The sequence below is a fragment of the Schistocerca nitens genome, chromosome 7 (genome assembly GCF_023898315.1).
Source record: "Schistocerca nitens isolate TAMUIC-IGC-003100 chromosome 7, iqSchNite1.1, whole genome shotgun sequence".
Taxonomy (NCBI): domain Eukaryota; kingdom Metazoa; phylum Arthropoda; class Insecta; order Orthoptera; family Acrididae; genus Schistocerca; species Schistocerca nitens.
In genome coordinates, this window is record NC_064620.1 from 443,537,158 (window position 1) to 443,609,246 (window position 72,089).

Here is a 72,089-nt window from a genome sequence, read left to right on the forward strand (position 1 = left end):
CATGGGGGCTTAATTAAAAAGCAATAATTTCAGTAGCAGTGTATCCGGTTACGACGTCTCGTAACCGGTTGGCCCTGAGTAGTATTAGTACGCAATCTGACTGCATAAAATAACAATACAGAATGAAGGGAAATTTCCGTTAACACAATTGATTAATTAAGTCCCCTGCAACTATAAAAGCTACGAAACAACAAAGCACAAGTGTAACTGTTCTGTGTGTGGATGTGTGATTCAACGTACATGTATCTGGCACGGTTCTTCCTCAATACGACAAGATATTTTAAACACCATTTACAATGAACTAATTGAAAAACCAGACATACTATAATTGCACATAGAAACCAGAATCACAAGTCTAATACATGAACACGAGCCAGATGCTTGGTTGACTGAACCTGTGACCAAGAGGGATTGCCATTAAGCAAATGTGAAATAATTTTTTTTTACCTCCATATATATTGACGAAAAATACACTGTGATCATTGCAACATCTCCCATCTGTACATTACACCAACCGAACAGCATGTACTGTCTCGCCCAACAGAACAACTGCACACGACATCCTCTGAACTAATACTGCTGTCGACATCCTCTCAACAAGCACTGCCCACCACAACCTCTGAACTACTACTGCACCAGTGGAGGCGGCGGAATAATAATCTTTGGCGCAATCTCTGGCGCTGTGACTCAGTGTAGCCACATTTCAATTGGTCAAACAGTAAAGAAAACCAAAGAAAAACTCAAAGAAGGAGTTCAAGTTCGAGGCGATGACAGAAACCCTTTAATCTGCTAGGAAGTTTCAAAATGTTTAATATTTTTGGATAAAACACAAAATCTGTCAAAGACGGGAAAGGTCTGGGATGGAGTTGACAGTGTCTTGAGAAGAAGCTGTAAGATGAACATTAGGAACACTAAAGCCGTGGGTAATGTAGTCTAAATGAATTCAAAAAGGGGGTCGGGAATATTTATGTTAGAAATTAAGACATTAAAATTAGTGGTCGAGTTCTGCTGTTTGGAAATGAAAGTAACCGAAGATGTTCGATGTCCAGAAGTATAAATTAAGATAGGCAACAACAAGGCAACTGTTCCTGAAAAATATACAATTTTATTGGTTCAAATGGCTCTGAGCAGTATGGGACTTAACATCTGAGGTCATCAGTCCCCAAGAACATAGAACTACTTAAACCTAACTAACCTAAGGACATCACACACATCCATGCCCGAGGCAGGATTCGAACCTGCGACCGTAGCGGTCGCGTGGTTCCAGACTGAAGCGCCTAGAACCGCTCGACCACATCGGCCGGCCCCTTTTTTATTGAATTTGAGTTTTAGGAAGTGTTCTCTGAAAGCTTTCATCTAGGGTTTCGGCTTGAGTGGAAGCGAAACGCGGACAGTAAACTGGAGAGATAGGAACAGAAGATTTGCAAACCTGGTGCAAAAGAAGATTGCTGAACATAGAACAGGTAGATCAAAAACGAATGAATAGCTACTGGATAGAATTGTGCAAAAATGAGTTTATAGTACTGAAAAAAGGGCTCTGTCTAAAGGACGCTTCCTAAGGGGTTAACGCACAGTATGTTAGGCACTGAAGAGAAGGTCACATTAATGTGACCACCTGTCAGGACCTTGAATAATGACCTTTTGCAGTGCGGACCGCTGCGAGACGTGCAGGAAGGAAATCTGTGAAGTTGTCGAAGGTACCGACAAGGATGTGGAACCATGGCGGCTCCATTGCCATTACCAGGTGATCTAGGTTTCTCCGTTGGGGATCCGTGACGCGAACAGCACGATACAAACGGTCGTACACATTCTCGATTTTGTTTAAATCTGGGGCATCTGGTGTCCAGGGGAGCACAACAAACACGTGCTGATGCTCTTCGAATCACGCACGTACACTGCGAACTGTCTGACACATTGCGTTGTCCTGCTGGTAGATGCCATCGTGGCGTGGAAAAACAAATTCCATGTAAGGGTGGACGTAGTTGGTTGGTTGGTTTAAAAGGGGCGAAAGGGACTAAACTACGAGGTCATCAGTCCCTTGTCCGCAGTAAAACAATTAACCCTAGGGAAAGATGAAAACAAAGAAGACGTATGGCACAATAACAGGAGAAAGGAAGATAGGTTAGTTGGATTAAAAGAGGCGGGAGGGGACCAGACTATGAGCTCATCAGTCCCTTGTTCCAAATAAAACAATGCCACAAGTCTGAGACTAAAATAAACGAGACAACAACACAAAATGGAATGAAAGGAAAAGTCACAAGATCGATGAAGGATAATAAACGTGTAAATGTACAAAAGGGGGACAAGAAAACCTCAGAAACGCAAGAAATGGGATGAAGACAGTAAAACAACAAAAAGCACTAGGGTGCCACACCGACACAGAGGCGGTTCTTCACCGTGCAGGAGATAACCATGGGTCGCCCAAGCGTGGCCAATGTGGAGGCGGCAGAGGACATCTGATTCCCTGAAAGAGATCCGCATGGAAGACTTCCACACATTCGTAGTGCAGTTTGTTGTGCATACTGTTATGCGATTCCGCCTCCCAAAGTCTAAAAACCTGGCGGCGTAAGTCAGAACGCAGGTCAGGTTCAGAGATGCCCATCACCACAAGCGGTATTCGCGTAGCCTGTTTGCCAGCCTGTCGGCAAGTTCGTGGCCTGGGATTCCGACGTGAACCGGTGTCCAGACAAACACCATTGAACGACTGGACCGTTCCAGGGCAGAGATGGACTCCTAGATGGTCGCTACCAAATGATGATGAGGGTAGCACTAATCGGTAGCTTGTACGCTGCTCAAGAAGTCAGTACACAGGAGAAATGACTCGCCTCGGCATGAGCAGATGTGCTCAAGAGCACGAGATATAGCCACCAGCTCTGCAGTGAAAACATTGCAGCCATCGGGCAAGAAGTGCTGTTCTATATGTCCTCCATGAACATAGGGAAAACCAGTGTGACCATCGGCCATCGAGCCATTAGTGTCAACCACTTCATGGCCCAGGTACATATCGAGAATCCAGAGGAAATTGGACTGTCCTTGATCTGGAAACCAATAAACATGCCCATCTGGACGTTAGATTGATCGCTCCAACGACTGCATTGTTTTCCCCGACATTCTTTTTATATCCTCCTATGCTATTGCTGCCACCTGCTGTCCGTGAGTGGCGGCCACCTAAATGTGATTAGACCGTGTAGGCTATGGATTGACTAAAGTGTTGTTTAAAGTGAATGTAAAATGTTCAGATGTGTGTGGAATCTTATGGGACTTAACTGCTAGGGTCATCAGTCCCTAAGGTTACACACTACTTGACCTAAATTATCCTAAGGACAAACACACACATCCATGCCCGAGGGAGGACTCGAACCTCCGCTGGGACCAGACGCACAGTCCATGACTGTAGCGCCTTACATCGCTCGGCTAATCCTGCGCGGCAAAGTGAATGTAAGCCGCAATACTTATGCAGAAATGAAGAGTTTGCACACGACAGAGATGCATATAGCGTTGAATTAAAACAATCTTCAGACTGAAAACCACAGCAATGCGCAGGAGGTAAACTTTTGCTGTATTAAACGAAGATTAGATTCTCAGTAAGGTTTTAACGGCTGTTGGATTCGCTAAGTACTGTAATAGCGCAGAAATGAGAGCGAGATAGAGGCTGGAAGTAACCGTATGAAATACGGGAAGCGTATAGCGTGGCCGGCGGTGTTCTGGCCAGGCGTGCCGGTGTGGTGGTTTGCCGAGAAGGCGAGGGGGGGGGGGGAGGAGGGAGAGTGCAGCGGAGCGTTATTGGCGCCGATAATGCGCTTTACGACCGCGGGGGCGGGACGCGGCCACGGGCCAGCCGTTAGCACGGTTTGGCCCTGCGCCCTCGCCTTAGGCCCCAAACGAGTGAGGGAATCCCCGGGCAATCGCCAGAATCACACGGCTTCCTGCGACCACTGTGCCAGGCCGGCCCCACCACCCACCCTCCACCTAATTACGTGGTCACAAACATCCGCACGTGCTGCTAGGTCTGTCTTCAGATCCTCTGGAAAGACTCGATACGGGACGCGCCGTATCTGACTCACGGAAGAGGAAATTTTAATGGATTGAAGATCGTTTGTATTTTGTCCATCCACAACAACTGTAGCTATACACTTATCATCCGGAACATTCTGACCATCGATATAAACTCGGCCAGGCGGTAGCAGTGCCACCTGGGGAGGAATGACTGCTAGTGAGCCACATGCACGGTGCTTGTAATAACAGTGAGAGTGCTGTTCATATGTAGAATGGGGAAGGCGCGTGACCTATCTCAACTGGACCGAGGGCCGATTTCGATGGCTTGGAGGCTCGGCACGAGCATTTGGGAACCTGCACTAGTTGTCGGGTATTCGAGGAGTGCTGTGGTGAGTGTTTTCAACACATGGTGACACCAAGCTCAAACCACTTCCTGACGTTATGTGTTTGAGCGGCCAACCCCACATTGCAGATCTCGTACCCCGTAGGCTGGGGAGACTTGTGAAGCAGGAAAGGCAGCGACCTGTGGGGGAACTAACATCAGACTTCAGTGCAGAAGCGTGTCTGAACATGTAATGCGCCGAACACTCCTAATGATGGGCCTCGCCTGATGACGATCCATGCCTGTGCCAATGGTAACCCCACAGCATCGGCAACTATGACTGAAATGTGCACCTGACAATCGGCACTGGACGTTGGTGCAGTGGCAGAGCTTATCATGATCTGTGAATCCCGATACCTACTTCATCATGCCGGGGGAACAGCACAAATCCGTTGTCCTCCAGGATAACACCGCCTTGATACCTGTATTGCGAGACGAAGGAAAGCTGGCAGCGGCTCCATTATACTCTGGAGAACATTCATGTGGGCATTCATGTGTAGACTGGAGCTCGTTCAAGGCGCCATGTCGGCCAAGTAGTATCGTACACTGGTTGTGAAACACATACACTCCATGCCGATCATTTTTCCCGACGGTTCAGATATTTTTCATGTCACAAGGTTAGGAGTGTGACCAGGAGTGTGATGGAGTGGTTCGAGGAACACAGCGTTGAGTTCCAGTTGATATGCTGTCCTCCCCCAACTCGTCAGACTAAACCCGATCGAAAACATTTGGGATGTAATTGAACGTGGCGTCAGAATTCATCGCCCCCGACCCCCATAATTTACAGGAAGTAGATGAGTTGTGGTGTGCAGATGTGGTGCCAACACCCTCCAGTGAGCTATCAAGACCTCATTGCTTCTATTCCATGCCGCATTTCCACGTTATCCATGTCAGAGGTGAACATACGGACTATTAGGTAAGTGGCCAAAATGTTCTTGCTGATAAGTGTATGCAACGAAATAATAAGCAACCAGTTGCATAACAGAAATTTAATTCTCTTAACGAAGCTTCGTCCACCAAACGCACTATCTGCGAGTGTCAACAATAGGATGCATACATCAAACTCCCCGGATGCCAAAAATATACAGGATTGCTAAGATGCTGAAACCGGTAAGGAAATTAAATTTCTTTTATGCAACTACTTGCTTATTATTTCGTTAGATTGAAGATCTTCCACAAAGAGGTTATGCATTACCGTTTTGGCAAAGTTGCGATTTCATCAGAATAATGTGGTACAACACATGAGGCAAACTGCCATAGAAACAGATGTTTTTTCTATTCTGGTTACAACTTGGAGCAATAAATATGGTAAATACGGGGACTACATAATTTCATGCCGTAGTTGTAAATTAGCATCATAAAAAGGAAATTCCAAATATCCGCCGTAGCACTAGAGAAAATTCGTCTCATTTTTCTTATGAGATACATGCTGTATAGCGACAGACAAAGATCGTATCATGAATGCATAAGAACAGTAGATATCGACTACAGCACACAAGCGATACGAGGAAATCAGAAGATAGCGATAAACGGGGATCGGCAATTTAGCCGCTGAAAGACACCAATTAGATAGTGAGGGAAAAAAGTAATGTGGCAGAAAAAATAAAATAGTCGTATTTCAGGAGTTATATCACCAATGGAACCATCCAGTATATGTCATTAATTTGCCAGACGACTGCGAAGTACCAAACAGGGAAGGTAGCATCGCAAAAAGCACTGTTATCCTACAAATGGCAGCCCATTCTTCACGGAGTGCTGCACTGAGGTATCGATGTCGATCAGTGAGGCCTGGCACGAAGTCGGCGTTTCAAAACATCCCAGAGGTGTCTACAGGATTCAGGTCAGGACTCTGTGCAGGCCAGTCCGTTACAGGGATGTTATTCTCGTGTAACAACACCGATACAGGCCGTGCATTATGAACAGGTGCTGGATCGTGTTGAAAGATGCAATCGCTATCCCCGAATTGCTCTTTAACAGTGGGAACAAGAAGGTGCTTAAAACATCAATGTAGGCCTGTGCTGTGATAGTGCCACGCTGAACAACAAGAGGTGCAGCCCTATCCACGAAAAACACGACCAAACCATAACACCACCGCCTCCAAATTTTACTATTGGCACTACACACGCTGGCAGATAACGTTCACCGGGCAGTCACCGTGCCATCGGATCGCCACATTTTCTACCGTGGTTCCTCACTCCACAAAACGTTTTTCACTCTTCAAGCGTCCAGTGTTTACGCTCCTTACACCAAGCGAGTCGTCGTTTGGCATTTACTGGCATGATGTGTGGCTTATGAGCAGCCGCTCGACCATGAAATCCAAGTTTTCCCCCATCCCGCCAACTGTCGTAGTACTTGCAGTGAATTCTGATGCGGTTTCAAATTACTGAGTGATGGTCTGCATAGATGTCTCTCTCACGATGTCTAATGAGTACTGACGTCGCCGATATGGAGTACCTGGCAGTAAGTGGCAGCATAATACACCTAATATGTAAACGTATGTTTTGGGGAGTGTCCAGATACTTTTGACCACATAGAGTACCGTGAGTGGAGATCAGCATCCAGGTACCGTTATACATTATGTTTCCTCTGGAGGTTCGAGAAGCAGATAAGGAGAGGTTTCCAGCAGTGGGACTGACTTTTTGAAACCATTCACGTTGATGGGCCCTTATTTTCAAGTAATCGACGGTAAAGTATTTCGGAATTCCACGTTATGGTTTGCAGTTTGCAAAATACTAATGGTTATCAGACTGTTGCCATAGTGTAACAGTTATCGTGTGAGTTCAGATCACGTCAGGAACATATTTTATGCTTTTAATCTGTATTGAAATGATTTTCACCGTTATATATTATTTAATTCACTGGTTTAAATGTAGTTTTTCAAGTTTGTATTCATCTGTTACGTCACTTATTCAGCTTATTAATTGTTTCAGTTGCTCTCATTTCTTCTTCTTATCATTCTTTTCCAGCTTGCAGTCTTCCAGTATGTGATTATTATTATTATTATTATTATTATTATTATTATTGTTATTATTATTCTCATTATTTATTGTTTATTATTTTGACTTAATTTCTTCTCTTTTATTATCTTACATTTTTTGTTCACATCACACCATGTATTATTTTTATTCCTCACTTTTCTGCAATTTTATTTTACATATAATCCCTTCTTTCGTTTAAATCTTCATCTGTTTTATTTTGTGCCTAGTGCAATAAGAATTTATGTTTGAAATATTTATACAACAATTGTCTTCAAAAATAATGTGCATCTTGTAACAGAAAATACATTTATGACACCACTGCACAGTCAGTATGAATAGATTATTTCCCCTTTTATTTTCTGACTGATAGATCGGCATTGTAAGTGTTTAAATATTAAAATGAAAATAATTAAATTCGCATGCACAAAAATTCCAACTGAAAAGAGAATCATAGGAAGAAGAAATGAGAGCAATGAAACAGTTAATAAGCTGATTAATATGATATAACATAGGTATATAAATTTTAAATCAATATGTAAACCAGTTTATTGAATATAAGTAACAATCAAAGTAATTTAAGGATTTAAAAATAAAATGTATTATAACATCTGGCGAAATTCGGACCCACAACCATTAGCACCGGAGACCCACACGATAACCGCTACACCATGGAAACATATTGATTAACATTGCCTATTTTAAGGCTGTACAGCATCAATTGAGATACCGAAATAATTTTTCGTCGATTACTCGCAAACCGCTGTGAACCTGTGCTTGTAAGCGCTCGGTGTGAAATTGGAAAGAATGTGATGGGCTTCCTGACGAAACTGAACCTGGAGGAATTCAATATGTTTATTTATTTAGTTTGTAGTAATCACTCTTAATGCTGGTCTGATGTGGCCCACCACGAATTCCTCTCCTCTTCTCAGAGTAGCAGTTTCATCAGACGTCCGCAGTTATATTCAGTACGTATTCCAATACCTGTTCTCCTCTACAGTTTCACTCCTCTGCAGCTTCCTGAAGTACTATGGCAGTTTTTGCCTGATGTGTTAATAGATGTCGTCTCATTCTGTCCCCCCTTCTTGTCAGTTATTTCCATGAACTACTTTCCTCGACGATCCTGAGTAAGACCGCCTTGTTCCTTACTTTATAAGTCCTCCCGTTTTTCAATATTGCCCTATAGCAAAACATCTGAAATGCTTCGAGTCTCTTCTGTTCCAGTGTTGTGCTCTAATCATACATTCTCAGAAATTTCTTACTTATCTATGTTTGATTGCAGTAGGCTTCTCTTGGTCAGGGTTTCCCAATTTACAAGTAACACCAATTTTACCAGTCTTAGATTCCTTTTTATATCGTCCTTGCTCAGTCCATCTTGGGTTATTTTGCTTCTCAGATAACAGATAACAGATAACAAAATTTCTTAACTTCATCTACTTCGTGACCCATTCCTTGCCCCCCGTACCCCAGCCCCACATTTTAATTTTACATTTCTCGTTAATCTCATTTCTTCACTTCTCATTACTTTCGCCTTCCTTCGTTTAGTCTCAACCCATTCTCTTTACTCATTAGACTATTCGTTCCATTCAGTACATCCTTTAATTCAATCTCCACTTTCACTGAGTACCATGGTGTCATCAGAGAATCTCATGACTAGTATCATTTCACCTTGAATTTTGACTCCGCTCTTCTATGTTTCTTTCACTGCTCCTTCCTCGAATAGATTGAACAACAGGTACGAAAAGCTATATCCCTATCATAAACACTTTTTATTCCGAGCCCGCGGTTCTTGGTCTTCCATTCGTTTTGTTCCCTCTTAGTTCTTGTAAATGTTTTGTGTTACCCGTCGTTCTCTATAGCTTATCCATATTTGAAACGTCCCCTTAGAAAAATTATTGAATTATTGTGCTGGTAAATCCCTTACGTTATTTGATTTTCAAACAGCTGAGCAGAACTGAACGTACTGAGACATTTCGCTCTGAACCTATTCTGATCAACACTAAACTGACACACAATATTTTTAGCGCAACGCAATCTGACTTTCAAAAATCCCTACAAAAGAATGGCCCTGACCAACATTAACCTATACCTTTCACAAATCACTTACCTCACAAAATCTTTGTTACTCGAACTACTGGAATACAGCGAGCGCCACTACTGCCAGCTAAATAAAAGATTCAAACAACTGAAGGCACTAACTACTGATAGGCATAGTTAGCAAATGAAAGATTTTGATAGAGAACAAACAATGTATTTACCTCAGTAGTGTTCAAAAGTCATAATATATATAGCAGTTCATGACATCCATTCTTACAAATGTACTGTTTCTGATGGACACACGTCCAGATCATCCACTCTCAAAATCCGCCATCTCACTTCCCCACATCCACCACTGCTGGCGGTCACCTCCAACTGCGCAACCTTACTCACTGTTAACAGCCAAGTGCCCAACACCACAATGGCAGACAACAATGCAAACTAGCCACAGACTGCACACAGCACAGCCAGTGATTTTCATACAGAGAGCTACGTGGCGTTACCAATATAAAAACCTAAACATCCTACTTACATAACCCCCATGCTCCCCACAAAAAATTTTACAAATTGTTTTGGGCAGTGGTCAATACAGATTTGAAAAAAATTTTTCATAGTTACAATAACAAAGATATCAAATGCACACACTTATTGATACAGTGTTGGTCAAAAGCAAAAATTGTTCTCATAAAGACAGTCCTGATCATTTATCACAATATTAATTACAATTTTATGCACAAAGTCTGAGCTGTAAAAGAAAATGCACATGCAAGTAGTGGATTTCCATGCAGTCTTGAAGAAGTAGTGTTGTCCTTCCAACGGAAAGACAGTGCTGACTCTTGACATGCAGACAGGTAATGTTCCACAACAGAGCAAACCCACAGCAGAGTCAGTCGAATTTGAAGAATATTGGTAGGTAGGTCATCACAGAGCAGACTACTGTAGTCCTAGTAGAGATTACGGTATTGGTGGGCCACCAAAGATGCATACCCACTGTAGCCCTTGTAGAGACGACCAGCAGCCATCTGTTGCGACTGTGCAGGTGCACAATCACCATCAAAGAGTCTTGCGGACAATATAGTGAGTCCATAAACCACCACTTGTGCACCCACAAAGTTTTTGGAATTGTCCTTAGAACCAGCAATGCTGTTAACCAGTCCCTTGCTGAATTATCAACTCATGTGCAAGCACTAACAGTCCCAACGTCTCACATACTGTGCATATATTATGACCAAGAGAAACCTGTGCAATGAAATGATACTTAATTTGAAGAACTGATGTCGATACAATTATAAATTTACAACATGAGAATACAATTACAAAGGTACAAAACACATCATAAAGAACATAACAGTATAGATAACATTTGTAGTAACACAGGCTTTACAAAAGAATAGAATGAAACATATGCATCAGTGTTACAGGAATTATGACATAAGTAAATATATAAAATAATGAGAATAGTTTCTGAAACATTAATTTCACACATGAGCATTGAAACAGAACAGAGTTAATAATGGCTATAAACATCTTTACAAAGAAAATAACATATTATTAATGCAAATTATATTTGAGGATAACAGTATTCCTCATCATAGGGAATATAGCTTAGTACTAGAAAAATCCTACAACATAAATCTTATTAGCTAAACACATAAAGACAGGAAAAACACAAATGCACAATAGTACACAAACACATAGCAGAATAACACAGGAGGAAAGGACAGGGTTTGTTTTCAGTGTAACATTTGCTAGTGCAGTCCAACCCAAAACTTCATTCTATAGATTTTTCGTCTTGTTTCAACATTTGTTTCCACCAAAAAAATCCTATCCAAGCATGCTTTCTGTATTTATATGTTCACATATTTCTTATCTCATTATTTATTTTCCATTATCTTACCTCATCATTTATTTCCAAGAAAATCCTACCTGAACCTGTTGTCCCTAAACCCTACTTTTTTGTTCATATCCTCTTTCAAAAATACTTTTTTGGCCAAACCATTTTCTTATAGCTCCTCAATGCATTTCTTCCAATTCGTCATTGTTAGTTTCTTATATAGTCTACCCCCTCTTAAGCTAACTTAAATCTACTGAGCTCAGATATATATACAAAGGGACGAGGCAATGCAGCAGCACATAACAAATTAACACAAACAGCAATAACAAAAAAATGGAAATTGGCAAAGCAAGCAGCAGTATATATAAATTAGCAAAGCAATTGCAATATTACAACTAATATAAGGCAATGTGCAGCAAACAAGAAAAATAAATCCATAGTAAAACTGGCTTAACAGAGTAATACAAAGTGAAATTCAGGGCTTAACAGAGTAATACAAAGTGAAATTTAGTAGCACTATGCCTGGCAAACAGCAGCAAAATGCAGAAAAAATATTACACTAAAGACAACAATGCAGATAAGGGAAATGTATATTCACATCTTAAAGTCTATGTAATTGAAGTGGTGCATCACAACTTATTCTACAAAAGAAATTACCAAGTACATGAAAAGAAAATTCTGTATGCAATTCCTGTGAAGGGAAATGTTTCTTTGTGTTTCCCTTCTTTTTTTTATGTACATCATAAAGTTATTATTTACTGGATCTGTAGGCATAAAATATTTATATTGGTACATCTATAAAATTTTGTTTTAACCAATGCTGCACTGCAGGCAGAAACTAGATATTAAACAAGATAGGCAAAGCAAGGCGTGAAACGTCATTCACTAGCCATATGGCATTTCATAATGCAGTAAACAATCTTTCAACTAGCAAGACAATAGACGTGAAATGTTTCTCATCATTTCATTTCAGTAAATATCATAAATTAAGAACACTACAGTGTAATTATGTTTTCAAGTTTGAGCGTGTCGTATTTGCGATGCTTTCTACAAAGAACTGTCAATATCGAGGTTAATGGCCTCTTTTTTCTCCACCTAATGGCTTTTTTCTCCAGGCGTCAACGACGCATTACGTCGAGGTCACTTAGCTTTTTTACCGAAATTTTCAACAGAAGTTTCCACTACAGTGACAGTATGATACTAATAAAATTTCGCAAGTCGAGAAATTATAGTAGAAACGTGTAGAAACAAAATACTATAAATATAACAGTGTCCAAAAAATTTTCGCCGGCATTGTGATACATTCGCGCATTTACACACATTTCATAACTCTTAAAGTACGATTCTTGGTTTCCAACATCCTTTTTCTCAAATCAGAGTGCATAACCACTACTCATTACTCTTTACCTTATTCATCGATAATTCAATATTTCATCATAATAAATACACAGCATAATCATATTCCTCATATAGCATCAGCTTATTGATCATTAACATACCTCAACAGCATAATACACATTGTCATCGTAATAATAACATCATAAAACCTCAGCCAAATCTCAAAAACGTCGTAGCTTTCTGCAACAATTTCAAACACTAAAAAATATTCTCTGCTCATTTCAGTAGTGTCATCTACCTCAAATGTACTTTAAAAATCATGATCTCATACCAAATACATCATTCAAAGCTCTCACAGTATTACAATGGTTCCGAAAAAATATGAAGAGTTCACAAAGTACATACAAAATACAGTTTCTTAAGTGTGAAGTTATCCAACTGTGTAATTGCGTAAACATCTGTCACTGATGTAGTAAAGAAATATTTGTTTCTCTGTTAAATAACCAGGTAGCTGTGTAAGTCTGTGTTGGAGGAATATGGTACCGATGGGTAAAGTTGTGTAAGCAAATACCATATTAGCTAGGGCTCCTTGTGCTTGCGACACACATGGTACACAAAGTAAGCGTGTACCCCCTGAGGATTAATTTAATTATACCCTCAGGTGTTACAGATTACAGCAATGGAATGAAATGTATTACGGAAAACTTTCTTTGTAATTCAAAAATCTTTAAACATAAATGTCTTAAGTTCAAAATTAATCACTCAAATGCGTGTCCTGTAGCGCTATTACGGAAAACTTTCTTTGTAATTCAAAAATCTTTAAACATAAATGTCTTAAGTTCAAAATTAATCACTCAAATGCGTGTCCTGTAGCGCTAAATGTGCATCTTGCTGTAAGACAATTCTGTGGAAGTGTCGTAGTTATCGTCCCCTGTAAGCAAAGTTATGCTGAAGTCAATGTACTCACCTCATCATAAACAAAAGTGAAATGCTTTGCGTACAGATATCGTAGTTATGATGTACAGATATAAAACAGATACACCGCAAAAGCAACAATATATATTGTGTCACACATTAGTAGCGTTGTGATATAATCGTGTAGCTGTCAAAAAAAACCAAATGTTAAGTCATCTTTAATCTCATAGAAAGTACTTTAAATCCAGAATGTATTCTCAAGTAAACCAAAATGTTGGATTAAAATCTCTTTAGCAGTACTGGTATATGTTCTAAGTATGTAAGCCTTATAGTCGTTACGTAATCGGGCAACTAACAAGCAAGAATATACACTCACAATAATACTGTGTCGCCTGTTCACTATAACAATGCACTCGTAAATAATGTCTAAAAATGTTCCCTAAGTTCTAGACTGGATAGTTAACTTCAAAACATTGTTGCATGTTAACAGTTTCTCAGTGTGACAAATTGTACTAGTAGCTTGAAGTGAAAAGTTTTATGGCAAACACTAAGTTAAAAAGCAGATTATCTCTCAATAAACGGTTTTACATGTGAAATGTGGTGCAGTCCTTCACACTTCCTAGTACGCAGAGTTTCAGTTCCAAAACAATTGTCATGTCGTATACGTCGGTAAGGAATGCTAAAATTTTTCACAAGGTTAGCGTCTATGTTATTTTCCTCAAGCCGAGCCGGCGCCCGTGGCTGCCTGCGGTGCGAGTCATTGCCTGTCTCTTTGTTGGCGCGTGTCGTTATTGGGATTTGGAGATCTAACTTCTACAAATTCACCTTGTCGAGAAGGCCCTGCCCTGTTTGAATCCCGCTAGTTCTGATGAAATTCAGGCCTGCCGTTATGATTATATCGTCTGTCGTCATGTCGGTAGTTCCTGTAGTTTCTTTCTTGTCAGTTAAGTGGTGGAGAAACGTAACTGCGCGCTGGTCCGTTGCGTCTGAAGTTATTCTGTTTCCCTTGATAATAATTATTTTGGTTCCCATATTGTCTGTTTCTCTGATTGTCTCTGTGATAGTCATTACTGCGGAGAGGTGATCTTCCCCTGTCATTATTACTACTCTGCCAACGGTTGTTATTCGGCTGGTGTCTGTTTTGGTCACGATTTACGTTGTAAGAATAGCCTTGTCGTGTCAATTTATTATTTGTGTCATCGCGGAATTGTGACGGATGTGACCTGTAATTGTTGTGCACCTGTTTTCGCGATCCGCGATTGTCAGTGTCAATTTCTAATTCTTGTAACAGTCCCTGAAAAGCTTCAATGTCATCTTTGCAGCGTCCTGCCAAAATAATATGTCGCAAATGTTCAGGCAATTTGATTAAGCAAATGCGGATGAGTTCTGAGGGTCTGTAAGGGTTTGACAGGTCCTGATTCTTGTGCAACATGTCTTCAAAATATTTCACAAGACTGGAAAATTCAGATTGTTCGAAATGTTTCATCATTATGATGCTATGTTTTACTCGGTCTTGTGTGGCTTGAGACCAATATGCTGAGAGGAAGGCATGATAAAATTCTCCTTCACTGTGGCAATCGTGAATGACCGATCGGATTCTTACAGCTGATTCATTCTCTAAGTAGCCACACATAAATTCTAATCTGTGCTCTAATGACCAGTTGGGAGGCAAACAGTGAGAGAATTGATGAAGCCACGCTTGTGGATGAATGTCGTTGCCGGAATTCTTAAATGTTTTTAATTTACGTGTAGTCATAAACAGCTTACAGTCAAAATCATCATGTCGGCGAGTCGCATGTCGGTCGTTGTTACATCGTTTCGGCGGTTCCATCTCAAAATTCGGTGTACCTTGCCAATTTCTTTCATAATTTCCGAGGTGCCCTGTGTTATTATTTAGTGGCTGTTCCGTATTTCTATGTCCCTCGTCCCGCATTGGAGCGCGAGTGTCCTCTGAAATACGCAATTCTTGTATTGCCTGTGTCAACTGATCTTGTACTTCCCGGATATGTCTTTGATGTTGCGTATTAATTTGATTCTGATTTTGTTTGAATTTCTTAATTTGTTCTTACTCTTCTGTGTCAGTGAAGGCTACAGGCCTTGTGTAATTCTGATCATCATCCACTTTTGTATATAAGTTAGTGAACTGATCCGAAAGTTGGGCTACTTTCTCCGATAGTGAACTTATTTCCTCAGTGTGTTTTTCTGAACCAAGTTTCAGAGTGTCCATTTGTGTAGAAATCGTATCGACTGTGTCCTTTAAGTTTTCCTGAGTTTTTGCAAGTTTTGTAACCGAATCGGTAGATGCAACTGAGTCAATCTTAGCTTGCAAGGTCACATGATTTTCATGAACAACCGTTTGCAGTTCTTTTATGGCTGCTTCGTGATTCTGTAATGTATTTTCACGCCGCGAAATAATAGGTCGGAAATGCCCACAAATTTGTGTTTTTACGTCAATACAGACTTTTTGACATTTCGATTCGATTTTATGTAACTCAGTAGTTAAATCTTCACTTGTTTGTTCAAGTGTGGTGTCTAACTTTTGAAGATTTTCTTCCATTGTGTCTAACTTTTGAAGATTTTGTTCCATTGTGTCTAACTTTCGAAGATTTTGTTCCATTGTGTCTAACTTTCGAAGATTTTGTTCCATTGTGTCTAACTTTCGAAGATTTTGTTCCATTGTGTCTAACTTTTGAAGCTTTTGCTGTGTTTGTCCCATTTGTTGTATTAATTGCAATAACAATGCACTGGTGTCTGAAACATGTTCCTCAGTGCTTTTCGGCAGTGATTTTGCACCGGCAACATTCACATTTTGACAACCAGAAAATGTGTCTTGACTTATTTGAGAAAACGGTGAGGACCCAAAACCTGAATCTACAGTATTTGCGAGATTGTGTCCCGTAATCTCGGATTCCTGAGGCGAGCTGTTGCCCACCGATCGATAGATAATGCTTCCCTGTTCACTAATTGTTTCACTGTCTACGCCATTATTTGCCGCCCGCTCCATTTCCCTATGCACAATTACCAAATTACCACTTTGAATGTCTGTTAATTCATTACACAGTGGTGCTGGTAAGCTACGCTCGTCGTCACTATTATTTCTCAGTTTGCTTTGGAGCCTAGTGTTACGTTTTTCACACGCCATTATTGTCACAATATTTCACACGATAATATCTAGTGAAACGTCCCCTTTTTAAACAATTTTACGAGACTGTGCTTAAACTGACACACAATATTTTGTTAGCGCAACGCAATCTGACTTTCAAAATTCCCTACAAAAGAATGGCCCTGACTAACATTAAACTATACCTTTCACAAATCACTTACCTCACAAAAATCTTCGCTGCTCAAGCTACTGCAATACAGCGAGCGCCACTACTGCCAGCTAAATAAAAGATTCAAACTATGGAAGGCACTAACTACTGATAGGGATAGTTAGCAAATGAAAGATATTAATAGAGAACAAACAATGTATTTACCTTGATATCATCATTTATAAATATAGCAGTTCATGACAAATTTCAAAGCTCCGCCATCTCTCTCCCCACATCCACCACTGCTGGCGGCTCACCTCCAACAGCCCAACGCTATGCGCTGTTCACAGCCAGCTGCCTATACAATGGCGAGTATTACAACAATGCAAAGCAGCCACAGACTGCACACCGCACAGCCAGTGATTTTCTATACAGAGGTGGCGTTACCAAATAAAAAAAACCTAAACAGCCTACTTACATAGCCCCCATGCTACCCACAAAAAATTTTACAAATTTTTTTGGGCAGTGCCCGATACAGATTTGAAAAATTTTTCATAATTACAATAACAAAGAAATCAAATGCACACACTTATTGATACAATGTTGGTCAAAAGCTCAAATTTTCTCACAGTCCATAAAGACAGTCCTGATCGTTCATGACGGTAAAATAGCAGTGTTTTTCTCAAAGTCTGAGCAGTAAAAGAAAATGAACACGGAAGTAGTGGATTTCCATGCAGTCTTGAAGAAGTAGCGTTGTCCTTCCAACGGAAAGACAGTGCTGACTCGACATGCAGACAGGTAATGGGCCACAACAGAGTAAACCCACAGCGGAGTCAGTCGAAATTTTGAAGAGTATTGGTGGGTAGGTCATCACAGAGCAGACCCACTGTAGTCCTGGTAGAGATTACGGTGTTGGTGGGCCATCAGAGGCGCAGACCCACTGCAGTCCTTGTAGAAATAATGGTACTGGTGGGTCATCAAAGATGCAGACCCACTGTAGTCCTTGTAGAGATGGCCAGCAGCCATCTGTTGTGACTGTGCAGGTACACAATCACCATTGAAGAGTCTTGCGGATAATATAGCAAGTCCATAACCACCACTTGTGCACTCACAAAGTTTTTGGAATTGTCCTTAGAACCAGCAATGCTGTTATCCAGTCCCTTGCTGAATTATTAACACACGTGCAAACACTATCAGTCCCTACTTCTCACATATTGTCCATATACTATGACCAACAAAAACGTGTGCAGTGAAATGTAACTTACAAGTTGCTTAATTTGATGAACTGCTGTCAATTACAATTTTATAACATAAGAATACAATTACAAAGGTACAAAATACATCATTAAAAACATAATAATACAGATAACATTTGTAGTACAGGCTTTACAACAGAATAGAAATAAATATATACATCAATGTTACAGGAATTATGAGATAAGTAGATACATAAAAGTTCAGAATAACTTTCGAAACATCAACTTCACACATGAGCATTAAAACAGAACAGAATAAATAATATCTAAGCATATTTACAAGTTAAATAACATATTATTAATACCAATTATATTTGAGGATAACAGTATTCCTCATCATAGTGAATAGTATTAGAAAAAAAATTCTATGAAACTACACAGAGACAGGAGGAAAACAAATACACAAGGGTACACAAACACATAGTGGGATAACACAAAAGGAAAGGACAGGGTTTGTTTTACTGCAGTATTTTGCATGGAGATCTCCCTTCGTTCATCATTATTCCCAAAAGTCCTATCTAAGCCTGTTTTCTGTATTCTGTTCACATCCTCTGTCAAAAATAGTTTTTCTCCACTGTACAGTATCCTTTTTTTTGCCAAACAATTTTCTGATAGCTTCTCAATGCATTTCTTATAAATTCATCATAGTTAGTTTCTTATATAGTCTACCCCCTCTTAAGTTAACTTAAATCTACTGAGCTCAGATATATATACCAAGGGACGAGGCAATGCAGTATCACATAAAACAATTAATATAAACAGCAATGAAAAAAAACGCAGATTTGTGAAGCAAGCAGCATTAAGAAATTAGCAAAGCAATTGTAATATTACAACTAATCTAAGGCAATGTGCAGCAAACAATAAAAATAAATCATTAGTAAAACTGGCTTAACAGAATAATACAAAGTCAAATTCAATAACACTATGCCTGGCAAACAGCAGCAACTTATACCTAAACATGACATAGCTCAAGCAGAAAAAAATTACACTAAAGACAACAATGCAGATAAGGGAAATGTCTGTTCACATCTTAATGTCTATGTAATTAAAGTGGTGCACCCAAAAAACTAATTCTACAAAAAATTACTAAGTACTAGAAAAGAAAATTATGTATGCAGTTCCTGTGAAGGTAAATGATTTTTTTGTGCTCCCTCATTTTTTTTTAAATTACTATTTACTCGATCTGTAGACAGAAAATATTTATATTAGTACATCTATAAATTTTTTATTTTAACCAATGCTGCTGTGCAGCTAGAAACTAGATATTAAACAAAATGAGTAAATAAATACATAAAGCAAGCCATATGGCATTTCTCTCAATTCTCGTAGATAGACACTTGTCCTAATCAGGTGTGCAGATGTAAGAATGTTTCCAAGTTATTATTAGCGTCTCGTATTTACGATGCTTTCTACAAAGGAACGTCAATAGCGAGGATAATGGCCTCCCCTTTTTTTTCTACCTGTGCCGCTGGAAGGCTAATGGCTTTTTTTTTTTTTTTCGGGCCGCTGTCGCCCAGGTGGGTGCCCGCAACGCATTACGTGCAGGTGGTCACTTAACTTTCGTACGGAAATATTTACGACACCAGTTTCCGCTACAGTGACAGTCTCATATAAAAATATTTCACAGGTCAAGAATCTGGGTTACAAATCTGTAGAAACAAAATCGTATGAATATAACAGTGTCCAAAAAATTTTCGCCAGCATTGTGATACATTCACGCATATACACACATTTCATAACTCTTAAAGTACGATTCTTGGTTTCCAACATCCTTTTCCACAAGTCAAGACTCTCTGACCGCTACTCATTACTCCTTACCTTATTATACATATACATATCGTCGACACTTCTACAATATTTCATCATAACAGATAGGTAGCATAATCAAATTCCTCATATAGGATCAGCTTATTTATCATAAACATACCGCAACAGCATAATACATATCGTCATCATAACATCATAAAACCTCAGCCAAATCTCAAAATCGTCATAGCTTCCTGAATATTTAAAAACCTAAAAAAAATTCTCTGCTCATTTCAAAAGTGTTATCTACCTCAAACGTACTTCAAAAATCATGATCCCATACCAAATACATCATTCAAAGCTCTCATAGTACCACAATGGTTCCGAAAAAATATGAACAGTGTAAAAAGTACAGACAAAATACAGTTTCATAAGTGTGGAGTTATCCAACTGTGTAATTGCGTAAACATGTGTCACTGATGCAGTAAAATAAATGTTTGTTTCTTTGTTAAATGATCAGATAGCTGTGTAATTTGTGTGTTAGAGAAATATGGTACCGATGTGTAAAGTTGTATAAGCAAATACCATATTAGCTAGGGCTCCTTGTGTTTGCCAGACACATGGTACACAAAATAGGCGTGTACCCCCCTGAGCATTAATGTAATTATACCCTCAGGTGTTACAGATTTCAGCAATGGAATGAAATGTATCACGGAAAACTTTCTTTGCAATTCAAAAATCTTTAAAAATAAATGTTTTAAGTACAAAATTAATCACTCAAATACGTGTCCTGTAGCGCTAAACTGTGCGTCATGTTGTAAGATAATCTCTGTGGAAGTCTCGTAGTTATCGTCCTCCGAAAGCTAAGTTCTGCAGAAGTCAATGTACTTACCTCATGATAAACAAAAGTGAAATGTTTTGCATATAGATATCTTAGTTATTACGCTTATTGTTGTGATGAAGAAAGTACTGTGCTGTGACGTATTGTTGTGCCACGGAAAAGGCTGTGTCATTGTAGCTATACCACAAAAGTTAAATACTAAAACATGTTTTACTTTCCAGAAGAATTCAGAAAAATTTTGCAGATGTAAAACAGATACACTGCAAAAGCAACATTGTAAATTGTCACTCATTAGTAGCGTCGTGATAACATCATGTAGCTGTCACATAAACTAACCACTGTGTCCTCTGGTATCTCACAGAAAGCACTTTAATTTCAGAATGTATTTTCAAGTGAACCAAAATGTTGCATTAAAATCTCAAGTTAAAAAAGCACATTATCTCTCAATAAACGGTTTTACGTGTGAAATGTGGTGTAAACCTTTGCTCTTCCTAATACGCAGAGTTTCAACTTTAACGCAATTGTCAAGTGGTATACGTCGGTAAAGAATACTGGAATTTTTCTCAAGGTTAGCGTCTGTGTTATTTTTCTAATTTGTTCGTACTCTTCAGTGTCAGTGAAGGCTACAGGTGTTGTGTCATTCAGATCCTCATCTACCTTTGTAGATAAGTTAGTGACCTGATCCGAAAGTTCGGCTACTTTCTCCGATAGTGTACTTATTTCCTCAGTGTGTTTTTCTGAACCAAGTTTCAGAGTATCTACTGTGTCCTTTAAGTTTTCCTGAGTTTTTGCAAGTTGCGTAAACGAATCGGTAGATGCAACTGAGTCAAATTTAGCTTGCAAGGTCTCATGATTTTCGTGAACAGTAGTTTGCAGTTCTTTTATGGCTGCTTCGTGATTCTGTAGTGCATTTTCATGCCGGGAAAAAATAGGTTGAAAATGCACACAAATTTGTGTTTTTACGTCATTACAGACTTTTTGACATTTCGATTCAATGTGATGTAACTCAGTAGTTAAATCCTCACGTGTTTGTTGAAGAGTTTGCTCCAATGAGTCTAACTTTTGAAGCTGTTGCTGTGTTTGTCTCTGATTTAGTTCCATTGTGTCTAACTTTTGAAGCTTTTGCTGTGTTTGTCTCTGATTTTGTTCCATTGTGTCTAACTTTTTAAGATTTTGTTCCACTGTGTCTAGCTGTTGCTGTGTTTGTCTCTGATTTTGTTTCATTTGTTGCATTAATTGCAATAATAATGAATGAGTGTCTGGAATCTGTTCCTCTATGCTTTTCGGCAGTGCATTTGCACCGGCAACATTCACATTTTGACTAGCAGAAATTGTGTCTTGACTTATTTGAGAAAACGGTGAGGACGCAAAACCTGAATCTACAGTATTTGCAAAATTGTGTCCTGTCATTTCGGATTCCTGAGGCGAGCTATTGCCGACCGATCGATCGATAACGCTTCCCTGCTCACTAATTGTTTCACTGTCCACGCCATTGTTTGCCGCCCGCTCCATTTCCCTATGCACAATTACCAAATTATTACTTTGAACATCAGTTAATTCATTACTCGGTGGCGCTAACACACTGCTTTCGTTTTCACTGTCATTTCGCAGTTTACTTTGGAGCCTAGTATTACGTTTTTCACACGCCATTATTGTCACAGTATTTCACACAACAACACAGAAAAACACAATTTGAAGAGCAAAAATAAGAGAACACATTAACATAACACTGAAAATAATATCTAATTAATTGCAGCTGCGAAATACTTGGTGCAAATCTACATGCATGCCACAACTGTTTTACTGTACAACAATGAAAAACTACAACTACAAAGGAAATTCTCTCTATAATCACACGCTGGCAATAAACAAAAGCTACACTAATTACACAAACTACAAGGAAAAAAATCAGAAGATTCCAGTGAGGTATCCTGGCAGGGTCGCCATATGAAACGTCCCCTTTTTAAACAATTTTACGAGACTGTGCTTAAACTGACACACAATATTTTGTTAGCGCAACGCAATCTGACTTTCAAAATTCCCTACAAAAGAATGGCCCTGACTAACATTAAACTATACCTTTCACAAATCACTTACCTCACAAAAATCTTCGCTGCTCAAGCTACTGCAATATAGCGAGCGCCACTACTGCCAGCTAAATAAAAGATTCAAACTATGGAAGGCACTAACTACTGATAGGGATAGTTAGCAAATGAAAGATATTAATAGAGAACAAACAATGTATTTACCTTGATATCATCATTTATAAATATAGCAGTTCATGACAAATTTCAAAGCTCCGCCATCTCTCTCCCCACATCCACCACTGCTGGCGGCTCACCTCCAACAGCCCAACGCTATGCGCTGTTCACAGCCAGCTGCCTAACACTACAATGGCGAGTATTACAACAATGCAAAGCAGCCACAGACAGCACACCGCACAGCCAGTGATTTTCTATACAGAGGTGGCGTTACCAAATAAAAAAAACATAAACAGCCTACTTACACTAGTTAATTGCAAGCGCAGCTGCGAAATACTTGGTGCAAATCTACCAGCATGCCACAACTGTTTTACTGTACAACAATGAAAAACTACAACTACAAAGGAAATTCTCTCTATGATTACGCTACACTAATTACACAAGCTACAAGAAAAAAGTCATAAGATTCCAGTGAGGTATCCTCGGCTAAGGGTCGACATATGAAACATCCCCTTAGAAAAATTATTGAATTATTGTGCTGGTAAATCCCTTACGTTATTTGATTTTCAAACAGCTGAGCAGAACTGAACGTACTGAGACATTTCGCTCTGAACCTATTCTGATCAACACTAAACTGACACACAATATTTTTAGTGCAACGCAATCTGACTTTCAAAAATCCCTACAAAAGAATGGCCCTGGCTAACATTAACCTATACCTTTCACAAATCACTTACCTCACAAAATCTTTGTTACTCGAACTATTGCAATACAGCGAGCGCCACTACTGCCAGCTAAAGAAAAGATTCAAACTACTGAAGGCACTAACTACTGATAGGCATAGTTAGCAAATGAAAGATTTTGATAGTGAACAAACAATGTATTTACCTAAATAGTGTTCAAAAGTCATAATATATATAGCAGTTCATGACATCCATTCTTACAAATGTACTGTTTCTGATGGACACACGTCCAGATCATCCGCTCTCAAAAATCCGCCATCTCACTTCCCCACATCCACCACTGATGGCGGCTCACCTCCAATTCTACGCGCTGTTAACAGCCAAGTGCACTACACTACAAAGGCAGACAACAATGCAAACTAGCACAGACTGTACACTGCACAGCCAGTGATTTTCATACAGAGTGCTACGTGGCGTTACCAATATAAGAACCTAAACAGCCTACTTACATATTCTCCTCAGAATTTCGAACATATCATTTTGCAACTGTTGTAAGCTATTTAAATGTCGACATATCCTATGAACGCCGCTAGATTTTTCTACAGTTTCGATTCTATTATCAATCACAAAGTAAAACAGTTTCTCTGGTGCCTTTACCTTTTCTAAAGCCAAACTCATCGTCGTTTAACACATTCTCAGGTTCCTTTTCCCTTTTCCAGCGTGATATTCTTGTCAGGGACTTGGATGCATGAACTGTTAAGATGATCCTTGCACTTACCGGTTCTTGCTATCTTCAGATCTGTGTGGATTATATTTTTCAGAAAGGCTGACGGTATATCGCTAGTCTCATACATTCTACACTGCATCTTGAATAGTCTTTTTATTGCCAGTTCTCCCAATGATTTTAGAAACTCCGGTGGGATGTTACCTACCCTTCCTTCTTTATTTACTTTATTTGATTTTAAACAGCCACAAGGCCTCACGAGCGGCGGCGCTATACTCCTATCCCCTAGCGATGGTAGTTCGCGCAGGTCGAGACACGGATGTTGATTACATTGTTGCTGCTTCCAAGCCTCGGTTGCGGTAAGCGCATACACGTACTCTGCGCTTGGAGAATGGGTGTATACTGCAAATTATGTCTCTCGCTTGCTTGTGGAGAATTTGTCGATTGTCACCACCATCAGTCGTGACAAATCACAACAAACGGGAAAAGATTCACTAAATAACTCGCTACGATTACGTTTAATGCTGATATTGACTACGACGTTCGAATGGGTGCTTTAAGAACACTACCAACCTCACATAGTTTGTCGGGAAATGCGTGACGTAAGTGCGCAGAACAAGCGTGAACTCGACAGCCATCGTTCGGTACTCACTCAGGGTCCGTCGGCGAATAGAGGCGTAAGATGCTTTTGCTACATGCTAGCTCCGAGACGAGTCAGTGGCGTTCCCCCATCATCTCGGCGCCCTGTCGGCCAACTGCACCAAGTCAGAGCACATCCTCCTAGGCAGCGCTTGTATGCCACAGGGTGTTTGCAACGCCAACCTCATCCGCTGCACCTGAGGAGGTATTAGAGAATAGTGCTCAGTCGAAGGGGCACTCATGATTTTTCAAATCGGTTGTAAAAATAAAGAATTGTTTTGTTCGTCGTTTATTTCCGTGCAGCCTGCCACATCGGTTTGCTGTCACCCTGGCAAGGCATACATTCCTGGAGGCCAACTTCACTGTGTAGTCATTCCTGTCTCCCTCACTATCATACGAAACCAAGTCACAACAGGTAGCACTATCATACGAAACCAAGGCACAACAGGCAGGTCGCGAAAACGTCCTGAAACCACGACCGAACAGCGTTCATTGTATCCCGGACCCATTTTAAGTTTCATAAAAAAAAAAAAGTTCTGTGTTTAGTTGTGACATTGTGCCCGACAACTCCTGTTTTCTCAAGTTCTCGATATGTAATGTACTTTTCGTTTTCAGTAATGAAATAGATAGAGAGTTCCTAGCATTTGCATATTCACTCATGAGGAACCTTATAAATTTCATTAACCTTGCGACTGACACACTCCTATACCGACACATTTTCTTTGCTTACACTCCGAGAAATTAGGGCTTCGCCGCTTACAGGAGCTGAAGTAAATCAGTGGTGAAGGCTGAAAAATTGTGCCCGATCAGGATTCGAACCCGGATGCTCCACTTCTCTTGAACGGTTGCCTCAACCTTTTTTTCCTATTTCGATGCTAAAACTGAAGAAAAGTCTGGTGCGAAAGTGACTAAGATATCTAGTTTCCACAGCATTGTCTTGTTTCACTTACATATTTACACACCTCTTCCACTTCAAGCATTGGTCTTAATACTCCTAATACTCCCTAAAACCAATGTAACCTACAAAAAGAAACAATAGCTAGTGCCACCGCCACTTGCACGCTAACATATACCTATGAGTGATATTTGCCACCACTTCAGGCTCCACCCACGAACAAAACTGAAATTCGACTGTGATCGTTTGGGTACCGCCTCGGCCATAATACATCGGCACTGAATGTACCTAGAGCCGACCTTGCTCACATGCATGATGATTCTTATAAACATTTAAAAAATTTCGAAGCAATGTAGATAACGATGACGCAAGTAATTTAATATGAGACACATGGGGCCGAAAATGTCGGGAAATACCCCAAAAATTGACGACAAATGTTGAACATGTAGCGTCACCAATGACGTGCCCCGCCTCACGTGCAGCCGTTGAGCTTGTCGATCCTAAATGCCGGTAGTGGTTAGTGTTATACATCGCTTCACTACGGTACTCAGTTTTTGTTCTGGCATTACCCAACGTGATACGGTAGTGCTCCCAGTAACGGTGACACAAGACCAAACTGAATCTGTTCATTTACGAAAACAGCGTAGCCCGGCAGAGCAATGTGTAGGACTACCCCTACCAGCGAGAGACGGTGGACAAGCCATGTTTAAAATTTGTCATCCTTTTTTAAATTATTTCCCAACATTTTCGGCTGCATGTGTTTTATGTTAAATTACTTGTCTCAGCGTTATTACACTGATTCGCGGTTTTTTAAACCTTAGGAACAATCTCTCTGCATAAAAATTCATTAGCGGTGTCTGTTCTGTTAGACACGACCGGCAGAAGAGACACCGTGTTGTTCTCCTTTATCTTCTTAGGTGGTCAGAAATTAGGTGTTACGCCTCTTCTCCCCAGCACCCCAACTATTTTGCTAGACATATTATCGGACAAATGAAGAAGTACAACAGGTAGATCGTCAAGTGATTGTTCAGCAATTTCGTGTTTCCGTTTTTCTTTTCTGTGTGTGCTAACATTATACTCCCATAGCCATTCTTTCGGAAAACGTACGTAACATGATTAATGTTGGAATCCATTTGGTCTTTTTACAAACGTACCTTCATCTATTAACGGATTTAAAACAGCTTTCTTGTGGACTGGATGGTGAAAACTGTGAGCTGAGATACAAACCATTGTGTGTCATCTTGTGGCATACGCGGTGAGTCAGGAGGGAAGGAGCATGCCTTGAGGAGTAACGGTATTAGTGATTCTTTCCGAGAGAGAACGCATTTAACATAGATTATTGTTCATTTTCTATATTATGCAGACAGTGTCATTGTTTACAACGTACCACGGGAGTGTACAGGTGGTAAAGACGAACAATTTGATGCAAGAACAGCGTGTTATGCAGTCAAAACCACAATTTAATGCAGGACACTTGTGCTCTATCAATTCGGAAAACTACCTCAATTGGCTTATCAAAACTATCTAGCTACTCTGCAGCGCTTTGGCGTAGTGTGAAATTTTCAATATTCTCGCGCTCCCAACGCGCAAACAATTAGTCCTAGAGGATAAATGAATAAGACGTTTTTTGCAGAAAATTTAATGTAGGGTAATCGTGTTGTGCAACGCTGCTTTCACGGGAGGGCGCGGATTTCGAGTTGGTCAAGAAGAACGTACAACACTGATTTGAAATATGCCATTGGTAATAGGGTCTAAGTAGGCTGTTTACGTTTTTATGTTGGTAACGCCACGTAGCGCTCTGTATGAAAATCACTGTTGTGTGCAGTCTGTGGTTGGTTGACATTGTTGGAATATTCGCTATTGTAGTGTTGGGCAGTTGGATGTGAACAGCGCGTAGCGTTGAACAGTTGGAGGTGAGCCGCCAGCAGTGGTGGATGTGGGGAGAGAGATGCCAAGTTTTGAGAGCGGACGAGCTGGACGTGTGTGCGTCACAAAAAGGAAATTTGTAAGACTGGATGTCATGAACTGATTTTATATATATATATATATATATATATATATATATATATATATATATATATATATATATATCAAAATCTTTCATTTGCTAACTATGCCTGTCAGTAGTTAGTGCCTTCAGTAGTTAGAATCTTCTATTTAGCTGGCAGTATTGGCGCTCGCTGTATTGCAGCAGTTCGAGTAACGAAGATTTTTGTGAGGTAAGTGATTCATGAAAGGTTTTGGTTATAGTTAGTCAGGGACATTCTTTTGTAGGGATTATTGAAAATCAGATTGCGTATAAAAAATATTGTGTATCAGTTTAACGATGATCAGAATAAGTAAAGTGAAAACTGTTTGAGTACGTTTTTTGCTCAGCTGTTTGTAAATCAAGTAACGTAGAAGTTCACTAGCACAGTAACTCATAATTTCTCTAAGGGGGTGCTTCAAGGGCTTATGCCCATATAAAGTTGCTTATTTAGAGTCACTACCTTTTCTCCTGATGAGCCCTGTGTAGAGTGGCCGAATAGTCGTTTGTCACTTACGTTCAACCAAAATATTCAAAATGGCAGCTCTCCTTCCCTCGCTGTCTCGACGGTGAAACCGCTGTCCGGATCAATGTTACTCATGTGGTTGATGAACTGCCGCAAAACTTCAGTGACTTGTGCGTACACCGTAGATATTCCCTCAGCACATCGATAAAAGAAAGATGATAAACAATTTCGCTGAAAACTGCAGAATTTACACAGATTCAACGTGGCTAGTAAATTGAGAATATTTTGTACGAAAATTATGTCTCGAGAAAGTTCGATCATAAATTTCTCTGTTGTTGTACGTAACTTTAATTTACTTACTGACAACATCGAAGAATACCGTAATGATCCACCCTGCTACCAGACAAATTACAGTTGTTACACACAAAATATGATAGTAATCTGGGTCTTTGGATCACAAAGCCGCTGTTGGAAATTCATTCTTTCGTGCATTCAGTCATTGTGTTCTGTAGACACTTTCAAGGATCTTCAGGTGTCGCACTGAAAACAGCAAGAGACGGGAGATAATTTTTACACGGACCAATACACAAAAAAAAGGTTCCATAAAAAGTGTAAAAACCACCGGTCAGGCTAGGTGCTATAAACTCTAAGTCAATGCTAAAGTGACACCAGGCAGTAATACAGACGACTGCCTGGGTAAAGAAATATGCCAAGAATAGTTGTCAAGAGAAATGTCGACTTTTAATTAGCAGGTTTCAAATTGACCCAACTTTTAATGTGTCCTTTTAGTTCTATAGCTGCTACCTATTAATTGGCATAATAGTTTCTGACAGAGTGGACTGTGTAAATAGGAGTGGCACATGTGTATGTTCCTTTAACTGATGACTGTGATGTGTTTTTCCATTTCGCCACATATATATCCCCACTAAATTAAAAGCTTGCATGTCACTCGTGTAAAGGGAAAAGTTTCATTGCGTTTTATGGTTTATACATAAATTTTATGTCACCAGCGTCCACTCAGTTTTACTGGAGTTCTGTACTGCCCTGCTTAACATGTTCCTTTACTGCTCATAATGCACTTTAACGTTTTTCATGTAACTTTCTAGATAATGTTTCCTTTTCCATTTTAAATGTAAATAACTAATTCAAATTGTGAACAGCCGGGCTTGTGGTAGCGCGTTCTTCTTCCAGTCAACAGATGGCAGTACTTATGCCACTCTGATTTACCAGTTTGCTTCCTCCTCCGCGTACGCTACTCCATGCTCTGCGCTCGCTGATAGCACGCCACGTCTTGTACTCGTCCACCGCGGCGCTCGGAGTCACAGCGTCAAGTATAAGTGTACTGGTATTCTTAGAATATTTCTTTGCCCGGGCAGTCGTCTGTAGTAATTTATGGTGTCACTTTGGCATTGACATAGGTTTTAAGCAACTAGCCCGACAGGTTGTTTTTAAATATTTTTATGGAATTCTTTGGTTTCTCATGTGTATTGCTCCGTGTAAAAATTATCTCCCGTTTCTTGCTCTCTTGCTATTTTTAAGTACGACACTTGAAGATGGGTGTATATAAGTCCGAAACCGGTAGTGTCCGTGCCTCCCCCGTCGGAGGTTCGAGTCCTCCCTCGGGTATGGGTGTGTGCTGTCCTTAGCGTAAGTTGGTTTAAGCTAGATTAAGTAGTGTGTGAGCCTAGGGACCGATGACGTCAGCAGTTGGGTCCCATAAGACCTTATTACAAATATCCAATTCCCGGTTGTTTTCTAAGTAAAAGGACTTTACAACTGTAGCCGATAGTGTTGTTAAAGTTTAAAGGTTCTGAAAGACTATCTTGCGACATAATGCTTCAACTAGAAGCCGAGAGGTATACTTTCGGAACTGGAACATGGATCAGAGTTCTGTCAACTTTAACCAGCAGCCGTGGTCAGTATTACCTCTGCTGCACAAAGTGACTAAGGGAGTCCTACCGACAAATGGGACGACCCATTAAGTTTGTTTACTTATGGAAGTCACGTAGCAGCTGCGCTTCTGTATATTAAGTCCTGTGCCAACAGGCGCCGTCACAGCATACGTGACCTAAGGCCCAACTGCTTCTCCCGCTTCCTTCTTTTATTAGCCAAGAGCAAACATTCCCCACATCTATACCGAAAAAAACCGGAGACGCAAGATGACTTTTCGAATGAGTTTTGTGTGATGGGTTCGATGAAGTTTTAAATCTTCAGAATCCCTTATGAACAGGGACAGTCAGTCTTTTGTACCTATTGCCAATTTTGTATCTTTGCTAGAATTAAAATGTTCTAACCGCCTACCAGTTACATAGCGAAGGCGATTTATAAAGTAGGGAAGTAGGTCTGCTTTATAAAATATACAAAGCAGACCTACAACAAGTTAAAACATATAATAATACTCTACTGGTCATTAAAATTGCCACACCACGAAGATGACGTGCTACGGACGCGAAATTTAACCGACTGGAAGAAGGTGCTACTGTGTGCAAATGATTGTCTTTGTAGAGCATTCACACAAGGTTGGCGCCGGTGGCAACAACTACAACGTGCTGACATGAGGAAAGTTTCCAACCGATCTCTCATACACAAATAGCAGTTGACCGGCGTTGCCTGGTGAAACGTTGTTGTGATGCTTTGTGTAAAGAGGAGAAATGCGTACCATCACGTTTCCGACTTTGATAAAGGTCGGATTGTAACCTATCGCGATTGCGGTTTATCGTATGGCGAAATTGCTGCTCGCGTTGGTCGAGATCCAATGACTGTTAGCAGCATATGGAATCAGTGGGTTCAGGAGGGTAATACGGAACGCCGTGCTGGATTCCAGCGGCCTCGTATCACTAAGAGTCGAGGTGACAGGCATCTTATCCGCATGGCTGTAACGGAGTCAACAGATGGGAACGTTTGCAGGACAACAACCATATGCACGAACAGTTCGACGACGTTTGCAGCAGCATGGATTATCAGCTCGGAGACCATGGCTGCGGTTACCCTTGACGCTGCATCACAGACAGGAGCGCCTGCGATGGTGTACTCAACGACGAACCTGGGTGCACGAATGGCAAAACGTAATTTTTTCGGATGAATCCAGGTTCTGTTTACAGCATCATGATCAGCGTCATCGCGGAGAACGCACATTGGAAGCGTGTATTCGTCATCGCCATACTGGCGCATCACCCGGCGTGATGGTATGGGGTGCCATTGGTTATACGTCTCGGTCACCTCTTGTTCGCGTTGACGGCACTTTGAACAGTGAACGTTACATTTCAGATGTGTTACGACCCGTGGCTCTACCCTTCATTCGATCCCTGCGAAACCCTACATTTCTGCAGGATAATGCACGACCGCGTGTTACATATCCTGTACGTTCCTTTATGGATACAGAAAGTGTTCGACTGCTGCCCTGGCCAGCACATTCTCCATATCTCTCACCAATTGAAAACGTCTGGTCAATGGTCGCCGAGCAACTGGCTCGTCACAATACGCCAGTCACTACTCTTGATGAACTGTGGTATCGTGTTGAAGTTGCATGGGCAGCTGTACCTGTACACGCCATCCAAGCTCTGTTTGACTTAATGCCCAGGCGTATCAAGGCCTTTATTACGGCCTGAGGTGCTTGTTCTGGGTACTGATTTCTCAGGATCTATGCACCCAAATTGCGTGAAAATATAATCACATGTCAGTTGTAGTATAATATATTTGTCCAATGAATACCCGTTTATCATCTGCATTTCTTTTTGGTGTAGCAATTTTAATGGTCAGTAGTGTAGTCAATCACTGTACCAAACACCTTATGTCCAAGTTTTATGAAAACCTATTACAAAAATTTTCGTAACCAATACCACCTACCGCCTACCATGAAAGCTGGAACGGCCAGTAGTGGGCGGTATGGACCACGTTGGCTACCACTGCATAAGAGCAACGAAATATTAAAATAATTTTTGTAGAGATACATAATTGGAACACAACCACATAACACTTTGCCAACAACACGTTGCGTGGCAACATGTAGAATTAATAAGTTGAGTTCATTATATTACTATATTTTTTATTTCATACTACAAAGTGTAAGTTTTGTTACGGGTACGCCGATGTGAACTGGGGAGTGTAGACGGCTACTTCACGAGATGCGTGAGGACGCATGGCCGGATGAGATGCCCAGTTTAATTGAAGAGCTTCCAGCGCAGGACCACACTTGAAGCACTACCACTTATCTTGCAACGATTCTTAAGTTACAGAAAGGTTACATAAACTGTACCAAAAGAAATCCAGTTCTTTGCATTTCTTAGTCAAGGAAACGTCATCTGTCACACAAGTCTGCAAGGGTGTTGTATGCGTTGTAATTAAAGTTGAAATACAGAGCAGTTGACAATACTCTGTGTGCACGTTTCGTTATGTGCGTGAGCCAACGTGCTCTCAATATCCTTCGTCTTCGCGGTGCTAGTGTCGTAATGTTTTCGAAGAGCTCTGTAGAGTTCATTCGCCTTGTCACACGACGCTAAAACGCAAATGGAGGGGGATCTGGTGGCATCACTGCTTTGAATCCCACATTCCACTACAATGCGAAGCGAGAAATGAAGAATCTGTCGTGTCAGATTTTTACGTCGTGTAGAGGAACGTAGACCATGAGATGCGATATCGTTTCTACATTACCGCCATGTCGTATAAAGTTAAACGTCGCATTTGGTGACTTTTTTCGTTATAGAGTATCTGAGATGAATATGAGTTGTTTCGAAGCATCAGAAAATTGAAGATCTCTTGGAAACGCGTCATTTTAGATACAATTTGCCTTAATAAAATGGCAGGAAGCTACACGTTGCTAGTTAAACGTTTCCCAAGTCTTTTTTAGATTTTCTAGGTGTTATAACTTGTGTGTTATCAAAGTATACCATTTCTATGCTACGGCACAACGATGATCTGTCAAAAGCGGGTCGTTTTGGTAGAGTCTCTCAGGGTAGTTCATAGTGTCGTGAGCAGCTGTTCCGCTCATGTGGTCGTAGCGGTCGAGTTGCTAACGCCCCTCGAATTCCATAGATGGTAACTACCTCTCTGAACCTAAGTAGATATCAAGTAGACAGTGTGCAACACACTACTAACGACTCTATCTACTATTTCAAAATTTGGTTTATCTTAGTGGATGAAAGAGTAAGCCTTGGGTCTACTGTTCACTTCGAGTTAACATCAGCTCTGTCGCTAAATTTACCGTTATTTCAGTGGAAGGGAACTTGAAAAATGTGCTTGCCTTTAACCTCCACATGGAGGTTCCAAACGAAGCCATAAAACGCAAATTACAGTCTTAAGGAAACGTTCGTGCAACACTGAATGATGTGTGGACAGATTTTTCCCGTTCGTCGTCCTTAACGGAATCAGATCTATGAAAATGGAAGTTAATTAACCGATCCCGTTTTTAATGAGTATTGGAGTCTGTCAGGAATATATTACATTCAAAGGACAATTACCAGCTTGCTTCATATGTAATGAAACAGATCAAGTCCAACAGGACTGACCGAGTCCAAAATTCCGTCTTGAAATCGACCTAACTAAACGTGGAGATTTACTTTCGGACCTCGTAGCAGGCGTATGTAGTGAAGCAGTAGGAAACAGTGGCAAAACGGCTGAGTGTAATTTAGTTGCTGTTAATTATTCCGAAACTGTAAACACTAAGCCTGAACAAGAAAATGTTTTTCCAGTTGTTTCAGACGAACGTGTCTCTCCGCCTTAAGCCTATGTGAAATCAGACCATTTTAGAAACGGGGAATACTGATCCATTTCCTGACAGTTACCCCCCAGGCTACTATTATAGCTGAAATTGATCGCACAGCTGATACTCGCGTTGTCGAAGCAACAAACGGTAATCAATATGGCCTCAAACAGCCATTGCAATCGCGGTTGAACAGTTTACAACAACGAACTCAGAAACGTGAGCGATGGAGGTCGTTCACAGGGCCGGGGTGGGTGGTGCTCCAGAGCGAAATCTTGAAAGTAAATCGATGACACGTTCAACGGAAGCTTCTACGGGTTCACCGTCAGAAATAATAGTACAATCACAGATGGATGATATTGAGTCTACTGGTAAAGAAAAGCTGGATCAACTTTTGACTGAAAACTAAGAGGAGAACTTCTGCTGGTGGTAACGAAGAGGGGTGAAACGATGTAAAACAGAGTCCGCAACAATTTATGTTAGTGACCTATGGAAAAGTGCAATTGAAGATATAACACTGTCTGACTCGAAGTGATGTCCCAAGCCGAACAACAGTTGTCTGCGACAGTCTAAGGGAAGAAAAAAGTACAGAAGCTGGGAATTTTGGGGTCGAGCAGAACGAAGTGGAAATACAGGAAAAGAGAAGCGAAGCCTAATTCACTCTCAGTCAAAACTCCAAACATATTACAGGATCAGGTGGAAAAAATACTTACACGTGGACTAAGAAAAACACAATCACGAAAGACATTGATGATCTATCAAAATTATAATATTTGTACTTTAAATACCAACAGGATATCAACTAAGTTCAAACAGGCCTGTATCCAACGGTTTTTGTAAGGGGCTGAAACAGATATAGCATTACTGCAAGAAGTCGAAACGAACAATCTATATGAAACTGCAGGATATAACCATTCTGTAAGTGCGAGTCCGGCGATACTAGTAGAAGACGGACATTGTAGCAGCTGAAACTGGGAGGCTACTAAGTGGCAGGGGACTATCAGCACAAACAGAGGGTACAATCTTTGCAGATTTTGTATGCCCCGTCTGGAAGCAGTCGTATAGAGGAGAGGGCCGAGTTTTTCAAACAGAAAATCATGTCTCTTTTACAAACAACATGGAACAGATTCGTATTCGGTGGTGATTTTAACTTCGTTATTAGTAAAAAAAGATCAACAACCAAATTTCAACACGTCCGTGGAACTTTAATACTTGGCTGGAAACTTAAACATACTGGGGACGTGGGAGGCAACAAAAGCAGACTCCTTAATAAACATTTACGTTGTTAGTCGTTCAGCGAGGAGAATAAGACCACATCTACATTTCACAAGACTTAGTACGTAACGTCACTACGTTAGAAATCTGCTGTGTAAATTTTTCCCATCATTGTGCTTATACAACCAGAATCTACATCTACATCTACATCCATACTCCGCAAGCCACCAGACGGTGTGTGGTGGAGGGTAATCAGGTGAGGTAAGCTAATAAGTTTATGCGGAAAATGATACTGGAATTTAAACACTACCTCACACAGGGACGAGAAATTAAGGATTTGGGTGCTGGAAACTTGGAATCCCTGCGTTACTAGGATGAGGAAGTACCCCAGGAGATTAAATTGGTCGGTGGATCATGCGGAACCAAGTTGCGGAGATTGCTTAGACAGTATGGTTACAACGAATATTAGTGACAGAGCAGTACGGAGGAATTTTATTTCATGTATCTGCGAGGAATATATCAAAATACACGAGGTGGAACCACTCAACCTTTCACGGATAAACTGATTGAATTACAGCTAATATCAATGCAGAGACGAAAACTAGATGCTCTGAAAATGATATCCAGGGCTTACTTTCCCATCTGATCTGAACGTCGACAAGTACAAAAAAATACTCGAGAAACTCAAAATAGGAAACGAGATAACAGCAAGCTCGTATCAAACCTGAGTGCTGCAACATTTTAGTGAGTTGTATGCAGCAGTAAGCGTAGACGAGAACTTGGAATCAGGTTTTCTGGATGATAGGAAAGACAGGCTGACAGAAGCAAACAACATTTCCCTAATCAAAGAATTTACAGAAGAGAAAATATAGGAAGTGCTTGTGAGTAGCCTGAAAGTCATCAGTCATAAGTGACATACCAGCTGATTTTTACCTCGTATATTGGGACATGTGAAAGAAGAGCTAGTAAACGTATTCAACGATCCACGCAATGTCCAATAGCTCCCTGCCAGCTTTCACGAAGGGCACATCGTACTGGTACCCAATAAATACCCGTCGACAAACATCGAATCCTTTAGGCGGACAACCTTGATGAATGCCGACAACATAATACTAGCTCGAGCAGAAATGCAAGATTAAGAGTTACATCCGTAGTGAAGTGGAAACGTGAAGGGAAACGTACGGCACAAAAGCGTACAGGCCGACCTCATATGTTGACTGACAGAAACCATCGACAGTTGAAGAGGGTCATAATGTGTAATAGGCAGACATCTATCCAGACCATCACACAGGAATTCCAAACAGCATCAGGATCCATTTCAAGTGCTACCAAAATTACGAGGGAGGTGAGAAAACTTGGATTTCATGGTCGAGCGGCTACTCATAAGCCAAACATCACGTCGGTATATGACAAACGACGACTCGCTTGGTGTAAAGAGTGAACACATTGGGCAATTGAACAATGGCAGAACGTTGTGTGGAATTACCAATCACCTTATATAATGTGGCGACCCGATGTAGGCTGTGGGTATGGCGAATTCCCGGTGAACGTCATCTGCCAGCATGTGTAGTGCCAACAGTAAAATTCGGAGAAGGTGGTGCTATGGTGTGGTCATGTTTCTCATGGAGGGGGTTGCACTTCTTGTTGTTTAGCGCGCCACTATCACAGCAGAGACCTAAATTGATGTTTAAGCACCTTCTTGCTTCCCACTGTTGAAGAGCGTATCCGTGATGCCGATTGCATCTTTCAACACGATCGAGCACCTGTTCATAATGTACGGCCCATGGCGGAGTGGTTACACGATAATAACAACCGTGTAATGGACTGGCCTGCACAGAGTCTTGCCCTGAATCCTATTTTGGAACGCCGACTTCGTGCCAGGTCTCACCGACCGACATCGATACATCTCCTTAGTGCAGCACTCCGTGAAGAATGGGCTGCCTTTCCCCAAAAAACCTTCCAGCACCTGATTGAACATATGCCTGCGAGAGTGGAAGCTGTCATCAAGGCTAAGGGTGGGCCAACACCATAGTGAATTCCAGCATTACCGATGGAGGACGCCACGGACTTGTAAGTCATTTTCAGCCAGGTTTCCGAATACTCTTGAAGGAACGAAAAATTTCACGGTGGGCGAAGTTGACCTCCAACTTCTACTACAATACTGACTGTATCAATGATGCCTTAGAGCCAACTTTCTTGTAGTCAAGTTGTAGCATAAATGTCATTTCTCCTCAGCTCGATTGAGGAGGTCTTCAATATTTAGCAGCTCTATCCATGTGACCTTCAGCATTATTCTGTAGTACCACATTTCGAAAACCTCTATTCTCTATTTTTCGGTTCTTTTATCGTCCAAGTTTAAAGTCCGTACTCAGTAACACTCCACATACATTCAGAAAACGTTTGCTAATAGTTAACTTTGCATTAGGTGGTAAAACAATTTCTCGCCTTTATGGACGTTTTTCTTGCTGTTGTCGGTCAGCGTTTTATATCGTCTTATCTTCGTCCACCGCCAGTTATTTTGCCGCCTAAATACCAGAATTCAGCAACTACTCTTTGTGTCTGATCTTCCCACAGATCGACTTCCAGTTATCTTTCTATTGTTCTGTAAATCATTCACATTAGTATTCTGGGTCCGTGAGTTACTAAACTGACGCTTAAAATTAAGAATAGAATGTGAAAATGGCTCACAGTTTTTAAAAGGCTACTTTTACTATTATGGTTTCGCAGTTGATAAAGCAATTGTTTTCGAAATAGAATATCCACCGCCACGATTTACTGTTTATTTAATTATGTCCTTCACTTTGGGACCCTATTTGACCAAGTGATGTACTCATATGGTTTATCTTGGAAATAATCACAGAACGTTTCATGGCCTTGAAAGAAGGAATGTTGTTCTTCAAAACATCACAACATACTTCTGATCCAGACACATACATCGCTTTAATGGCGCATTGAATTTTACCATTGGCTTGTCTCTAAATTTCTGCTCGTATATCCGTCTTTAGAAATCCATTTCAAGTCGTTGGCTGATCTGTCTTCTTCCCACACCAGCACCTTTCGAAACTTCACTACAATATTCCTCTGTTCACAAGGTGAAATGATATCTTCTTTCGTTCGATATTTCTGTGGCATGAAACTACGTCCACGAATAGGAAAATAGTGGGTAAATTCAGAGAACTCTTTAGTGCATTCCATAAAATGTGTCAGCACATAGAGCATTACAGAATTCTTGTTCTGGCTGCTGCTCAATTGTCTGAAAGAACAGACACCACGTGGAACCCGCAGCTGCGAGGCATGTTAGGTAAACTGAAGGAGGAGGGTTAGAAAGGGAAGGGACTACTGACATCAGCTGCATGAGGACGTTGTACGGCATCAGCGAACTGCGCATCTGCACTGAATGTGGCTCGCCGAAATGGTCCGCGCAACTGCGATTAACGCTGTATCAAAATGACGCAGCGGTTAAGGGCTCTTCAGGAGCACCTGGGTTCGAATTCGTGTCTGGCACACGTTTTACTGGTCGCCGCAGATGCTGCATAAAGTCCTGATGAAGATGATATTAATAATCCCTTCACTTTCCTTTCCTTCCCTTTCTACGCCTTTCTCCTTCAATTTACATGTCTGAAAGAACAGATACCACACATTCACGTAATTGATTCTCCTCGATGGGCAAAGAATGCAGCACATTCAACGAGGCTCCGCAATTAAGAACGACCTCTTACAGGAACCTCGTAATAGAGAGCATGGAGGATATGTGTAGGGACTGCGGGCAGGTGACGCTAGGTGTGAATGTAGGTTGGTCGTGAGGCATGCTGGGACAGTCCGCGCAGCTCTAATAAACATTGCGTCCAGGTGATGCAGTGGTTGACGCAACTGCCTAGTAGGCAGGAGATCTAATGACGGTCCGGCACACATTTTCACTCGGCGCCACTGATGCAGCGTAACGTTCTGATGCAGCTGATATCAATAGCATCATTCGTTTCCTTTCTTCCCCTCCTTCAATTTACGTATTATGATTCCACTCTATTAACATATTCATACAATACTGGCCGGTACTTTTTTTCTGAAGTCAAAGCATGTTGACGTACATTCAGTTTCTTTATTTATTCTTTGTGTATTTTTTCTTCAATGGAGTTTGGTCCAACATCATCTTGATTATTTTTCGATCCCTCTTTTTACATTTCTACAACTTCTCAGAATCGGTTTAAAATAAATTTCATGTCAAAGTCTCTCTGGTTTGATCACTGTATTGAAGTGTCCCGGTTTCTTGTATCTTGAGAAGCAATTTTTTGTTACAGTGGTCTTCAGTAAGTCTGGAGGCTGATTTCATTTTGTGGTAACGAATTTCGTGTCTAATCTTTCTCATAGCCAAGGTATACGAACTAAAAACCTTCGATTTATGTTCCGTTTGTCGCGACCACAATGCTGAATGCAAGAGAATGAGGCTGCGATCGTGATACGAGTTTCAAAGAAGCCGAATATAAAAAGTAAAATAAAAGTAGCTGTGGGGCTCCTAAAATGTTTGGCTGTGCTCACAGTAATCATCATCTATATGAGGAGTTTGGCCTTTTGGTCCATTCCGTCTTCTTGAACGGTGGTCAAGCCGTGTGTTCATTGCTCTTCCTTAAGATCTTTTTCGTCGTGGTTTGTATTGGTTTACTGTTTTAGTGATTCTTCCATCGGGCGTTCGGTTTATGTGATTTTCTCCATCTTAACCGATTTTTTTTATTGTATAAATTGTGCTTTGCATATTCAGTTTACCTCGACTGTCTTCGTCTCTATTTTTACCGATTAAAATACAGGGTGACGCGAAATTCGGTTAACACCTAAAAATGCACTTATTCATGGACTAATGTTGGCAGAGAGGTCAAACCTGACGCACATGCCTCACTCAAATTACATGATTTAATTGCACCCGAAAACGAATGCAAAAATGTGATGTACTGCTTCTCAAACTGGCAGCGCCACGGGTGCGAGATACGCCGATATGCAACAGAATCACATCATCCCTAGCATGCCTGTTATCAGCTGCTGGAAAGTACACTCATGCAGCTGGTACACGTGAGAAAGATCTCTTGTGCACACATTTTGATGAGGACTGCCTGCTGAGCTACCACACCCGTCATGCTTGGCCTCTCAGGTTCCTGACCTAATTCCGCGTTATTATTTGTTGTGGGGTTACCTGAAGTCTCACGTCTACCACGATTGTTCATCTCTGTTCGGGATGCTAAAGGACAACATCCGACGGCAATTTGTCTCTATACCTGCTGAAGTGCTGAACTGTGTTGATCACAACATTCTTTCTCGACTACACGTATTGTTGATGAATGACGGCCGACGCGTTGAGTATTTGTTGTAAAGAACATTGTCTTAGTTAAAAATCAATTGTTATCCTAATTATTGGTTTTGCATCGCACACAGCGCCATCTGTTTGTCATGCTGTGCAATTTAATTATCACTACAGGCGTATATGTTAATTTTTGCCTCTCTAACTACATTATTCCATGAACTAATGAATTTTCAGATGTTAACGGACTTTTGGCGTCACCTGTATATCCAACTGTGTATTCAAGGATGTTCATTTCACATGCTTCTATTTTCTTTTCAGCTTTATTATTAAGGGTCTAGTTTTTGTAAACATAGAACAGTGCAGATGTAATCTCAGTCGTACAGGTCTTCAGCAGAATATCTCTGTGGACTACTTTTCTGCGAACGTTCGGCGTTTAGTTCCACAGAAATAGTTGGGTGGGTCTAACTAATACTGCATTCAATTATTTACTCCATATGTAACAGCGCACCCTAAATATTTAAACGTATTAACATGCTCTATGATCTGGAAGTCAGTTTCCTTCTTAACTCGCATGAGTTGGTGTTCTAACAAAACCTTGATTTTGTCTTTGTGGTGTAGATTTTCAGATGATATTCTCTGGCTGACTTACTTAAACTAAGAACAGCTTTTTGTAGGTCATTTTCATTCTAATACTTAGTGGTTTGTCAGCAGAAAGCTGTGCACTAGCGTCCACATGATTAATTTTAAAATGTTTCATTGTCTGTAATCAAGTAATTTCATAATACCAATTTATTTTTCAGTTTAATGCCCGTGTACAGTAATACACTTACGGGCACGCCCAGATAACCTTTGCAAACCATTGAAATGAAAGGTCTTCGATTTTGAGTCCAAGCAGGCGTTCACAACATCAATCAAAGCTTAATCGTTGTCAAATCGTTGTCCTTTAAAGTCTTTTTAGGTTTGGGAAAAGAAAAAAGTCTGACGGAGCTGGAAAATATTCCCGATTACTTAACAATTTGAACCCGCAGTCACGCAGAGTTTCCGGTGTTGCCAGCACTTTGTGCGCCGCAGCCTTATCCTCACGCAAAACATTCTGCAAGCTCATTTTCCACGACCGTTTTTCTTTATCTCTTCTCTCAAACGGCTCAGGAATGTGTTACAGTATGATGAATTGATAGTTAGTCCCTCTTGCTAGTAATCCATCATAATAACCCCTTCTGCATCCTAGAAGACCGATGCCATAACTTTACTGGCTGATTGTTGCACCTGGTATTTTTTTAGGGCAGGGGATGAAGGGTGTTTCCATTTTTGTGACTGTTTTGTCTCACGTTCAAAATTGTGATCCGATGTTTCGTCCAATTGTCATATTCCTTTCAACAAAGCCGTCTTCATCCGCTTCAAATCCTTCACAGCACTCCACATGCTCTCGTCTCTGATCTGTATTCAAGGCTTTCGGGACCCAGCGAGATGAAACTTTCCGTAGTCCCAAAATATCCACAACAGTGTCATGAGCACGCCAATGACAGATTCCAAATGCGGTTTGAATATGTTCGACGATCCTGCAAAATCGTATGGTCAATTGCAGTGACGTTTTCATCAGTGGCAACGGTAGCAGGCCTTCCACTCCTTGGTGCATCTTCCACACTCGTTCTTCCACGTCTGAAGTCGGACACCCAGTTTTTTTATTGTTTCACAAGACTGAACACTGTCCTTAAGGGTATGCCGCATGTCCTCATCAACTCTCTCGGACTTCATTCCCTTAAAATGAAGATACTAAATCACAGCATGATTCTTGATTCTCTCGATATTCGCCATTGTACATTCACTACAGTTTTTAACGCATCGTCGCGGCAAAACTAACGAAGTTGGAGTTGCGAAATTTGACTTGCATATCCACAAAGGGTCACAATAAAAGAAGGTGGTGGTGTTTGTGCGAGGTATTAAGGTAACTGTCTTAGGCTAGAGACTTTTCGACCGCCCTTCGTATATGCAGGGTGAGTCAACTGCCCTTCCACTAAGTTTTATGCAACCTGCAATGCCTTCAAGTACCTCACTAACTACATTCACTTAGCTCCACAGAAAAAATGAGAGGGACTTCTTTGCAACCAATTCAACGTAATTAAATTTTGTACTGGGATACGGCTACGCTAGAGGCTGTATGTACTTATCGAATTAGTCATGAAAATAGTAAAATGTGACGTTAAAATGCGGTTTTCGTGAATAACTCGAAAACCGCGGTCTCCAGCGAAAATGTATCGCAGTACAGAAGACACCTACACTAAATTTCCTATAGGAGAATCCTGTTAATTTTTTCTGTAGGACTAACAGTTTGCGTATAGCAAGTTGGTATTTTGAAAAATCTTGTGGGTACTCTTATAAGGCGTTGTGGGTTGCATAAAACCCAGCGGTAGGAGCAGCTGAATCGCCCTTTGTATATATATATATATATATATTTCAGCCGTATCTGTGTCTGCTGCACGCTGTTTCTATTTGTGTTTCGTTATTAATATACAAAACCTGTGCAGCTTTAGAAGATGAGGTGGGATCCCCGTGTCACTTACTCACTGTAATTATATTATCTATTATTCTAAGCTGCAAAGACGTCTAGCTGACACACACCGTGAAGCCGCTGGAAGCCACAGACAGCATCAGCCAGCTCCAGGAAGATTACGTTACTCAGAGTGCTACAGTGTACAGAGTGTGTTGGCTGGGGCAGCCACAACGGGCGCCGCGCTAAGTGCTGGGCGGCCGCGCAGTGCCCGCCAGGGGCCGGAGGGCTCGCGTTTCCCACCGTAACGACCGCCGCCGCCGCCGCCGCAGCCGCAAAACTCTTCTTGCGCGGACAGTGGCGTCATTAGGCCACGGAGACGGCCCTCGGCCTCCCACGTCGGCAAAAAGGCCCACAGGGGTTCTTGCGCCGCCGCCGGCCGCGTCCGCCGCCGCTATCAGCCAGCGCCTTACAGCGTCCGGGCACGCGGACTTGGACCTCTAGGACTCAAGGACTGAGTCCCTTCGTCGGTGGCTGTTCCAATAATTGAAGACTGTTCGGGGTAGTTATTTTAAATCACACATTAAAAAATGTATTCACGCAAAAGGGTATTAACGTACCGACGTTCGAGCATCGTACAGATTGGCAAAAGAATGATATTGATATTAGCGAACCCTGTATTGTAAAATAAATAAAACTAGGATCTGTCGGAATTCCAATTAAATTTTATGTTTAATACGAGGAACTAGCTTCTCTCCTAGTTCGTATTTATCGTGATTCTCTTACGTAGTGAAGAGTTCACGAGGCTAGAAAAGAGCACATGGTACTCATTCTTACGAAATTGGCAATAGACTGGAGGCCTAGTGTTAGAGACCAACTAGCATTGTCCCTGCTGCTTCGCCTGTGTATTTGTTTCATACATATACTGAACACACCTCCTCGACCACCTCCCATCGTCCAACTCATCCATCTCTGTCTCGTCCTCCCCATTCTGTCTCTTCATCTCCTCCTCTCGTCCTGTTTGTCCCATTTCTCCATCCCTCTGACCATATCTTCCTTGTTCCACACACTCACCATATCCTCCTCCTCTTTGGTCTTTCTATCTACACCATCCCCTCTCCCATTTTAACCTCCCACTACCCCTCTACACCTTCCACTTGACTCATTCTTCTCCTGCTCCTCCCTTTCTCTGCCTATTTCGACCTATCGCTTGTCTGTTTATCCTCTCCTCTACCCATTTCGAAATGTCCCCAACCATGGCATGTACAGCCCGAGCAATACATTTCGGTAAAACAGTATGATACTGCTCCCTCAGCACGCTTGTTAAACATTTCAAGCTGCATATCAGGGGCCTGAAAATCATTTATTTGACCCTAATGTGAAGGTCATCATGCAAAGCAGCTGTAAAGCAGGCCAACAATATTCTGAAGCAACATGCCTAATGCCTATCATATAGGGCAGCCTACATGTCAGGCTCTGAAAACTTTCTTGCTCCTGACATGTAGTATGCCCTGCAAAGCAGGTTGTAGAAGAGTGTTGCTGTTTCCACAAAACATACTTAATGTGTAAGGCAGCCTGTATGCCAGGGGTTGGAAAAACATTTTTATGGGTATCTCTGCTCCTATTAGAGCTAGGAGTTAATGAACTCAACAATTTTTATGCCTGTGAATCCTGCTGTTAGTATGTTAAATTTTTGGGAAATATGTCTACAGGTGTGGGAAGAGATTCTGGACATAAACACTTACACTCTGTTTTTTATATTTGTGTAGCAGATGTCAGAAATGTCTGTTACAGTATCCTATAGGCTATAGCCTATTGTTACTTTATTGTCATGTGTCGCTAAGCAATATTCTACCATTTTAGTATGGTTTTTTGCCATTATCTAGTGGAGTATAGTAGAGCAATGTGCCTGTGATGACAGTCCGCACATGACACTATGGGTGGTATGACGCCAGAAGCATCTCCATAGCCTCTTTAATCAGAAGGAACGCAGTTGCTGGAGGGGGAGGGGTTAGGGAGTGCATGGAACTCTCGCAATAGCCTGGTCCACAGTTACTGGAAAGTGAGCTGGTGCCTGCACCACTGGGGCCCTCATATAAAAAGTGATGGCGACATTATTTCCTTCTCTGTGCAGTTTCAAAGGTTCAGACACCATGGGACCATTTCGCTAGTGTGGGAGAGCCTATTGTGATTGCTCTAAAAATTTTCTTCGGCCAATAGTATTGTATTATTCTGGACAGAGTTATTGGTGAGTGACGCTGATCAATCACGAAGAGATATTCGACCGATTGCCGACTCCTTGTTCAATAATGCGTGTTGTTGTATACAAAAGGAGGGATGTTCCGAGGACTTTCTTCTGCTTTCTCTTGAAATTAGCAACAATTCTCGCCGGTCACATTGGCAACAGCACTCCCTCCACATAGAATTTTTCAGAGAGCAGAGAGCTGAGAGCCATGTTCTAGAATCTTGGGCATTTGGGTCTCGGCCGTCGTAGGCAGTGTGTTCTTCTTCCGGCCGACAGAGAGGACATCATCTCCAGCCGCCTTTTGGCGTCGGTAGGCGCATGGTAGTTGTTGAAAGGCAGCACAGCTGCAGTAGCATGACCCGTATTCTGTACAGCTTCTGACTTTCTTTCTTGTATTTCTTATTTTTGTCATATTTGTGGTTTCCTTTCGTAACGTTGACTTTCATTACGCGAAGGGGTCCAGATAAGCAGATCTTGTTGTGCGGGCTCCACACAGTCTTCCACAGTCTTTGGTAACTCCCACAGTGTGAACGTCATTTTGTATTTTAATATGAATTACAAATGTCTTTGCTCTCCGTTAATGTCGTTGTGATTTACATCAATCTGTTAACACCTTTAGTGCCTAGATCACATCTACATAACACAATAAAAGTATGACGTCTAGCTAGTTTCGGTTCTAAGTAGCAAACATCTTCAGATCAGGCACATATTAAATGGGGGTTGAAAGACTGGATGAACATGTAATGATCGTCATGCAGTGGCACGCATTATGTATAAAGCAATACGGATAAGAATTTTGCTAGTAACAAACAGCGAAACAGAGTCAGGCAGTGGACAATACTCATACGAGACGCAGTTGGAACGAACTGATTGTATCAATAAAATCCAACGTGTCATTTATTTTTCTGATACAACCAGTTTATGCGACCTGTGTCTCAACAAATATTTTGTAGAGCTTGGCTCAGACTCGTTGTTGTTGTTATGACCAAATTTCCTATCGATGTTGCTCTCTACACAAATGCATGTCACTTTCTGATTATTATTATCGGTAATTTAAATGTGTTAATCCCACATTTAATATGCATATGAACTAAACATGGTTGTTACTTACGTTCGGAACTAGCTAGCTATCACCTTTTTACCGTCTAACGATTTCTATAACTTTTTTTTAAATTTTAGTAAACTACATAGAGGTCCCTTTCTCTCGATTCATGATAATGTCGGGCATTATTAGTTTATGTTCGTCATTAGAGCAAATAAACGAATGTTAACCACACTTTATCTTGTTTTAAAGATTGTTTACCATGAAGTAGAACTTGTCCTGAATCTATTCCCAGCTAGTTTATTTCACCATGTCGACATTGTCCTTGTGCACACCGGTCTGCTGCAAGGACGAGTTACTTACTATTTTTCCAAAGTTACGATCATTTCACCCACTCGTCTTACATCAGTAAGATTTAGTTTCAACTGATATGCACTGTCAAAGAACGAGCATCGCACTCTCTCGACTTCCGTCAGTAAACCTTACTCTTTAGTGTAGTTGTGTGAAAGCAACGAGCATTACACGCTTTCTACTTATGTCACCGGACACACTGGCTTAACCGTTCAACATTCTACGTTTAGACATTACGACTTTTCTCGAATAAAACAAGGTTCCCTCAAACAGTCATCACAGATTTAAAAACAAACTACGCACGTGAAACACAGCCTGATTTATTCATACGAGTTATGTAGCAGACGATACATGAACAGGTACATTCTGTCTTCCTAGATTTCCGTAGTTTACTCGACACTATACCACATCGCCAGCTACTAAATAAGATACGATCATACACAGCATTTTCGCAAATATATGCGTGACTGGAAGAATATGTGACTAACAGAACCAGTACTATGTACTCTATGGCGAATGCTTCACTGAAACTAACGTAACATCGGATAAGACATTTAATGTTTTAATGCGCAGAGGGAGAAAACGATAATTGTTTACAACGTACCACATTAATGTAGAGGGAGTCGAGACGAACAGTTTTATATAGGACAAGTCGGGAAACTAACACAAATTGGCCAAGGAAAGAAAATTACAAAAAGGACCTTTTTCTCCATTCCTGATAGTGTCGGTCGTTATTAATTTATGTTCGTCATTAGAGCAAATAAACAACTGTTGACCACACTTCATCTTGATTTCAAGATTGTTTAACATGACGTACCAATGTATAAAAATTTGTGACTGCCCGGAAAATCTGTCATATTCGACTTTCTATCTGCTTCATGGTGTGTATGGCTATTCCCGGCTACGGCACGTGCGCGGTGCTCAAGATTTTGAGTATTATAATGTAATTGAAGGTGGTTATGGGAAGAGAGGAAAAGAAGGGAGAGGATCACTGTTTCAGCTGTATAGGGACATTACGCGGAATCAGGGGCGGCTATTAATGATGTATAGCGGACCGGGACTAGAACCCGGGATTGCCCTTCTTGCTACGCAGGTGGGGTAACAACTGTGCCAATCAGGAGACAGCGTTGTCGTAACTGCACGTGCTATCTCGGCACGCCTCACAGCCGATCCACACTCGCATCGAGAGACACCTGCCCGCTGACGCTCTCCATTTCCTTCATGTTCACTTTCTGAGATTACCAGAGGAGGTCGGACATATTTGTACATCCGCTCTGAAGATGGTGGATCCGTTGCCCAGCTAGGCCTAGTGAATTGTACAGTATGAATGTGTGGTGTCTGTTCTTTCGGACATTTCCGAAAAAACAGACTCCGCGCATTCATATAATATTGAGTTTTCTCTCGCTCTCAGCGAGCAAGCGATTTTTCATAGACGAGAAATGAATACCACCTTTTCGTAAGAAATATAATGTACTTTAATATTGTACTGGGACATGTTTTTGCTAAAGTCAGCAATTTTCGAGTTATTCAAGAAAAACATGTGGAAGTGGCCTTCAAACGTCCTCCCCCTTTCACAATCACCCCTCACCGGTCAGGAATTGTATTTGTTCTTCATGACACTCGCTCCTGTCGTTGTACAAAAATTTGTGACTGCAGGGACAACCTCTCACATTCGACTTTCCTTCTGCTTCATGGTGTGTGTGGTTATATGTACATATATAATAGCGGTCTCCAGTACGAAGACCACTTTGAGGCAGCTATCGAGACTGGTCTGACCTGAGCAATCCTCTTCATCTCTGCACTATAGCAACCTAGGCCCGTTTCATCCTGTTTTCTGCGTCCAAGCATTGGTCTCTCCCCTCCACCAAATTTTTCCCTGCAGACTGTCTTCCACTATCAAATGGACAACATCCTGATGCAACAGCATGTGATGCGTCTATCCCGCCTTTAAGTCGAATTGTAATATAAACTGGTTTTTCACAAATTTAATTCGGTATTTTCTCATTTGGCATTCGATGGACCCATATAATCAGTATTCCTCTCCAGCATCAAATTTCAAAAGATTATATCTTTTTTTGTCTAAATTGCCTATAGCTCACATATTACTTTCATAGAACGCTACACTTCAAGTAACTTTAGAAATGATTTCATAACACATAAATTTATATTAGGTTCCTTTTGCTTCAGAAGTGCTCTACTTATTATCCCCAGTCTGCATTTTACAGGTTCCCTGCTTCTGACATGTTATTTGGCAAAACTCCCCTACTACATTTTGTGTCTTATTTCGCGATCAAATTCTTTCAGCGTCACCCGACTTACTTCGACTATATTTCATTATCCTTGTTTTACTTGCTTTAGTTTTATGGCTGTTAATTTTACAATAAATTTTCAAGACTGTCCATTCCATTCACTTGCTTTTTCCAGTCCTTAACCTCTTTAACAGAACTGCAGTCCCATCGGCAAATCGCTATAATTTTATTTCTGTTACGTGAGGTTCGCTTCCCTTCTTAAATTTCTCCTTGGCTCCCTCCACAGCTCAGTGTACAGATTGAATAATATCGGGGACAGACCAGAACCTAGTTTTAATCGCTTCTCAACTACGGTTTCCCTTTCATGTCCTCCCTCTCTTGAAACTTACGTCTGGCGTCTGTACAAGTTGTAATAACTATTCTCTTCTGTAGATTATCTCTGATACCTTAAAATTTTCAAAAAGTGTGCTCCATGTCACATTGTTAGAAGCTGTCTCTAAACCTACAAATACTATAACCGTAGGTTTGCCCTACTTGAACCTATCTCGCAACATATGTCGTAGGGTCAGTATTATTTCTCGTGTTCCTATATTTCTCTGGAACCCAAAATAACCTACCCCAAGGTCGGCCTCTACATTCACATTCTTCTGTAAATACGAGTTATTCGTGTCAATATTTTGCCACCATGACATATTGAAATGATTGTTCGGTAGTACCCACACCTGTCAGTACCTATCTTCCCTAGAATTGGAATTATTATATTCTTCCTGAAGACTGAGTGGCCGGCCGCTGTGGCCGAGCGGTTTTAGGCGCTTCAAAAAAATGGCTCTGAGCACAATGGGACTTAACATCTATGGTCATCAGTCCCCTAGAACTTAGAACTACTTAAACCTAACTAACCTAAGGACAGCACACAACACCCAGCCATCACGAGGCAGAGAAAATCTCTGACCCCGCCGGGAATCGAACCCGGGAACCCGAGCGTGGGAAGCGAGAACGCTACCGCACGACCACGAGATGCGGGCTTAGGCGCTTCAGTCCGGAACCGCGTGACCGCTACGGTCGCAGGTTCGAATCCTGCCTCGGGTATGGATGTGTGTGATGTCCTTAGGTTAGTTAGGTTTAAGTAGTTCTAAGTTCTAGGGGACTGATGACCTCAGATGTTAAGTCCCATGGTGCTCACAGCCATCTGAACCATTTTTGAAGACTGAGAGTTTCGCTTGTCTCTCGTATTTTGTACACAGGGTGGAATAAATTTGTCATGGCTTTCTCTCCCGAACGTCTCATTAATCAGATTAAATTTCGTATACTACACTGGTCTTTTTTTAAGTAGGTGTTTCAACACCTGATCAGATTCTTCTCGTAGTACCTTATCTCCCAATTTCCCATCTCATCTTCTACTATTTCTTGTTTTCTCCACGTACAATTGTCCTTAACTTTGTTAAAGTTTTCATAATTTTGAGATCTTTAACCACCCTCCTCTCGTAAAAGTTTAGTGCAGCCGAGAGTTACTTGCTCTTACGACCCCACACCTGCCTAATATCATCATCCTCCTCATAATATTCCCCGTATACTACCGTCTGTAATTTTTCCTCTATCTTTAAGCTTTTCCTTCGTTTAAAATTTTTTGCGTAGTTGTTGCTGGAAAAATAGCGGTCGTTATAATATTATAACTTATTTCAATATACTAAGTCGAGATTGCATTTGAGTTCTTTTTTTATTTTTGATGCCGCTTGCGATCTTTTTAGATACCTTCAGATCATGCTTTCTGTAAAGAGGAATAAAACAGAGCTTCAGTTACAAAATAATATAGCAAAAAAAGAACAGCTGATATACCCTTGATTGCTGTGTGAACCATTGGCGTGGCAGGTCTATCCGTGCATGTGTGGAGAACACTGCTAAAAACGGCTCGGTTGACGTTAGTTAAATAGCGGAAGCCACGCCCTATATCTTTGCCATAACATTGGTAGCCAAAGGTCGTGAGATTTGATTATATAGTGCGAATAACATGTATTAGATGTATAATTAGCGGTTTTGTCCTTAAGAGAACAATGAAGTACATTTTGATGTTATGAAGGAAAAAATACGCAGTAAAGTGACGAAATAGTGAAACAATCACTATCCAATTAGAGGGCTCATATAAATGTGGGTTACCTTCTGTAGGGCCTTCTGGTAAGCGTAAACGTAGCGAGAGCGATCGGTACGACGAAAGCCTGGTACCAAAGAGACGATGTACGATCCACCATTAGTCAAAGATATTATTAACTCCCACTGGCAAGAAGGACGGACGCCAGCAACTAGCATTGGAAACGATGCGGAATCATTGAGTACCGTCATTGTCAACACACACTTAATCATCTGTAGCTAGTGTAATGCACTAATGTATATTTTACGCAAATTAGCTGCTTGTTACGTCGTTGACATTTTTGGGTTATATTTGTTCCTTGTTTAAATGGCTGAGTCACTACTTACAAGAAAAATAAAGACCTAAAGCATGGGTAAAAAGACGCACAGCCAGTTTGAACCAATGCAAGATAAATGTAGTATATATCAATAATGTACTTGATTCCGGATCGAAATGACTTAGTACCAAAAAGCGATAAAATTAATAACAGTACTAAAGAGCTATCCTCTATGGCCATTTACGAAATCTTTACAGTTTTACGTACAGTTTGTAGCCTGTTATAGTTGTAGAATTGCACAAACATTATATTTATCGTTTAAATTTTCACGTCACTGTTTACAAATATAATAATACACTCTTACAGTGTCGATAACTAAATGCGCATGTGTCTTTTATACAAGTGTAAAGTACATGCATACATCAAGAATACGAAAGATTTTAGATCGCAGATCAGTCTTAACCAAAAATAACGATAACATTACATACAGTGACGAAGTGGTGTTGTGAAAGCGGTTCAGCATAACTCTTAGGTAAATATTTAGGCTACTACTTGTAATATCATAGACTGAATGCTAGTACACAATACTATATTTATGTTAGATAAAATGTATGTACATTATTAGAGGCTAAAATGCTGTAATGGGTAATTATAAAATACAGTAATGTTGGCCAAATTTTCTATGTGTGTGACGTACATGTTGTCATGTGAATAAGCTTCTTCCCTCTAGAAACATATACCGCTGGTAGAAGAGGAGTAATAGCTCTCTCATGCTATGTGCCACCAGATCCAGTGGCCTTTCTGACGATGAGAGAATTTAGTTAATTTCCTATCCCTTGCTCACCTGTCTCAGTATTTGTCATTATAGAAAGAGGGATAAGATGCATTTGAAGTTATCTAAGGCTGTCGATACAGGAATACCACTGAAGTAGTTCAGCGAAAAAAGACTGGATGTCTCTTAAAAACAGCAATCGTAGAAGCAAAACAGATAAACATACGCACAATTTGGTAAGTGCGTATAGAAGCGAAATACTTTATTGATCGACGAAATCGGGAAGCACAAAAGTCTTGAGATAAAGACAATATAACAGTATAAGAAGCTTAGGAAATGCAAGGGAAGCCAAGGCAGGGAGACCGTGAACCAACCAAAAGGGTTATCAGAAGTATTGTTGCAGTACATAGGAAGTCGAAACAACCTTCAGTGAAGTTAGAAGCATGGGTGTCAACATTAAGATTGCAGTGGGAATTCCACTGTCAACGTAGGGAGAGAGGGGTAGGGAGGAGATAGATGGGAAAGGTTACACTGAAGCCCTGTATGAGAGGAGGATTTTTCTGCTGTAACAGTAGAAGAAATAGGAATCGATATAGAAGTCATGGGTGATGAAGTATTGAAGACAGAGCTTAACAGAGCTTTGGAAGACTTACAAATAAATAAGGCAACAGGTATGATATTTCTTCGGAATTTTTATAATCGTTGATGGCAGTAGCATCCAAACCACTATTCTGGATCGTGTGTAGAACCTACGAGACTGGCTACACACCGTTAGATTGTCTAAAGATTTTAGATCACAAAATCGCAAGGATACCAAGTACCAAATTTTGCGACAAATATGCATCTATGTTGTTGAGAAGAATAATTTACAGAACAATGGAGCAGAGAATTTAATATCTGTCAAACGACGACGAGTTTTATTGTCGGAAAGGCAAAGGCACCGGAGAGCAATTTTCGATGTCGTGGCGGACAATGGAAGTAAGAATTAAGGAAGAGAAAGGTATTTATTTCATCTGTCTATACAGAAAAAGCGTTCGACAACGTAAAATGCTGCAAAATTTTCGACATTATGTGGAAAATGGGAGTAAGCTATAGGGAAAGGTGGGTGATATACAGTATGTTAAGTCCCATGGTGCTCACAGCCATCTGAACCATTTTTGAAGACTGAGAGTTTCGCTTGTCTCTCGTATTTTGTACACAAGGTGGAATAAATTTGTCATGGCTTTCTCTCCCGAACGTCTCATTAATCAGATTAAATTTCGTATACTACACTGCTCTTTTTTTAAGTAGGTGTTTCAACACCTGATCAGATTCTTCTCGTAGTACCTTATCTCCCAATTTCCCATCTCATCTTCTACTATTTCTTGTTTTCTCCACGTACAATTGTCCTTAACTTTGTTAAAGTTTTCATAATTTTGAGATCTTTAACCACCCTCCTCTCGTAAAAGTTTAGTGCAGCCGAGAGTTACTTGCTCTTACGACCCCACACCTGCCTAATATCATCATCCTCCTCATAATATTCCCCGTATACTACCGTCTGTAATTTTTCCTCTATCTTTAAGCTTTTCCTTCGTTTAAAATTTTTTGCGTAGTTGTTGCTGGAAAAATAGCGGTCGTTATAATATTATAACTTATTTCAATATACTAAGTCGAGATTGCATTTGAGTTCTTTTTTTATTTTTGATGCCGCTTGCGATCTTTTTAGATACCTTCAGATCATACTTTCTGTAAAGAGGAATAAAACAGAGCTTCAGTTACAAAATAATATAGCAAAAAAAGAACAGCTGATATACCCTTGATTGCTGTGTGAACCATTGGCGTGGCAGGTCTATCCGTGCATGTGTGGAGAACACTGCTAAAAACGGCTCGGTTGACGTTAGTTAAATAGCGGAAGCCACGCCCTATATCTTTGCCATAACATTGGTAGCCAAAGGTCGTGAGATTTGATTATATAGTGCGAATAACATGTATTAGATGTATAATTAGCGGTTTTGTCCTTAAGAGAACAATGAAGTACATTTTGATGTTATGAAGGAAAAAATACGCAGTAAAGTGACGAAATAGTGAAACAATCACTATCCAATTAGAGGGCTCATATAAATGTGGGTTACCTTCTGTAGGGCCTTCTGGTAAGCGTAAACGTAGCGAGAGCGATCGGTACGACGAAAGCCTGGTACCAAAGAGACGATGTACGATCCACCATTAGTCAAAGATATTATTAACTCCCACTGGCAAGAAGGACGGACGCCAGCAACTAGCATTGGAAACGATGCGGAATCATTGAGTACCGTCATTGTCAACACACACTTAATCATCTGTAGCTAGTGTAATGCACTAATGTATATTTTACGCAAATTAGCTGCTTGTTATGTCGTTGACATTTTTGGGTTATATTTGTTCCTTGTTTAAATGGCTGAGTCACTACTTACAAGAAAAATAAAGACCTAAAGCATGGGTAAAAAGACGCACAGCCAGTTTGAACCAATGCAAGATAAATGTAGTATATATCAATAATGTACTTGATTCCGGATCGAAATGACTTAGTACCAAAAAGCGATAAAATTAATAACAGTACTAAAGAGCTATCCTCTATGGCCATTTACGAAATCTTTACAGTTTTACGTACAGTTTGTAGCCTGTTATAGTTGTAGAATTGCACAAACATTATATTTATCGTTTAAATTTTCACGTCACTGTTTACAAATATAATAATACACTCTTACAGTGTCGATAACTAAATGCGCATGTGTCTTTTATACAAGTGTAAAGTACATGCATACATCAAGAATACGAAAGATTTTAGATCGCAGATCAGTCTTAACCAAAAATAACGATAACATTACATACAGTGACGAAGTGGTTTTGTGAAAGCGGTTCAGCATAACTCTTAGGTAAATATTTAGGCTACTACTTGTAATATCATAGACTGAATGCTAGTACACAATACTATATTTATGTTAGATAAAATGTATGTACATTATTAGAGGCTAAAATGCTGTAATGGGTAATTATAAAATACAGTAATGTTGGCCAAATTTTCTATGTGTGTGACGTACATGTTGTCATGTGAATAAGCTTCTTCCCTCTAGAAACATATACCGCTGGTAGAAGAGGAGTAATAGCTCTCTCATGCTATGTGCCACCAGATCCAGTGGCCTTTCTGACGATGAGAGAATTTAGTTAATTTCCTATCCCTTGCTCACCTGTCTCAGTATTTGTCATTATAGAAAGAGGGATAAGATGCATTTGAAGTTATCTAAGGCTGTCGATACAGGAATACCACTGAAGTAGTTCAGCGAAAAAAGACTGGATGTCTCTTAAAAACAGCAATCGTAGAAGCAAAACAGATAAACATACGCACAATTTGGTAAGTGCGTATAGAAGCGAAATACTTTATTGATCGACGAAATCTGGAAGCACAAAAGTCTTGAGATAAAGACAATATAACAGTATAAGAAGCTTAGGAAATGCAAGGGAAGCCAAGGCAGGGAGACCGTGAACCAACCAAAAGGGTTATCAGAAGTATTGTTGCAGTACATAGGAAGTCGAAACAACCTTCAGTGAAGTTAGAAGCATGGGTGTCAACATTAAGATTGCAGTGGGAATTCCACTGTCAACGTAGGGAGAGAGGGGTAGGGAGGAGATAGATGGGAAAGGTTACACTGAAGCCCTGTATGAGAGGAGGATTTTTCTGCTGTAACAGTAGAAGAAATAGGAATCGATATAGAAGTCATGGGTGATGAAGTATTGAAGACAGAGCTTAACAGAGCTTTGGAAGACTTACAAATAAATAAGGCAACAGGTATGATATTTCTTCGGAATTTTTATAATCGTTGATGGCAGTAGCATCCAAACCACTATTCTGGATCGTGTGTAGAACCTACGAGACTGGCTACACACCGTTAGATTGTCTAAAGATTTTAGATCACAAAATCGCAAGGATACCAAGTACCAAATTTTGCGACAAATATGCATCTATGTTGTTGAGAAGAATAATTTACAGAACAATGGAGCAGAGAATTTAATATCTGTCAAACGACGACGAGTTTTATTGTCGGAAAGGCAAAGGCACCGGAGAGCAATTTTCGATGTCGTGGCGGACAATGGAAGTAAGAATTAAGGAAGAGAAAGGTATTTATTTCATCTGTCTATACAGAAAAAGCGTTCGACAACGTAAAATGCTGCAAAATTTTCGACATTATGTGGAAAATGGGAGTAAGCTATAGGGAAAGGTGGGTGATATACAGTATGTTAAGTCCCATGGTGCTCACAGCCATCTGAACCATTTTTGAAGACTGAGAGTTTCGCTTGTCTCTCGTATTTTGTACACAAGGTGGAATAAATTTGTCATGGCTTTCTCTCCCGAACGTCTCATTAATCAGATTAAATTTCGTATACTACACTGCTCTTTTTTTAAGTAGGTGTTTCAACACCTGATCAGATTCTTCTCGTAGTACCTTATCTCCCAATTTCCCATCTCATCTTCTACTATTTCTTGTTTTCTCCACGTACAATTGTCCTTAACTTTGTTAAAGTTTTCATAATTTTGAGATCTTTAACCACCCTCCTCTCGTAAAAGTTTAGTGCAGCCGAGAGTTACTTGCTCTTACGACCCCACACCTGCCTAATATCATCATCCTCCTCATAATATTCCCCGTATACTACCGTCTGTAATTTTTCCTCTATCTTTAAGCTTTTCCTTCGTTTAAAATTTTTTGCGTAGTTGTTGCTGGAAAAATAGCGGTCGTTATAATATTATAACTTATTTCAATATACTAAGTCGAGATTGCATTTGAGTTCTTTTTTTATTTTTGATGCCGCTTGCGATCTTTTTAGATACCTTCAGATCATACTTTCTGTAAAGAGGAATAAAACAGAGCTTCAGTTACAAAATAATATAGCAAAAAAAGAACAGCTGATATACCCTTGATTGCTGTGTGAACCATTGGCGTGGCAGGTCTATCCGTGCATGTGTGGAGAACACTGCTAAAAACGGCTCGGTTGACGTTAGTTAAATAGCGGAAGCCACGCCCTATATCTTTGCCATAACATTGGTAGCCAAAGGTCGTGAGATTTGATTATATAGTGCGAATAACATGTATTAGATGTATAATTAGCGGTTTTGTCCTTAAGAGAACAATGAAGTACATTTTGATGTTATGAAGGAAAAAATACGCAGTAAAGTGACGAAATAGTGAAACAATCACTATCCAATTAGAGGGCTCATATAAATGTGGGTTACCTTCTGTAGGGCCTTCTGGTAAGCGTAAACGTAGCGAGAGCGATCGGTACGACGAAAGCCTGGTACCAAAGAGACGATGTACGATCCACCATTAGTCAAAGATATTATTAACTCCCACTGGCAAGAAGGACGGACGCCAGCAACTAGCATTGGAAACGATGCGGAATCATTGAGTACCGTCATTGTCAACACACACTTAATTATCTGTAGCTAGTGTAATGCACTAATGTATATTTTACGCAAATTAGCTGCTTGTTATGTCGTTGACATTTTTGGGTTATATTTGTTCCTTGTTTAAATGGCTGAGTCACTACTTACAAGAAAAATAAAGACCTAAAGCATGGGTAAAAAGACGCACAGCCAGTTTGAACCAATGCAAGATAAATGTAGTATATATCAATAATGTACTTGATTCCGGATCGAAATGACTTAGTACCAAAAAGCGATAAAATTAATAACAGTACTAAAGAGCTATCCTCTATGGCCATTTACGAAATCTTTACAGTTTTACGTACAGTTTGTAGCCTGTTATAGTTGTAGAATTGCACAAACATTATATTTATCGTTTAAATTTTCACGTCACTGTTTACAAATATAATAATACACTCTTACAGTGTCGATAACTAAATGCGCATGTGTCTTTTATACAAGTGTAAAGTACATGCATACATCAAGAATACGAAAGATTTTAGATCGCAGATCAGTCTTAACCAAAAATAACGATAACATTACATACAGTGACGAAGTGGTGTTGTGAAAGCGGTTCAGCATAACTCTTAGGTAAATATTTAGGCTACTACTTGTAATATCATAGACTGAATGCTAGTACACAATACTATATTTATGTTAGATAAAATGTATGTACATTATTAGAGGCTAAAATGCTGTAATGGGTAATTATAAAATACAGTAATGTTGGCCAAATTTTCTATGTGTGTGACGTACATGTTGTCATGTGAATAAGCTTCTTCCCTCTAGAAACATATACCGCTGGTAGAAGAGGAGTAATAGCTCTCTCATGCTATGTGCCACCAGATCCAGTGGCCTTTCTGACGATGAGAGAATTTAGTTAATTTCCTATCCCTTGCTCACCTGTCTCAGTATTTGTCATTATAGAAAGAGGGATAAGATGCATTTGAAGTTATCTAAGGCTGTCGATACAGGAATACCACTGAAGTAGTTCAGCGAAAAAAGACTGGATGTCTCTTAAAAACAGCAATCGTAGAAGCAAAACAGATAAACATACGCACAATTTGGTAAGTGCGTATAGAAGCGAAATACTTTATTGATCGACGAAATCTGGAAGCACAAAAGTCTTGAGATAAAGACAATATAACAGTATAAGAAGCTTAGGAAATGCAAGGGAAGCCAAGGCAGGGAGACCGTGAACCAACCAAAAGGGTTATCAGAAGTATTGTTGCAGTACATAGGAAGTCGAAACAACCTTCAGTGAAGTTAGAAGCATGGGTGTCAACATTAAGATTGCAGTGGGAATTCCACTGTCAACGTAGGGAGAGAGGGGTAGGGAGGAGATAGATGGGAAAGGTTACACTGAAGCCCTGTATGAGAGGAGGATTTTTCTGCTGTAACAGTAGAAGAAATAGGAATCGATATAGAAGTCATGGGTGATGAAGTATTGAAGACAGAGCTTAACAGAGCTTTGGAAGACTTACAAATAAATAAGGCAACAGGTATGATATTTCTTCGGAATTTTTATAATCGTTGATGGCAGTAGCATCCAAACCACTATTCTGGATCGTGTGTAGAACCTACGAGACTGGCTACACACCGTTAGATTGTCTAAAGATTTTAGATCACAAAATCGCAAGGATACCAAGTACCAAATTTTGCGACAAATATGCATCTATGTTGTTGAGAAGAATAATTTACAGAACAATGGAGCAGAGAATTTAATATCTGTCAAACGACGACGAGTTTTATTGTCGGAAAGGCAAAGGCACCGGAGAGCAATTTTCGATGTCGTGGCGGACAATGGAAGTAAGAATTAAGGAAGAGAAAGGTATTTATTTCATCTGTCTATACAGAAAAAGCGTTCGACAACGTAAAATGCTGCAAAATTTTCGACATTATGTGGAAAATGGGAGTAAGCTATAGGGAAAGGTGGGTGATATACAGTATGTTAAGTCCCATGGTGCTCACAGCCATCTGAACCATTTTTGAAGACTGAGAGTTTCGCTTGTCTCTCGTATTTTGTACACAAGGTGGAATAAATTTGTCATGGCTTTCTCTCCCGAACGTCTCATTAATCAGATTAAATTTCGTATACTACACTGCTCTTTTTTTAAGTAGGTGTTTCAACACCTGATCAGATTCTTCTCGTAGTACCTTATCTCCCAATTTCCCATCTCATCTTCTACTATTTCTTGTTTTCTCCACGTACAATTGTCCTTAACTTTGTTAAAGTTTTCATAATTTTGAGATCTTTAACCACCCTCCTCTCGTAAAAGTTTAGTGCAGCCGAGAGTTACTTGCTCTTACGACCCCACACCTGCCTAATATCATCATCCTCCTCATAATATTCCCCGTATACTACCGTCTGTAATTTTTCCTCTATCTTCAAGCTTTTCCTTCGTTTAAAATTTTTTGCGTAGTTGTTGCTGGAAAAATAGCGGTCGTTATAATATTATAACTTATTTCAATATACTAAGTCGAGATTGCATTTGAGTTCTTTTTTTATTTTTGATGCCGCTTGCGATCTTTTTAGATACCTTCAGATCATACTTTCTGTAAAGAGGAATAAAACAGAGCTTCAGTTACAAAATAATATAGCAAAAAAAGAACAGCTGATATACCCTTGATTGCTGTGTGAACCATTGGCGTGGCAGGTCTATCCGTGCATGTGTGGAGAACACTGCTAAAAACGGCTCGGTTGACGTTAGTTAAATAGCGGAAGCCACGCCCTATATCTTTGCCATAACATTGGTAGCCAAAGGTCGTGAGATTTGATTATATAGTGCGAATAACATGTATTAGATGTATAATTAGCGGTTTTGTCCTTAAGAGAACAATGAAGTACATTTTGATGTTATGAAGGAAAAAATACGCAGTAAAGTGACGAAATAGTGAAACAATCACTATCCAATTAGAGGGCTCATATAAATGTGGGTTACCTTCTGTAGGGCCTTCTGGTAAGCGTAAACGTAGCGAGAGCGATCGGTACGACGAAAGCCTGGTACCAAAGAGACGATGTACGATCCACCATTAGTCAAAGATATTATTAACTCCCACTGGCAAGAAGGACGGACGCCAGCAACTAGCATTGGAAACGATGCGGAATCATTGAGTACCGTCATTGTCAACACACAGACGATGTGAAGAACTTCTGTTATAACTTTGAAGCAAAATACTCTGCGCCTTTCGACGAAAGAGGGACGTAAAAAGCAGGCTATCACAGACATACAAGACACTTCTGGAAAAATAAAATTCGGTAGTGTCAAACATAGGCGTTAAATTTAGGAAGAAATTACTGATAATGTACGAGGGTATGTCAATTATTATCCACAAAATAGTTATAAAATTTTATTGTAATCAATTAGTAAACTTTCAAGAACATAATTTTTCGACGCACTTGGTCCATCGCGATACAAGCTTCCTGATGCCCCCATAAAAGAAGGTTCTCGGTTGAGCTGCGAGCTGGGAATGCACCGCTTCTTTCACTGCTTCGTAAGAGGCAAATCGATGGTCCCTTTATGCCTGTTTGAGTGGACCAAACAAGTGATAGTCAGAAGGCGCATAATCGAGACCATATGAGGGATGATCCAGTACTTGAAATTTGGGTTTCTGGAGCGAAAAAAGAAAAATGGTTCCAATGGCTCTGAGAACTATGGGACTTAACATCTGAGGTCATGAGTCCCCTAGAACTTAGAACTACTTAATCCTAACTAACCTAAGGACATCACACACATCCATGCCCGAGGCAGGATTGGAACCTGCGACCGTAGCGTTCGCGCGGTTCCAGACTGAAGCGCCTAGAACCGCTCGGCCACATCGGCCGACACTTTCTGGAGCGTTTTAGCAGTGTGGGCAGCAGTATGTGGACGGGCATTGTTGTGCAGCAACACAACACTTTTAACAGCAATCCTCGGCGTTTGCTTCGAATTGTAGGCTTTAGCCTGGCGGTAGGCATCTCACTGTAATATACATTGTTTAGTGGTGTGCCCCTTTCCCCATAATGTTCCAGTACTGGACCTTGTGCGTCCGAAAAAACCGTAAGCATCAGTTTTCCTGCGGACGATTGGGCATTGGACTTTTTCTTGCACGCCGAATTTGTGTGTTTCCATTCCATACTCTACCGATTACTATCCGGCTCGTAAATATGGATGCATGTTTCGTCACCAGTAATGATCCTGTCTAAGAAGTTGTCCCCTTCGTTACCATAGCGATTCAAATGTCTTTTGCAGATGTCCAAGGGAGTTTGTTTATGCATCTGTGTGAGTTGCTTTGGGACCCATCTCGCACAAACTTTGTGAAAGCCAAGTCTACTGTGGATGATTTCGTAAGCAGAACCGTGACTAATTTGCAGACAATGTGACACTTCGTCAATAGTTCTACATCTACATGTACATGTACATCTACATCCATACTCCGCAAGTCACCTGACGGTGTATGGCGGAAGGTACCTTGAGTACCTCTATAGGTTCTCCCTTGTTTTCCAGTCTCGTATTGTTCGTGGAAAGAAAGATTCTCGGTATGCCCCTGTATGGGCTCTAATCTCTCTGCTTTTATCCTCATGGTCTCTTCGCGAGATATACTGCTTGACTCCTCGGTGATGGTATGTTCTCTAAACTTCAACAAAAGCCCTTACCGAACCACTAAGCGTATCTCTTGCAGAGTCTTCCAATAGAGTTTATCATCTCCGTAACGCTTTCGCGATTACTAAATGATCCTGTAACGAAGCTTACTGCTCTCCGTTGGATCTTCTCTATCTCTTCTATCACCCTATCGGGTAAGGATCCCACACCGGTATACAGTATTCAAGCAATGGGCGAGCAAGTGTACTGTAACCTACTTTCTTTGTTTTCGGACTGCATTTCCTTAGGATTCTTCCATTGAGTCTCAGTCTGGTATCTGCTTTACCGACCATTAATTTTATATGGTCATTCCATTTTAAATCACTCCTAATGCCTCTCCCAGATAATTTATGGAATTAACTGCTTCCAGTTGCTGACCTGCTATATTGTAGTTAAGTGATATAGGATCTTTCTTTCTATGTATTCGCAGCAAATTACACTTGTGAGCATTGAGATTCAATTGCCATTCCCTGCACCATGCGTCAATTCGTTGCAGGTCCTCCTACATTTCAGTATAATTTTCCATTGTTACAACCTATCGATACACTACAGCATCATATGCAACAAGCCTCAGTGAACTTCCTTTGTTATCCACAAGGTCATTTATATATATTGTGAATAGCAACGGTCCTACGACACTACCCTGCAGCACACCTGAAATCACACTTTCTTCGGAAGACTTCTCTCCATTGAGAATGACATGCTGCGTTCTGTTATCTAGGGACTCTTCAATCCAATCACACAATTGGTCTGATAGTCCGTATGCTCTTACTTTGTTCGTTAAACGACTGTGGGAAACTGTATCAAATGTCTTGCGGAAGTCAAGAAAAACGGCATCTACCTGGGAACCCGTGTCTATGGCTCTCCGAGTCTCGTGGACGAACAGCGCGAGCTCGGTTTCACATGATCGTCTTTTTCGAAACCCATGCTGATTCCTACAGGGTAGATTTATAGTGTCCAGAAAAGTCATTATACTCGATAATAGCACGTGTTCCAAAATTCTACAACTGATCGACGTTGGAAAATATAGGTCTATAGTTCTGCACATCTGTTCGACGTCCCTTCTTGAAAACGGGGATGACCTGTGCCCTTTTCCAATCCTTTGGAACACTTCGCTCTTCTAGAGACCTACGGCACACCGCTGCAAGAACGGGGACAAGTTCCTTCTCGTACTCTGTGTAAAATCGAACTGGTATCCCATCAGGTCCAGCGGCCTTTCCTCTTATAGTTAATCGTCTGTCTAAGAGAATCATTTCACGTGAGCGCTCAATGGTTCCTTCATTTGTGGCGGTAAATGGTCTTCCGGCTGCTTCATAGTGCGTAATACTTGTGCGACAATTCCGGAATTTTTCAATCCATTCGTAGACACTCTGTTGTGGCAAAACACTGTTCCCGTACTGTGCCGAACGTCTTCGATGAATTTCGGCCCCTGATACACCTTCCGACCACAGAAAACGGATCACTGAAATTTGCTCTTCTTTGGTGCAAATAGGTAGCGGAGCAGCCATGATTAACAGCACGGCAACGATAACGAAACTAACCAAGCAGCTTGAACATTGCAAAGATATAACAACAAATAAACAAATCATGCGTCATCGACGTAAAACGGTAGTACTACCAAAATAAGCAAAAATACAAATGAATTGCGGATAATATTTGACTTACCCTCGTACGTATGTCTCCAGCAGTGTCGTGTGGAAGCAAATCATGGATTGTTGGAAAAAACAAAAAGCAGAGTATTGAAGCGATTGAGACGTTTGTATTATAGAAGGATGTCAAGATTTAAATGGATTGATTAGATAAAGAAAGAGGGGGTTCTCCGAGAAACACTGAAGAAAGGAATATATGGAAACACTGATAAGACGTAGGGACAGGTTAGTGCGAAATTTGTTGAGATATGAGGGATGAGCTTTCATGGTGGTAGATGGAGCTGTAGAGTGTAAGAAGGGTGGAAGATGCCAGAAAATGGTATACACCCGAGAAATATCAAAAATAGACATGACCTTTAATGGAATTTCCGCGATCGTTCGTTCAATAAAAGTATGGCATTTCAGTCGCTGATCGCTAGTTTTTATTTTCAATGACCGGTATCAGGCTAGCTGTCCATCTTCAGATCATATATTGCAGTTATAGAGTAACTTGTCACTACAGAAATATCGGTTCGCTGTCATAACTCAGTTATGACAGCGAACCGATAGTTCTGTGTTCTGACAAGTTACTCTGTAACAGCAATATGTGATCTGAAGATGGGCAGATAGCCTGAAACTGGTCACTGAAAATAAAAACTAGGGATCAAAGACGGAAATTCCATATTTTTATCCAAGAAATAATTCATGAAGTAGGCTCTAAGAGCTACTCCGAGAAAGCCTGCCGTGTGGCAAAGCGGTTCTAGGCGCTTCAGTCGGGAACCGCGCGACCGCTACGGTCGCAGGTTCAAATCCTGCCTCGGGCATGGGTGTGTGTGATGTCCTTAGGTTAGTTGGGTTCAAGTATTTCTAAATCTATGGAACTGATGACCTCATATGTTAATTCCCATAGGGCTTAGAGCCATTTTTTACTCCGAGATGAAGAGGTTACACGAGGGAGGCTGGGCCACATCAAACCAGTCAGAACACTGATGACTTAAAAAATAAAAGTTGATTGAAAGAAGAAGCCGTAATAAGACCTAGTTAGTGAAATAATTTCTGAAAACGGAATATTTTTTGACTTTGGTCTATATGGTATGGGCTCTAACTTTACGTAAGACCAAAACCTCCTTAGATTTTTAATCACATTGATAGATAGAATTTTAAATTCGAAATCTTTGAACCCTTCACATAGAATTCTTCTTACGCTCTTTTAACATTGCGAAACATATGGAATCCTGTCATTTATTTGTCAGTAAAGACATCAAGAATGTATAATTGTTGAGCTCATACAATGGCTTACCAACAGTCTTCCTTCCTGTGCACCATTCCCGGCTGTAACGGAAAAGAGGAAAGTGAGCACGCGAAATACACTTTGGCGAGTGGTTTACGCAGTATAGATATTGATGCAGCATTAATTATACCGAGAAGCTCTTCAGGAAAGTTAAATACGCCGAAGCAGCTTAAATTCGTTCGGACAGTCTCAATAGAGAGTTTCTTGAAAATTTATTTTAGATCATTCATAGCCTTCATGTACTTCATAGCGGTTCTATTGTTTGTGAGATGAAAACCAATATTTGGGAGCTAATAATGGCTGGTAATGAGGGGAGAATGTCTTTATTGTTCGATGCTTCGTTTCAAGAGAAGAGCGGTCCCGTGAAATCTAAGTAACACTGGATGAAGATAATAAGGAAAATCTCGAATGTTTTCGTGCAAGTGAACTGTGTACCAAAATCACTGATAACTCCAAACAATATATGGCTGACATCACTCAAGTAGGTGGGCGATCTAGAGTAATACGAAAAGTAGAAATAAATACTTCAACGCCCAAGATTGTGAATTACAGTTTAGTTTTGATGACCGGTTTCCTCAAATTTAATTGGTATCATGGGTTCACGTGAGTCACCTCTTGACACGATATATTGTACGAATGATAGAGATGTAATGAGATGTATTTGCATAAGATCCGATTTGCCGCAAATGGTCATCAAAAGTGAATTATAATTAGCGATTTTGGCTACCTAAGTTTAAAAAAAAAAAATGTGTGAAATCTTATGAGACTTAACCGCTAAGGTCATCAGTCCCTAAGCTTACACACTACTTAACCTAAATTATCCTAAGGACAAACACACACACCCATGCTCGAGGGAGGACTCGAACCTCCGCCGGAACCAGCCGCACGGTCCATGACTGCAAAGCCCTAGACCGTTAAGTTTTTACTTCTGTATTTCAAACTCCAAGCAACTTTAATTAAGGAACAATTGCTTCTATTCTTTCAATACTTCGAAGGGCTATAATGATAACATTATTCAAGATGCTGTAAGATCCCCGGCATGACACTTTTTATTCAAGTACCAAATAATTTGGAACTGTTTGAGACGCTACGGTCGCAGGTTAGAATCCTGCCTCCTGCATGGGTGTCTGTGGTGTCCTTAGTTAGGTTTCAGTAGTTCTAAGTGGAGGGGACTGATGACCTCAGATGTTAAGTCCCACAGTGCTTAGTGCCATTTGAGCCAGACTTCAAATATAATAAATCTATGAATTACTTTTGATTTTTGATGAAGCAGTTATTTTCCGTTGTAGGAATGTAATGGACACGTTAGCTAGTTTGTTACATTGAAATTTCCCCGTCGTATCATGGAAATCACAAATTTTTTCGTCATATAATGTTTTCACCCTTTCACCCACGTCGCGAGGAAAATATTTCTTTCAAATTAATTGTGAGCGAAATTTCATAAAGATTAAAACAAAAAGAAAACATGAGTCAGGTATAATTGAAATTGCTTGAAGCGGACTGAACACGCAAGTACACTAGTATATACAATAGCATGCTATGCCCTTAGAATCCTGCATCTGTTTATTACACACGCTGCATTAAGGTTACATACTATTCCTATACACAAATCCCCATTAACCTATGGGATCCTTTTTTTTTTTTTTTTTTTTTTTTGGGAGTTCCATAATCATATACACTGTTTTCAAACCTCAATAAGAAGTCAATACAATATCTACAAATAGTAACACTCTCTATAAGACCTGTTTACACAGCTCAGTTTCCAAATACAAAATGTTGGTATACATTTCAGTACGTTACACATACCAAGGAAAAACTCAACAATAACCTCGCAAATAACAGCATTCTTTATTATCGTACAAGAACCATCCAACACATCTACCAAGATCAAACAAGCAAATAACATCACACAGCGTTTTCTAAAACCGATAAAATTTCACGATTCGTTCAACTCACTGATGAATGTTTGTGCACACATGCGAATTACTCGTAGTTTCTTGGTATTGACATACATGCATACCCATGTACTAACATCGTTGAAACCACCTCTTGTCTTCCAAAGGCGGTTAGGGTGCATTTCATTGAATGTGCTATTATTCAGATTGGTACGCAGTTCATGCTTCAGGCTGTTTCTGGAACGAAGGGCAGGACTGAAGCAAGAGTGAACATAATTCATGTTGTGAATGTTCTCTCTACTTAACACAACACACTAAATTATATTTATGAAACCTCCATTGGAGAAACACCTCCAGCTGCATTGAAAACGAAGAAACAGAATAATTTACAATTATAAAACTGTACTACACTGACTAATAGCAAACAGATAAAATATAAGAATAAAAACTGTAGCAGTACAACAAAAAGGGGTAAAAATTCTTTCTCAAACGAAGCTAAGGTTTACAATCCAGAATAGGAGTATTCTTCACAAAACGGCTCCATATAAGAAAATTGCTATACGCCAGATAGCTGAGATTCGCAAGGCAAGCAAAAGAAATAACCAGACTATAATGATGTTAAATATTGTAGCCTGAATGATGCAAATAATAACTCAAAACTTTCACTAAATTAACAGATATTAGATCGCCAAGAGTTTGGCTAGTTCGAAAACCAACACTGCACACAAAGAGAAAGACTAATAACCATTTACTTGGCCGAGCCGCACTTGCATAAACACAATTAAATAAAAAAATCTAGTAATTAGTCAACTGGTAAATTAGCCGGTTAACACTTCGACACTTCAGTCCGGAACCGCGCTGCTGCTACGGTCGCAGGTCCGAATTCTGCCTCGGGCACGGATGTGTGTGCTGTCCTTAGGTTAGTTAGGTTTAAGTAGCTCTAAGTCTAGGGGACTGATGACCTCAGGTGTTAAGTCCCATAGTGCTCACAGTCATTTGAACCATTTGAACACTTCGACAATTTCGATGAGATAGAAATAAAAAAATTAAAGGAGAGCTGCAGTAGGTACGCAATGATTACAACACTAATAAACATATCGACATGCTATAGAACACCGTCTTGGCAAAGGATAGGACGGTTGGAAAGATTAAGTGGTGCACCGCAACCTGCACCCAACTGGCCGTTCGTTCGGGCGCGGACTTTGCTCCGCTTTCGGACGCTGCGCCTGTTATACAAACCAAGCAAATTCCACCTACGTCCAACCAAAAGAAACACAAATGGTAGCCCAATAAACAGATAAATATAAAATTTACTACAGGAATTGGCCCAGGCCTTTGCTATAGGCCGAACGCCGACGCGCGACAGTCACAAATACATTAATAAGAAAACAAATAATTCTTAAATGAGTTAATGAAGTCAAATCAACGGGACTTTAAGGCTGCCAGAATTTAAACACAGTTACCGAACAGCAAGTCCGACTGGCAACCACAAAGTGTATCACACTCGCGCCTCGTGGGCGAAGGGGTAAATGAGTAACAGACACGCAGAAATGAACACTAAATCCCAAGTTAACGCGTTCAGTTGGCTAACGAACCCCAGACTAACAGCAGATAGAAGATAACCTTTCCAGTAACATTACAGCCACATTGAGGTTAGTAGTAACAAACGCAAAACAAAGCCCTTACTGACAGGGACTTAACAATTACGGTTAAGAGCCTCCATCCTCACAAAGAAAAAAACAGTCAAACTTGGCAGTATAAACACCCAGTAAGGCAACAGATGAAATCGTGCTCTCCAAAAATAGTGCATGCAGGACGTGGAACATGAAATGAATCCACTTAAAATGTACATACGCGCAGCCGCAAATCCGACGCCTTACAGCAATAACATTCAGATTGGAACATTAAATAAACAAACAAATTCTCTACTGGTAGTTTTATAGGAGAGAATACACAGATTTTTTGCCTAGAGAAAGAAGCGAGATTAATAACCAGGAGTTTGACAGGGAACCGGACGAGAACCTCGGACAAACAACGAGAAAACTACCGAACTAACAGTCAGTAAATGGCATATGCAGCTATCGTTATTGTCAACGATCTAACCACTGGCATTTAATAAACCAATCCGGAATGTCACCAGACATATTCGTGCCCATTCAGGACAGCTTGGAGCTGACAAACAACTTCAACACAGCGGCGGTCCGCCGTCCGTCTGCACGAGCGGTCGGTCGCTGAAGAACACAACTCGCTCCTTCCATCGACAGGCGCCCCACATGTCCAAAGGTTGCAGCCAGCTGCAGCCGAGTAATGACGGTTCGCAGTCCAGGAACCTGCCTCTTCCTTGTTTCGCTGCTACGCTCAGAGCCTGTTGCTGTTAATTGAAGAAGTTGTGCCAGTCATCAACTGCCGACACACTACTCGCCTCGCCGTTAGGTTCCAACTCGTCCCTCACCACCGAACTCCGCCCAAACCACGCCCTCCTATGGCAAAGATATGCTAGAGAACTGTGGCGTGACCAATCGATCGCTCGACGGTTCAGTATGAGTGTCTGAAATTCCATAGTATTTGATTTCATAGTTTCATTCACCACTTGCAAATGGTCTACACGTGCTATGTACTGGTCTAAATCCAATTTCTTTCCCTGCTGTATTAATGCTAACTTTTTTCTATGCGATTGGCCAAAATGCTAGCAAATGCCCTGTATGTTTGGGAGGAGTGATTGGTAAGTCTACGTGTTTAAGTCCAATCAGTCTCTTCTCTTATTTCTTACAACAATCACACCATTGTGAGTCGTTTCCGAGAATTGTAAATAATTTTTGAAGTGCATTATGTAATAGTTTTTCTCCCACTGTATCCAGCAGAAACCGAGCGAGGTGGCGCAGTGGTTAGACACTGGACTCGCATTCGGGAGGACGACGGTTCAGTCCCGCTTCCGGCCATCCTGATTTAGGTTTTCCGTGATTTCCCTAAATCACTCCAGGCAAATGCCGGGATGGTTCCTCTGAAAGGGCGCGGCCGACTTCCTTCCCCATCCTTCCCTAATCCGATGAGACCGATGACCACGCTGTCTGGTCTCCTTCCGCAAAACCAACCAACCAACCAGGCTGTATCCAGCAGAACACCGTTTTTAGGAGCCAATAGCTTCATTCATCTCGTCTGATATTTACTCTTGGATATAATTTAATTCCCTCTGACAAATATTTCCAAATAATTTTCCCCAAGTCGTACTTTATAGTCTTACTGTTATTGTGTGCTTTGAAGTCTCTCCTTGTATTCAACAACTGCCTTATTGCACTTCCGATTTATTGTTATTTTGCCTTCCTTGCACAAGCAACATCTCTTGCTTTTTGTCTAATGGTTGTTAAATAATCGTATGTCTTGTCCAAGCCTGTACAACATTCATTTTAGTATGGTTCTGAACTTGTTACTGAAGTCATTTAATTTCGCATGGTGTATTTTTCTCTTCTTACGTTATAAAAGTCCCTAGCTGCATTGCTGATTTGCTGCCTCTTGAGCCTATTTTCTTTACCTTCGGATCCATTTTCCATCTCAAGAGACGATGATCATCTGAAATTCGACCTTCTTACATTGTGCAGAGTTTTATTCGTAATTCCATCTTGGTCTTTATCAAGTCCAGTTTCTATTTGTTCTCTTCTGGAAGAATCTAATGACATCCAAAATGAAGAACGGAGAGGCTTTAAGGAGACGTTTTAACGCTCCAGGTTTTCAACATGGTCTCCCACCACAATGCACTGATCGTTCTTGCAACCATGTGAAACTTTCAGATAAGTCCCTCTTTGGGATGTTGTGATAAAGCGTTGACCCTTCAGTTGAATATAATTACTTTGCCGTTTTATAGGTTTGTATTGGTAATACAAACATCTCGTCTCTGGCTCACAAATGGCTCTGAGCACTATGGGAAATAACTTCTGAGGTCATCAGTTCCCTAGAACTTAGAACTACTTAAACCTAACTAACCTAAGGACAGCACACACATCCATGCCCGAGGCAGGATTCAAACCTGCGACCATAGCGGTCGCACGGTTCCAGATTGTAGCGCCTAGAACTGCTCTGCCAATGCGGCCGGCCCTCGTCACTGGTGATGACTTTTTTTCTAGAGAAGAATCATTTACGATTTGAATTTCAGTCAAGTCGCTTCAGACGGTCTCGCGTCGCTGTTTTTGTTCAGGAGGTAATATGTGTCTGACAAACTTTGCACACTATCTTTTCTTCGTCAAAACATTCTAGAAAACGTTTCGAACACTTGATTTAGTGATATTCGGTTTGTCGTTGCTCTACGGTTTGTGACACTACAACACTGGCACTCTATAATAGCAAGTCCAGTACCTAACACAGCCTGTTCACCGGTGACAGGTCGGATGCACGTATGTTTTTTGCACTTCTCCAATCAAGTTGCCACTGTGGTTCCTGGCCTCACTCCGCTTATAAGCCAGGAATAAAATCAATCTCGGAACGTTATAGATGGATAGTGTTTGAGCTCTGTAATTTCTAGTATCGCATACAGTTTCCTACTGAAGACCTGTTCCTTGGTGTTTGTCCCTTTTTGGCATTAAAATATCCAGTTATCTTTTGCAGAATGAAATTCAGTCCTCAGATACAAACATATTATTAACATGCTTTACCAGTTTCGACATTATAAATCTTGCTTGAAACCTTGGCTATGTGAAGTATAACAAATACAAGAAGTACATTACAGAAAATTACTTAGTATTTGAAACTTCCCGCTGCAGAGTGAAAATCTCATTCTGGGACTTCTACTTAGTATTTGTTTAGCAGATGTCAATATTTTCTTCATAGAAGCGTGATGCCATTATATGGCTAAACATGAGCATACTGTATGCGACTATTGTAAACACAGATTGATAATTTACGGTAAATGAAGATGCCAAATTAATTTGTAGAAATTATTAAAACATATTTAAAATATATTTGAAACCGAAAATTTTATTCTGAAAAGTACATAATACATTTCTTGAAAATTACAGCTGTGAATAAAATAACGTATTCAATTATCTTATTATACAGGTAATTATTGTCATTAGTTAGATCACCGTAGATATCTTCCTCCTCTTCATCTGAATGGGAGCACAACACATTGAAATGAATGGTTTCTACGGAATAACTGCCGTTTCTTTTTAAACTGATGATTGTCGTCGTAGTCCACTTCCCCAGTAAAAAAAATCCGACTTTGACCAAAGTAGGAACATAGTAGTTTTCCCGATGTAGTGCACAGTTCGTCCTCCGCCA